Source organism: Canis lupus, chromosome 29 (genome assembly GCF_048164855.1).
Source record: "Canis lupus baileyi chromosome 29, mCanLup2.hap1, whole genome shotgun sequence".
Classification (NCBI taxonomy): domain Eukaryota; kingdom Metazoa; phylum Chordata; class Mammalia; order Carnivora; family Canidae; genus Canis; species Canis lupus.
This window is the reverse complement of record NC_132866.1, coordinates 7537545-7598492: the sequence shown is the minus strand read 5'-3', so window position 1 is coordinate 7598492 and position 60948 is coordinate 7537545. Positions and strand designations below refer to the sequence as shown.

The window sequence follows — 60948 nt, the reverse complement described above, 5'->3', positions numbered from 1 at the left end:
AGGAAGGAAGGAAGGAAGGAAGGAAGGAAGGAAGGAAAGGAGGGAGGGAGGGAGGGAGGGAGGGAGGGAGGGAGGGAGGGAGGGAGGGAGTCTTAGTATTTTTTAAATCGCACTTCTGGGATGACCTGGGTGGCTCAGCATTTAAGCATCTGCCTTTGGCTCAGGGAGTGATCCCAGGGTCCTGGAATTGCATCCCACATTAGGATCCCTGCAGGGAGCCTGCTTCTCCCTCTGCCTGTGTCTCTGCCTCTCTCTGTCTCTCATGAATAAATAAATAAAATCTTTTTTAAAAAACACCTAAATAAATCACACTTCTGAAAAATGTCAATATCACTTTTTTTTTCCAAAGCAAAGCAACAAAAACAGAAATCAGGCATTTGGCAAGGTTGCCCCTGGACGCCGATGACAGACTGCCAATCTTCAGACACAGCTCGGCCACTGCACATTAGAGCAGTCTCGCTTTCCAGATCCAGAGCCCACATTCCCAGATGGGTCTTTGGCAAACTGTGATGCCAACGTGTTCATCTCTGGGATGGTTCCCTTTCAGCGAGTGTGGAGTAGAGACCGGCTGCTAGCTCACTAACCCCATTTCTTCCTCCTGAGCATACAGAAAGACGACATCCCAGCCTCTGCTTTGCAGTTAGATTGAGGCTCTATGACAGGGTCTTGACCAAGGAGATGCCAGCAAAAGCAATCCGTGCTGTTTACAGGGTTGGCCATAAGATCACGGACTTGGTTGTCTGCATTCCCCCTCCCCTTCCATGGCAACCACGGAGACCATGCGTGTGTTGAAAAAGATAATGTCACGGGATGGAAGGAGCCTAGATCTCTGGGTCACAGCTTGGAGGAGCATTGCCTAACCCACATCAGATGGTGACACGAGTGAGAAACAAACTGAATGGTGTTTAGCCGCCGAACATTGTCGCAGCAGCTAGCATTATTAATCCTGGCTCCCACAGAATGTCAGCTCTTGGTAGGAATGCATTCAGATGCAAGTAACTGAGGAGCCTGTCAAAGTGACATAAATACACATAAGACTGTTTTTCTGCAAAGCAGGAAGTAAGTCTTGGAACAGGCAATTAAAGAGTGGACCAGCTCCTCAAGGACACAGGCTCATCTATCTTTCTGCTCAGGCATTCTTGCTGTGGTAGCTTTTGTCCTCATGCTTGTCAGCGCAGTCACAAGAGGGCATTCCATGTGCATTCCAGGCAGCAAGAAGAGCAGAGGACAAAGGGCTAAAGAGTCATGCGAGTCAAAGGTGTCCCAACTTTTACTCTACTTCTACTCTGGCCAACTTCTACTTACACTTTATTGACCAAAATGGCATCGTATACCTGCCTGGGACCACTGATTGGCCAGTGGGAATGATGTTATTATGCCAGCCGTACTACAGCTGTGATTCGTCTCCTGGGGCTGGGGTCCGGGCTCCCACTCTGAGCTCAGGGCATCTACAAAACTGCCTGAACAAACTGCAGATCTATCGGTGAGGAGAACACAGGAGCGATAAGGGAAATTTTCAACTTTTCTCTGGGCTCCCAGGAAAGCTCTCCTTCAACATTTTGCCAAAGTCCAAAATGACTCGGCAAAATCTCAAAACACGGGCTCTATTTCTGCCCCGAGCACACACTGCATGTCTGCTTCTTTAAAAAAAATAATAAATAACCAAAAAGGAGCATTCCAGACATAAAGATAAGAAAAACATAACAAAAAAAATCTCCTTGGTTCCCAAACATTCAAGTCATACAGTCTTGCACATATTAAAAACATAAGATAAGGTCTGTAACTTTCTGGAATGTACTTCTTCATGATAATTTGTCATTCTTTATGTAAAAGACACATCACCCTGCACCAAATGTTCCTTCCCCGGAGCACTCTCTTCTTCGTGAGGATTGTGTATCCCGGGCAGCTGTCCTACCTTGGGCTTGAATGAAATCCTTTCCCTTTCTCTTTATAATGTTTGAAAAGGTTTGTTCATTTTGCACTGATAGGAGTGAAATAGAAGGTGCCCCAATGACTGGCACCCTCATATTTTTCTTTCCTTCTAGGGCATTCATTTCTCCAGAAACAGTTGCGGTTATGAGGGGCCAGAGAGACTCCTGACTGGATCCTTTGGCCTTCAAATCCATGGGTTTGGGCCTCAGCTCAGCTGACCATAGAACTCCATTTGGTCGTCTTGCCCAAGGGACTGGCTCACTTGGAGTCAAATGATGGCAAACTTGTGGTCAATAGGACGGCAGCATAATACACACTGGAGGACAGTTTTCCCAGGACCTGGCCCTCTAGGACAGCTCCTGTCTTTTCTAGGATGTCATTGATTTCCATAGACTGGTCATCAGAAATTAGCAGAGCTATTTAAAAATTAGATGCTCAATGCTCATGAAGGTGCAGTGAAATACGCTTGATCACAGGATGCCTGCAGGAGGGTGAGTTGTTGCCATACAATTGGAAAGCAATCTGGCAGCAAGTATCATGAGGCTTAAATATATTCAAACCCTTTGATCTAATAATTCCACTTCTGGGAATGTCTCCTAAGGAAATAATTTGAATACTGAAAAAGCTTTTTGCCCCAAGATATTCCTGGCAAGATTACTTATAATAGTGAAAACCTAGAAACAGCCAAAATAACCAGCCATTGGAGAACAACCATTGGAATAAAAAATATATATTTTCTATAGAATATATTCTATGAAGTGAAGGTGGGACAGATAAATGGATGGATGGATGAGTAGATAGATCAGTGATCAATAGGGTGGATAGATGGATGGATGGGTAGATACATAGGTGGATAGATAAATAGATAGATAGATTCCACTCAATGAACTATATACATTCATTAAAGATTATGACCACAAAAGGTTTACATTGCAAAAGTGTGCTTGGATAAAAGACATGAGTTAAAATAATGGGCATGATATAATTATTAGTATATGGAAAAGGCTGAAATAAAATACGCCTAAATGTAGTCCAAAGTGAGCACTGAAAGCATGGATGGTTTTTGTTCCTTCTCTCTATTTTATGCATTTAAATTTTTTCTTTTATAAGGATGCACTGTTTTACAATAAAAATTATTTTAGAAAAATATGAGGGTTGCTAAGTGAGCATGGAAATTGGATGAGGCTAAGGGACAGTTTGTTCAGCTGGGGCAGCATTTGGAGAAGTTCCCCCGCCCCGCTCTGGGCCGTTCTCTGGTGACCACAATGCTTGTTCAGCCAGTTTCAGGGTGTCTCCCCATCCCACTCCCCTGGGAGCTGTCTTCTCTCTCTCTCTCCCTCTCCAGGCCTAGCGGAGGCCCCTCCCACACTGGCTCCCCAGCTTCAACTGTGGTGCATTATAACCCTCTACAGGTACCTCCAGTTCTGGTCACCTTGATTCAACTTGGCCACACCTCAAGCTCCAAACCAACCTTGGAGGTGGTCCTCCTGCAGACAGAGTCTCGCCCTCTTCTGTTGACATCTGCCCATCCTGTTCTCAAAAGGTGGTGGCCTTTGACCACAATTGCCCCTAAATGCTGGACAACTTTTTGGGGTCCCCTATGCACCAAGGAGGGAAAAATCTCAGATTTCCTTTTATTTTACTTGAATATCCATTCAAATTAGATTCTAGGATTCATTCATATTTGTGTCCCCACTGTCATTCAGTTTTACTGCTCCATAATATCCCAATGTCTAAATACACCATAATTCATTTATCTACTTGTCTATTTCTGTTGCCAGGATGTGGGCTGTGTCCAACGTTTTAATACTAGCAATGGTGCTGCCATGAACATCCTGGTAAGACCTAGGAGAAGAATTGCTGGTATGTGAGGTATGTAAAGGCTCATTCATGAGACAATGCCAAAAATGCTTTCCAAAACAGCAATATAATTTTGGGAGAAAAAAAGAAAGTCCAAAAGGATTACACAAACTCTCTGCATTCTCAATTTTTCCGTAAATCCAAAACTGTTCTAAAACTTCACATTTTTTTTAAATTATACAGCATAATGCCCTTTTTAAAGCTAAACATGACCAAAATTAAAAATATTTTTGAGGTTATATTTAGATGTGATCAAATGAAACCAGGGGGATGATAAACAGAAGATTTATGGAAATCTGTTCCCTTGGGTTGGGGGAGGAAAGTTCTGGATGGAGGAACACAACATGGCAATTGTTGTCAGGGTTCCAGCTTTCTTGTTGGATGTTGATTAACGGGTGTTTATTAGATTAACATACAGGAAGGAAGGGAAGGAGGAAGGGACAGGGAGGGAGGCAGGGAAGAGGAAGAGGGTCTTCCGTGGGGAGCTCAGAGAGTGTCATAAACAAAGATGATACATAGTCCAGCTCTACACACCCAGGGCCCCGTTAAACAACAGGAAGGAAGGGATCTGAAAAGCATCCACACTGGCTTAAGAGGAGCAGCTTTGTCCAGTGAGTAGCTTGGGGAATGCTCAGGGAGCTTTCAGACCCAATGCCAACCCCACTGGACAGCCACACAGTGTCACCCAAGGTGAGGGTCTGCTGTCTGAGCCTCAGGTGGCAAAGCAGTTCCGCACTCAGGTTGCCTGATTTAGGATTCAGCTCTGGCATCCCCAGCCACGTCTACAGGGACCTATGTGCTCTCTCCCAAGCTCAAGTGTTCTCATCTGTAAAATGGGGAGAAGTCAGTAAGATAGTATGTGTGAAGTGCTTACGCACAGAGTAAGCACTCAGTAAATGTCTGTTATTATCACCCCCGAACCCCCGCCCCGTGTGTGTGTGTGTGTGTGTGTGTGTTCCTCACCCTCATACCTTCCTCGCACCCTGCTTCTTCTGGCCAGAACGTGACCTGCTCCAGCCAGCTGACCTGAACCTGGAGCCCAGTGGGGTCATACACCTGGGACATACTCAGCCCCTCCTTCATTCCTCAAGCCTGAGGCTCCTCAGGATGAATTGCTCTGATCTCCCGAGCATTTCTCAAGCCCTGTCCCCTCCCTAGCTGGGCCCACCTGGACCATTGCCTGCACCTGCTGCCTCCAGCTTGCCCTCCGAGGTATGACCGCATAGCACCCTGCTCAGATTCTCCAGAAGCTCCCCCTGTCCCTCTGGGATGCAGCCCTAGAGCCCTCCTTGGCACCCAGCTCCATCTGGCCTCTCCCTGCCACATGCACCCAAAGGCCAGCCCCACCCTCTCCCCAACACACCCCCTTCCTCGATTGCTGTCCCTTGGCAGATGCTTTCCCAGCAGTGTACACCCTCCTTCCCCTGGAGAGCTCTCAGTTCCCCTCCAAGGCCCCTTCCCAGGCCTTCCACCCTGGGGGGCTGCTCAGGGGGCTGCTCCCCAACCAGGATCTCTCTCGCGTCCCCTCCACCAGACTGTGAGTGCCTTGAGGGAGGGAGCCTGTGACCCCACCGCATCCCAGGGCCACACTCAGAAAGTTCCCACTGAGCACATGAATGACTTTCCTCTTTCAAGGGCAAAGATGTTTGACTCCTCACTGCAATTATATTTTCCCTTTCTTGATTCAAAACCTTGCCTGGCCAGGGAGGAGGCAAGACAAGTGGAAAACATCTGTCTGGTGGGTTGACACGGGTAGGAATGGAGGACGGAAAAAAATCTGGTGTCTCCTGTTTACCATGGACACTGAGCTTGGAAATAAAAGTGCAGCCACAGCAGGAAGGACGAGTGGAGACAGCTGCCCCGCTGGGGCCGTCTGAGGCTGGCCGGCAGATGGGGGCCGGGGGGCCAGGGGTCAGGGGGCCAGGGGTCCTCTCCGGCCACGATGGGGAAGCGCTGGTCCAGGCCGGGCAGTGTGCTCAGACTCCCTCAGGAGGATGCTCGGCACTTTTCCATCCTTTCGAGAAAGATCTCGGGCTGCATCCCTCAGTCAGGGAAGCTGGGGGCGATGTTACAATTGGTGGACAACTGTATGCTTAAAGAAGAATAGGAAAGTTCGCATAAGGACAGTTTCTGTCCTGAAATCACCTTAGAGAGAGAAAGGCAATCAAGAAGGAGACGTGGCTGTAACAGGGGCGTGGAGAGAGGGGAGCCCCGCGCCCGGCCACTGGGAACACGAACCGGCGCAGCCACTGTGGAAACAGGATGCACCGTCCTGGAACACTAAACCCAGAAACACCACGTGGTCCGTTCCACTACTGGGTATTGACCCAACACGACGCCCAAGTGCCAGCCAGCAGGTGCCCTGAGCACCAACCGACGTGCTCCCCCAGGACGCCCCTCTGCCCACGTGGCCCCCCAGAGAGCAGGGCTGGGAGACCTCGCACAGGTCAACTCTGCCATTTTACAGGTGGGAACCCAGCGAGGGGAGGAGACGTGCCCAGGGCCACCCAACCCCTCGGCCACACCAAGACCCCGAGGGGCGCCTCCCATCAGCGAGCCGGGAGCCCCGGGCCCCCCTCACTTCGGGTCAGCAGCGGCCTCCCCGCACATGCGGCCGACCAGACCGGCCGGCTCACCTCGGTGAGGGGACACCCCCAGTTGTGGCCATGCGTCCTGCTCCACGGACCGTGCCCAGGCTCTGCGCTAAAGCCCTTGGCTGGTGTCATTGCGCCGACGCTTCATAGTGATTCTGAGAAAGAAGAGTTACTCCTGGTTCGCGGGTGTAGACAGTGAAGCTCAGAGGGGTCAGTGGCCTGACCGTGGCTACTCGAGCCAGGCTGGGACCCGAGCCCAGACGCTGCAAGCACGGACCCTGCCTCCCATCCCGCCCAGGACAGGGGTGCGGCCGGGCAGCTGCGGGGGCAGGGAGGGCAGCTCTGGGTGCTGGGCACTGTCACCAGGCCCCAGCCCAGGGCCCCACTCCAGCCCAAGTCCGGCCTCCCCAGTCCTCCCAGGACCTGGGCTTCGTGCCCTCCCCTCATCTCAGGCCCAGGGAGCACGCGAAGTGCAGGAGCTGGGGCTCTCGTCAAATTGCCTGACCTCTCTGGGCCTCAGTCCTTCATCTGTAAAACGGACACTGCAATGGTCGGGATTGCACTAGGTTAGGGCCGCGGCTCCCACGGCCTCAGGTAGACAGCACGCTGGCCCCAGAGATGTCCACGTCCTGGTCTCCAGAACCTGTGACCATGTTGCCTTGGGCCGGTGGGACTGCATTCATGATCCAGACAGAGGGAGAGGGGACGGCTTGTCCGTAGGCCCCGAGTGATCACCAGGGCCCTTACACAAGGGAGGCAGGAGGGGCTCCTGGGGAGAAGCCGTGGGAACGGGGCAGAGGTCTGGTGGTGCCGGCCCCGAGCCAAGGAACATGGGCGCCTCTACCAAAGCTGGAAGCAAGGAAATGGGTTCTCCCCTGGTCCCCCGAAGGCTCCGTGGTGACCTGTCGCAGCAGCAATGGGAAACTACTGCCAGGCACTAGCGTCTCCTCATTCCCCATCGTGAGGGCCTACGTGGGCCTGCTCTTTCAGGGGCAGGGGGCCAGACACAGCCCAGGCCTGGAGCTGCCACAGGCCAGAAAGTGCCAGAAGCACCCCCAGTGCAGCCCAGTGCAGGGAAGCCAGCACTCTGCCCAGGTGCATGGAAGGTTCGGGGCTTGGAGCAGGGCAGCCTGCTCTGTTGAAGGGCAGGGACGGCTGTCGGCCCCACTGCTCCATTCCTGCCCCACGTCCTGGCCTAGAACTTGCACCCACCTCTACTGCCCCGGGGCGCCTCCTGTGCTCCCTCCTCAGCCCACCAAAGTCCCCCCAACATGGCTTTGCTCCCACACCCCACTAGCCAGGTGTTCATGCTCCTCTGGTCCCCCAAGGGCCTGTTCCTCGGTGGAGTGAGCCTTCCTCCTTATCCAGCCATCATCCACTTGACTCAACAGATAGGGGCTGGGACCAGCACCCCTCTCCCAGAGCTGTCCCTCCAGCCGGCCAGCCAACCCCCACCCAACCAGGGTCTCCAGGAGGCAGAGTTAGCCTGTCCCCATCTGGATCCCTGAGCCTTACGCACCTCCAGGCATTTAGCAAGTGCCTTGAAAGTGGTGTTGGGTGGCCGACCAGGCAGGGGTTAGGCTTGCATGTCCCCCCCCCCAACTAAGCTTCCCAGACAGATGTCCTCCCCAGGACTCCTCAGATGTGCACCTGAAAGTTGCTGCCGGGGAAGCCCCCAAAGCTGCAGAGAGGAGGTTTCCAAGCCACACCGGACATCCTCGGGCTGAGTGGGGTGGCTTCCTATATTTGTCGACACAGGATGCATGCCCCTTTCCTGGTGGCCTCGTGGGGAACTGCATCGGAAAAAACACGTGTGTTTCTCATTCCTCCCCACACTCACGAAACTTCTGACACCAGATGTGGGTTTCCCACCCATAGAGCACTTCTCTGCGACGCCAGCTGGGTGTCCTATGACTCGATTCAATTCTGACACTAACTGGAGTTGGCACAGATGCCACAAGGGAAGGGCTCAGTCCCACAAGACTGCTCCCACTCAGATGCTGATTGTGAGTCTCAGGTGCCATCTGTACTTCTGTCCTACCAGTTCTACATCAGGGTTCCCTCCACGCCCTCCCCAGGCTCCGTAATTTTCTAGAACAGCTTGCAGAACTCAGGGAAACACACTTGCCAGTTTGCTATATAGTGAAGGATATGATAAAGGACACAGATGAACATCCAGGTGGAAGAGGTGCATAGGACACGGTATGGAGAACGGGACACGGGGCATCCGCACCCTGCCCAGGCATGTCACCCTCCTAGTGTCTCTAGGGGTTCAGCAACTGGGAGCTCTCTGAAGCCCATACTAGGCTTAGGCAGTTTGTTTGAGGTAGAGCCCTGGTTGGAGAAACTTCTTGTCTTAGACTGGTCAGGTTGCTGTAACAAAACACCATAGACCAGGTGGCTTGTAAATGACAGAAATTTACTTCTCACAGTTCTGGAGCCTGGAAGTCTGAGATCAGGGCACCAACATGGTCAAGTGAAGGCTCTCCTCTGGGTCACAGACTCATTGCTGTGTCCCCACACAGGGTTGAGGGAGCTCTGTGGGGTCTCTGTTATAAGGGCAATAATATCACTCTTGAGGGTTCTTCCCTCAGGATATAATCACCTCCCAACAGCTCCACCTCCTAATACCATCACCTGGGGGGTTAGGCTTTCAACTCATGAGTGTGGTGGGACACACACCCAGACCATTACACCTCCCAGGCCGAGCAGGGTCTTGCTGCTATCTTCCGGGTTGTTGGACATGCTTCCGGCTTTTCACAGCACAGTTGTGGTGAGTTGAATAGTGACCCCAAAAAGATAGTCCATTTCCCAGAACCTGTCAATGTGATCTTATTTGGAAAACGGGTCTTCAAAGATACAATTCAAGCATCTCAAGATGAGATCATTATTCATTAGGGCAGGCCCGAAATCCAATGACAAGTGTCCTTTTAAGACACAGAAGAGGAGACACACAGAGGAGAAGGCCATGTGAGGACAGAGGCAGTGATGGGAGCGATGTGGCCACAAGCCAAAGGACGCCAGCAGCAACCAGGAGCTGGAAGAGGCAAAGAAGGATCCTCCCCTAGAGCCTCCAGATTAAGCCCAACCTTGCTGACACCTACATTTTGGACTTCTGGCTTCCAGAATTATGAGAAAATAAATTTCTATTTTTTTTAAGTCACCAAGTTTTTGGTAGTTTGTCACAGCAGCCTGAGGACACTAATATTCCAGTTTATGTAGAAAAAACTACTCTATCTGCAGTATTCTATGGTTCATTGAGGCTCCTTTGCTGGATGCTTCTGGCCTGGGGCCTTTGATGCCTATGTGCCCCCACCCCAGCTCCACCATGGGCTGAGAGGTCAACCACGATAAACCTCTGTTGGGAAGCTCTGGTGCAGAGGTGCTGGGGTCAGTAGTAACCACAGTCCCCTGGTTTTGGTGGGCCACAACATTAACGTGTTGTCTCACATTGTTAATGGTTGATTGCTCCCATTTGTTTAAGGTGATGGTTTGGAGAAAATGGCGCTGTGCCCCACTCCCGTCAGAAAGGACAGCTGGATCAGAGGGCTATGAGGTGCCAGCAATGTGTGAAAGGTTAACATGGGTACAGAGATGGTGGGTTCTGGGCCTCCGGGAAGAACTCCCCAGCCAGGACCTACTCCAGCCACCGTGAGGTATGAGTCTACACTGGCTGCGCCCAGTGAAGGTGCCATGGATCTTGCAGAGAGCAAAGTCCCCTGGACTGTGGGGATCTAACGTGGGCCCACCTGCCTCAGAACGTGTGGCCAGGTGTGCCTGTCCATCTAGCCTTCTTCCATCAGTGCTGATGCTTAAAGAAACATTGCCTGCATAAAGCTAACAATGCTGCTCCTAGATGGTAGAGCTTAGGATGACTTTTCTTCTTTCTCTCTTGTAGTTTCTGTGTGATTTAAGCTCTTTAAAATTAAAATGTATCCCTTACAAAAGGAACAAACTGGTTATTACTACTATCATTATTATTTTATTATTATTATTATTTTCATCACCTGGCACAGTTTTGAAAAATAGTTTTCCTCAGCCCAGGTCTGCATGATTTTGATTCCCTTGGCCTGGGGTGGGACTAGAGGCAGGACCCCATTGACTCTGGTGGGCAGTCCAGCTGGTGTTTCCCAAAAACCTCCCTGATGAGAGTCACCAGAGCACTTGTTCCACAAACATAGCCCCAGCTCTGACCTGTGATGCTCAGGTGAGGCTCCCATCATGGGAGGCTGGCCCGGCTGCAGAATGAATCTCCCCCAGGACCATAAGGACTGATGTCCAGCTATGCATCCTGGAGTGTGACATAGCCATGAGTCACCCACCAGAATCGAATCAAACCTAAGCTGGGAACAAGGAAGGGGGTCAGTCAGGTGGCAGCTGTGGCCAACAGAAGCCCTGTCACTCCATCTGGAAGCTTGCAGACTTCCTGCTCATTCAGATGTGGGGAAGTTTGTCCCAACTATGCATCCCAGGGGCTTTTGTGATTCTAGGGACATTTTCTTTTTTTTCTTTTTTCTTTTCTCTTTCTCTTTATCTCTTTCTTCTTCCTTCCTTCCTTCCTTCCTTCCTTCCTTCCTTCCTTCCTTCCTTCCTTCCTTCTGTTCCATGCTCCCACCTAAAGCCAATCTTTTCACTTGTGCTCTGAGTTCCATCCTCTCTCAACTACCCAAGGCATTGTTCTAGCAATTGTCACTTCTCCTTTGTATCATCAATTTATCTCTCTGTGCCAGATTATTCCCATCATTGTACAAGTGTGCCTAAATATACCTCATCTTAAATTAAGAAAAGGGAATCTTCACTCACGTGCACTCACATGCCCCTCCAGCAACTACTTCAGTCTCTGCTTCTCTTTCAACATTCTGAAGAGTCATCTCTACTTACTGTTCCCACCTCTTTTCCTTCTATCCTCTCATGAACCCATGCCAATCAGACTTTTTGTCCACGACCCCCTTGACTTTTCCCAAGATCATCAATAGCTCTATGTTGCCAAATGTAATGACCAATTCTGTCATTATTTGTATTTGACACAGTTAATCACTTCCTCCTTTTAGATGTCCTTTCTTTACTTGGCTTCTTAAACGCATTGCACCCTCCTGGTTCTCTTACAACTTTCCTTGGCCATTCTTAGTCTCCTCTGCTGGCGGTTGGTGTTCATGCTGATCTATAAATATTGGAGGACCCCAGCAATTGTCCTGGAACTGTGTTCCTCCTATCTAACTCATTGCCTTGACCTCATCTTCCCTCTCGGCGCTGTCAAGCAAACACTGATGACTCTCAAATATTTATCTTCACCTAGAATCTTTTCCCTGAACCCCAGACTTGTATGATTTTCATGTCATAGGTAAAATATTCAGAACCACACCACTGATTTCCACCCCAGAACTGTTTTTCTGCATTTTTCCTGAACTTGGTAAATGGAAACTCAACTCTTCCCATTTCTGAGACCAAAAACCTTGAGCTCATTTTTTTACTCCTCTTTCCAGTGGGACACTGTTAAATGTGTAACAGCAGGTTCTCAGCTCTGAGGGGTGGGCCATAGGGGAAGGCCCAACTTCTTGTATAAAAACTACCATCATTATCCATTTGTAGCTACAGATGTCGCAGCACTGGACACTGAGTTGAGAAGAGATGCATAGTGGCACACCACTATGTAGTATTTCCCCACAGAGTTACAAAAATGTTAATAACCTCAAGAGCATGGGTAATTGCAAAACTGGGGATCCCTGGGTGGCTCAGTGGTTAAGCGTCTGCCTTCACCTCAGGATGTGATCCTGGAGTCCCAGGATCGAGTCCCACATCAGGCTCCCTGCATGGAGCCTGCTTCTCTCTCTGCCTATGTCTCTGCCTCTCTCTCTCTGTGTCAATAAATAAATAAATAAATAAATAAATAAATAAATAAATAATCTTTAAAAATTGTAAAACTGTAATAAAATAATTAGGAAGCGATGAATTTCTAGTATTTATTTACTTTTGTCTTGTTGTTCTAGGGACATTTTCTTGAAGAATAAATGGGAACGTTTAGGAGACAATACAATAGAAGGAGCTCAACCAGGGCAAAGATTCTTGGACCCAGCTGATGATTAACCACTCTCCAAGTAAATCCATGTTCAGGAGAAGTTACAATGTGGCTTCACTGTGCACTGTTGAAGTCCAAGTCCATAGACAAGTCAACATGCCCAGCTCAAGAGCCCCAGAAATCCAAATGCTAAGGTCCCATCATGCTTGGAAAATAAAACATGTGAGCCACAACTCAGCTTACAGAGGCAAGAGACTGTGGGGTAGTGGGACCTCTGGTTCCTCCTGTAGCTTAGCTGTTGGGTACCCCCTGCTGTGGGTCATGCCCACCCAGCTACCTGCCAAGAATTGGGGTGCAGGTTTGGCAGGAGGAACTGTGGTGAAGAGACCACTGTCAGTTGGGTCCTGAGCTTAATTATTTGAGCCTAGTTTGCCCCAAAACTGAAACACTGGCCAAGGGAACCACTAAGGAGCTATCCCAAATGACTGGCCTCAATTCCAGCACCAGCCTCATAAGCTAAAATATAAACAAAAAAAATCTACAGGGGCAAACCCTCCCTTCTAAGGTAGAAGATTAAAGGTTGCCGTGAACTTAATGTGCCCCCTCAAATCTGTATATTGAAGCCCTAACCCCCATGGGATGATATTTGAAGGTGAAGTCTGGAGGAGATAATTAGGGTTTATGAGGTCATGAGAGTGGGACCCTGCTGATGGGACTGGTATCCTCATAAGAAGGGACACCAGAGCTCTCTCTCCTCCATGTGAAGACAGAGTTAGAAGCCAGGAAGAGAGCATCTGCCAGGAGGCAGCCGTGCTGCACTCTGAGTTTGGACATCCAGCCTCCAGAACTGTGAGAAACAAGTATCTATCGTTCAAGCCCCTGGCTGTGGCCCTTTGTCATGGTGGCCTGTGTAGAAAACATTATTGGGGTGTTTAACATTCTCCTTTTCCAAAAGCACTGCTGTCTGTGAGGTCACCTTATGATCAGGCCTCTGAGGAACCATATCAAGTAGAAAACCATCAATGGGCGAACACCCCTCCCCACTCCTGAGAGAACTTTGCAGAACTTCCTTCTGTGTTGGAGGGGGCATCCCTTGTTCATGCGTGAACACCAGCAGGTGCCTCTCCCATAACGCCAGTCTTGACAGGAGAATGTGAAGGGGAGGGGAGCATGATGGTTTCTAGTAGGTGAGTTAATGGAACATTCCATCCATGACATACCTGATTTCTCAGCAAGACCCAGCCAGTTTTTAAGATTTTATCAATTCCGATGGGCTTCTTAAAACATGAGCCTGTGGAAAGACAGAGGGGAATACTACTATTCACCCAGAGACTTTTCATCATTAACTTCCTCTTCTAACTGCCCAGGGCTTACCCCCAGACAATAAGCTCTCCTTGGGCCCATAAACAGTTCTTCAAGGGCCTCTGAACATCTTTATTGGTTTTCTCTGGTTATCAGTGGTGGGTGACCCCAGAGCCCCTGGGTTCTAGTCAGGGTATAGGCCTGGGGTGCAAATGTAAAGGGCACCAAAAACTCTGATCAAGAAAAATAATATTTTAATGTAATATTCTAAATAATCCAAATGAGTGCGAAACAAAAAAAAATATGATGACTAAAGTATCAAAATTTTAAATAAAAACAGGATCCTGTGGGTACAACAAAGGGTCTACTTCCCAGGCAAGGTGAGCAGGCAGCGCCAGGCTCAGAGCCAGGCTCAGGGCTCAGCGAGCTTGCCCTGTGTATTTGCCACGGCAATTATTCCCAGGGCTCGGGGCCCAAGGTCACTGCAGGCCACAGCACATCCCCTCCTCAAAGGGTCCTGGCATCTCAGCACAAGGAGAATTCTAGGGACCACCTGGTCCCAGCACTTAAACCACCTGTGGTGATGAACTAATGAAGGTTTTGTGTCTCAATTTCCAACCCGTCACAGATGGATACTTATGTAAAATACAATAAAAATAAAGTTCTAGGGCACCCAGGTGGCTCAGTCGGTGAAATGTCTGCCATCGGCTCAGGTCATGATCTCGGGGTCCTGGGATTGAGCCCTATGTTGGGCTTTCTGCTCGGGGAACAGTCTGCTTCTCCCTCTCCCTCTGCCGCTCCCCCTACTTGTGCTTTCTGACTCTCTCTCTCTCTCAAATAAATAAATACAATATTTTTTAAATAAATAAATTCCTAGAACAATGATACGGAAAAAAAGATACAAGATGCAAGCCAACTATTATATTTCATTATAATATTATATATTTTATTATATTCAACAGATCATTACTCGTTCAAATGGCTGTCATGTGTCTCAGTGTCTGCTCTAAATTTCCATACTTACTAGATCATTAACAGCCCTCACCCAGCGGGGTCCTCGGGCCACATACTGAGTAACACGGATCTGGCCCAGGCCCCCTTCTGGAGAGCAGGGGCTCCGAGCACTGGGGACCTGGTGGAGTCTGCATCTGTCCCTTCCTCACCACCCTATCCCATGGGACCAAACATGTTCCCATCTCTGTTTACAACAGATTGTTGGTTCTCAGCCTGAATTAGTGCCCAGAGGTAGTCCTGGGGACAGAAGCAGTGGGGCTGGTCCTCTGGGATGATCAAGAACTCAGAGGACTGAGGACAAAGGAAAATAAGCCACCCTCCTCCCCTGCACTGTCACCTTCTCCCTCCCCATCCAGACTCCAGACCCAAACCTGTGTCCTGCCCTCTGTGATCTCAGGGGTTTGGTAGCTCCTCCTCTGTGACCCCACCCCTGGGGCTGCTGGGCAGCTTCCCTGGGCTCAGCCTCTCAAGGGAGACCCCAAACCTCTCCTTTCCTGAACAGATGCCTGGGCAGCTTCCCTCGGCTCAGCCTCTCAAGGAAAACCCAAGCCTCTCCTTCCCTGAGCAGATGCCTAATGTTCGGCAACAAGCCTTCCTGGAGCTCCTCCTTAGGGATCAGACGCCAACAAGGGGCCAGTGATTAATAGGCTCAAAAATCCTCCAAATAATAACTGCTATCATTCGTTGGACACTGACGTGAACAGGCCATGGGCCAAGTGCTTCTAATGATGATCCAATTCAATCCTTACTACTATAAGATGGGTATTGCTATCACTTCCAATCTACAAATGAGGAACTTGAGGTTCACAGGGTTCAGGAACTTGCCTAAAGGCTCAGAGCCATGAGCAGCAGAGCTGGAATCTTATTCCATTAGGTGCAATCTCCTCCCAGAGTAAAACCGCACAGGGTCAATGAGAAGAAACCCACATGGGAAAGACAATGTGTGCCTCAGCAGGGTAGACTCATCTCCTGGCGGGAGCCCCTGTGGTCAGCCCTGCCCTTTCTTGTCACTGAGGTTCAAGCCACCCCATGCTTACTCCCCTGGGTACCAGCCTAAATCTAGAGACTCTCCCATCAGTGGGCAGGAAGGAAAGGTGGGCAAAAGGACACGAGACAGATGAGGCAAGAACCCAGACTCTGAGATGCAGGCCAGGAGCTCAGGCTTCCCTGGAAGTTAACAGGGAGCTCTGGATGACAGTTCCCAGGCAAGGAAGGGGCTGCCTACGGAGCCAGGAGGGACTGGGCAGGAGACGGAACAGCAGGCTGCTGCAGCCGTCCAAGCCCAGGGCAATGCAGTCTGAGCCAGGCCCACTTTGGGGGAGTGACAGGTCCTAACACTAAGAGACAGACAAGCAGTGGTGCCCTCTCCAGAGGTCCCTCCACCCCTTCAGCCCTTCCTGGCTTGTTTCCCCAACATAATGGGTGTGCAATCACCCTCAAAAGCCACACAGCCCCATTCCACCTGCCTGCTAAGGGGGTAACTTTCCACCAGGCATCCTCCAGCAGGGCGGCAGGGTCACAGAGGAAGCATCGAGAAAGGCAGCCTTATCAATAACATGCCAGAGCCCCTGGAGTCAGCCCCAGAGGGCGAGCATTTAGGGGAGCAAGAGCAGCGAGGACCCACCTCCGAGAACCAAGCTCCTGAGGCTGGGGCAGCCATCCCTTCGGGGCAAACACTCTTATTTTGAGAAAATCCCATGAGTCAACATCTAACATGTGGGCTGGGACCAGTAGGAATTCAACCCCTCCTCTGGGACTCAGACTGCCAGTCCCAGGCCCTCACCTCCTCCTTACGGGCCAGCCTCTCCTGGTTTCACAGTGAGTCTGTCAGGGTGGGGCCTAGGTCCTAAGGATGTGCCAGGTGGAGCTCTTGTTGGGAAATAACAGGTGGAGAGGGGTGTCTGAAAGCCTCACACGTCCTCAGCCGCAGGAGGGAGGGCAGGAGAGCCAAGGACAGGACACAGTAGAGGCGCAGGGCTTGCACATCTGTGCACAGAGCTTCCAGATGTGATACTTCATGTACTTCTCCTTAAAGATGGGCTTATTAGCCCATTTCAGAGATTTAAGAAACTGAGGCCCACAGAGATTAAGCAATGGTGACACCAGGGCACAAGTCAGAATCAGGGAGAGACGGTGCCTGGCACATGGTGGACAAAACAGTGCTAATGTAAGGAAAATACCAGACAGAAGGAAAGAAAGGCACTCCTGGTTTCCCCGGGAGCAGTGCTGGGTATGAGGAATTTCAGAGGAGCGATTCTGAGGGCTGCAAATGAAGATTAATTCACAAGTTCATTCCTGAGACGGGACTTTGCACTTACCACAATCTTCTTGTCTCCTTGGATGCAGAGACTGTTGGGACTTAGACTCAAATGGTCATCTGCTCTCCCCTCCACGTCAGCCTCCACCAGGGCCGCCTGCGGAACAGAGCACCTGCTACTTCTTTCTACAATTCACGGTGTGCCCACTGCCCTCAATGCAGGGGTGGGAGATCCAGCTGGAGCCCACTGTCTAGTGGGGGCACAGCTACCAAACAGATAGGTGCAAACGACAACAGCTATGAGAGCACCCAAACAGGAAGGTCTGACTTCATCTGGAGAGTCGGGAAGGCTCCCCAGAGACCATGGCTCAGGCTGAGGACTGAGCAGGTGTTACTCAGAAAAAGGTAGGGCCTGTGTGTGTGAGTGGGGGCTGTGTGAGCACAGGTGGGGGGTGAGCATGTGTGTGTGAGTATGAATGTGTGTGTGAGTGAGCAGGTGTGTGTGCAAGAGTGAGTAGAAGAAGTCCATGTGGATGAATGTGTATGTGTGCATGTTTGTGTGTGTGCATGTGAACAAGCATGAGTGAGTGTCAGTAGGTGTGCATTCATGTGATCATACAGATGTGCATGTGAGTGTGTATGTGAATAGTATGACTATGTGTAAATGTGTGTGAGCATGTGTCTCTGAATAAGTGTGTGTGTGTCTATGTGAGTGTGAGCATGGACAACATGTTCTCATATGTGAATGTGTTTGTGTGTATGTGAATGAGCTTGTGGATATAGGTGTGTGAGCATGTTTTTGTGTGATTGTGTTCCATGTGTATACACATGGGGTATGGACAGTGTGTTCCTATGGATGAGTGTATCTGTGTGTGTGTCTGTGTATGCATGTGTCCAAGTGTGTTTGTATGTGCATGTGTGTGGGGGCATGGTCCTGTGCGTGTCTCTATGTTTTGTGCATGTGTGTCCATGTACGTGGGTGGGTGTGGACACGTTCCTGTGTGTGAGCGTGTTTCTGTATGCACATGTGTCCATCTGTGTGGGTGAGCAGGGACTGTTTGCAGAAGGAAAAGAATGGCCAGTCTGGGGAGGGCACGGAGAGCAAAGCCCGCAGTATGAGATGAGGCCAGGCCTTGATGGCCAAGTTCACCATCACAGTGTTGGTGCCAAGCCCAAGGGAGCTGAGCAGGTGGGTGATGTGTGACATCTGCACATGAAAATGAGCTCCTCTGATGGCTTTCAGGGGCATAGGCTGCAAGAGGTGAAGTCAGGTTCTTGGTGAAATCAGCCTGGAGATTTGGCAGTCATCCCTGGGGCCCACACCAGGGGCTCCTACAGAAGTGTGTAGACGTCACCACAGCCCCATCTTCCACCTCAAAGTCTACTTGTTTTTACTAGGTTAAGCATTGCCACTTCCTCAGCTTTCCACTTGCCCCAGGATTGTTCCTCCTAAATAGGTTCTGGCATCTGCAGACTTTTTTTTTGCAGTGTCACCCCCAGTCCTGCAGCCTGCCCAGACCAGTGACTCTCACCTCCCAGATTCTAGACATCATCTTTCCATTAAACCAGCCTGAGCTCAAATGAAGACCACTCTTCACCGCTGCCTTGGTCCTGTGTTCCAGTCCAAGAGCCCAGCCGTCCCCACATGGAGCTTCTGAATCTCTCACAGAGCAGCTGAGCAGAACACAGTACTGTCTGGAAGACAGAAGGCATAGAAGACACCGAGAGTCAGAACAGGGCAAGGGCCTAATGCACAAGCTTTGGGGTGGAGTTCAAATCTACGTGGAGGGTCAAGACGCAAATTACTTCATCTCTGTTTCCTTCCTGTGAGTAGGGTGAAGGAGCCTTGCCTCAGAGCTGTGGAGAGGAGAGACATATATAAAGCAGTTAGCACGGGGTCTGGGTTTCACACACCCTGTGGCAGGCAGCCTCCTCCAGACGGCCCCCAGTGATTCTCACCTCCTGCACAGCCCTTCGCCTCCCCAGGACACAGAGATGCCGAGGAGATGGAACCAGTGGGGAGCTAGTGGCTAGTGCACCTTCCACGTCCAGGTCATAAGATACACGGAGCTTCTCACTGCTCTCTCCTGGGTCACCAGCTCTGAGGGAAGCTGGCCGCCATGTTGTGAGGACGCTCAAGCAGCCCTGGGGAGAGGTCCACGTGGAAGGACATGAGGCCTTCCAGTCACAGCTGGCGCTAGCCCTTCCACCACGTGTATAGAGCCACCTTGGAAGTCAATCCCCCAGCCCCAAACCAAATGACAGCAGCCCCGCCTGGTATCTGACTGCACCCTGATGAGAGACCTCAAGCCAGAAGCACCCAGCTCAGCCACTCCCAAATCCCCGGCCCTCGGACACTGAGTTAGTAAGTGCATATTGCTATTTTCAACCACTAGATTCAGGAGTAATTTGTTACACAGTAATAGATAATCAATGCAGCCCTACATAGCAACTATTGTTTGAGGCCATTTACTTGAAAAGAGACAGTCAAGAGCCTCTGATCACTGCGCAGCCAATTTAGGTGGTCCAGAACTCCCAGATGAGAATAAGAGAGGTGGCTCCACGGCAGCATCGAGGGAGAGGGTACAGCTGAGACATGGCTCCCTGATGTCCCTGTGCAGGAAGGAGCAGAAAGGCAGTGAATGAACTAGGAGTCTCCCAGGAGATACCCAGAGGCATGCTTCAAGCGCACTCCCAGTCAATTATAACCTATGAACAGCAGGTGCAGTGAGATTTCTAAAATAATAATTTCCCAGACTTACCACTTGGGGGGCAGCAGACCCCAGGGCTGACATGGACTGCCCTGATTTCTTCACCCACAGGACTTAGGTGTATCAGCACATCACTCAACTCTGAAGATTAAATTAAGTGAGGCATTTAAAGTATGCTCTGCAAATTATAAAGTACCTACAAATAAATATAGAAGGCCTTTTTAAAAAATATTTTATTTATTTATTCATGAGAGACACAGAGAGAGGCAGAGACATAGGCAGAGGGAGAAGCAGGATCCCTGTGGAGAGCCCGATGAGGGACTCAATTCCAGGACCCCAGCATCATGCCCTGAGCCAAAGGCAGATGCTTAACTACTGAGCCACCCAGGCGCCCTCTACCCAGTCTCAAGGCACCAGTTATCTCAGTGACAATGAAGGCTGAAACAGGACACAACATGCCAGAAGCAGGGCAAAACCAGAGACTCCATGCCCTTGCCAGAATCCAAGAACCTGGATCCTATTCCCAGCATCAGAGTTTGCCATCTGTGTGACCCTGGGCAAGTCATTGTCCTTGTTGGTAAAACCAGGACGTAGAGCTGGAAAATCTCCAAAGGCCCTTCTAATCCAAAAGTCGTATGAATCTGTGCCCTGTTCTACCTGGATAAGCATCCGGGAAGATGCCCACAAAATCACCATGAGCTAGCCAAGATTGCTTTATGTGTTTACCTTGCAATTGCTCTGCTCCTTCTACCCCATCTCCATCTGTTAGAGTATTGCCTATTACACACCTAGAGGGTGGAACAACATGATTAACAACATTAAGTAAATAGACATTGAGTTTTGTGCCCCACAGAGAATGTACCTTTTTCTCAAGTTGGTGATGGATATAAAAATTTATCACATGCTTACTTGTCCAAAAAAATAAACCGTTTAAGTTACAAAAGGCAGAAATTATACAAGCCATTTTCCAAGCCACAAAATCCCACCAAAGCTACACTGGAATGATGAAAGTCTGAATACCAAAAATACATAGACAGTTAGATGATAGACAGATAGTAGATAGAAGATAGATAGATGGATGATAGGTAGATAGATGATAGATAATAGATAGATGACAGACAATAATATATTTGAAGACTAAAATAGTCTTCCTATTGAGTTTAGAAAATAAGTAATAAATACAACAGAAAATTAGAATATGACTTGTTGAAACTCATCCCATCTCATCAAAGCACTACTTGGAGCTAAATTCTTTAATATAAATTTGCCTTCGCTATTAAAATAAAACAATAGTTTCCACTTCTGGGATGAAGCGTGAATAACTCCATGGACCATCCCCTAGTGAAACAAGCAAAGCTGGCAAAACTGCTAAAACCAAACAAACATTTAGAGTCTCTGGGAACTGTCCTAAGAGCAAATGACAAATGAAGAAACATCTATTCAAGAAAATCTACTAAAATGCAATAGGAACAGCAAGAGTCTGTGGCATTTCAGCCACTAGCACGTTTCTCTCCCTCCTGTCTCTGGCTTAGCTGGACAGAAGCTTCCCCTGGGTGGGTGTGGCCAAGAAGCAGAGTGTGTTCCTCTCTATCTCCGGAGGGACAGGCCACTAGCACTCCTCATGCCCTCCAATTCCAAGTTTAAAAAGCTAAATTCAGGGTGCCTGTGTGCACAGGGAGCCTGCTTCTCCCTCTGCCTATGCTTCTCTCTGTGTCTCTTCATGAACAAATAAATAAAATCTTTAAAATAAATAAATTTATTCTTTTTGAATAAATTTCTGGTGAGTGTGGTGGAGAGGTGGGGCTACCTCCCAGCCACCCCCAGGAGGGGCAGGCCCCAGCTCCCCTCCTGCCAGCTGGCTCCTAAGGCAGTTTCCATGGGAGAGGCAAGCTGAGAAGATGGGAAGCGCCCAGAGCTGTCCCCAGAGCTGGGCTAGAGCTCAGGGAGTGTGCCCAGGGGAGAAGGCAGTGTGTGAGAAAAAGCTCCCAAGCACCCCTGAAAGAAGGAAACGACTGTACGAAAAACAGAATGTGGGGAAGTTTAAGCCCAAGGGCACTCATGAAAACAACAGCTCCTCTTAATTAAGAGCAATCCCCTAAACCAAAAGCTAGCCAGTTCACCAGAGAGAACCAAGGGAAGGAGACAGTCGAGATGAATCCTCCTGGGCTCCAAACAAACTCAAAAGGCGCCTGAACGTAATTGGGTCAGACTGGGGAACAATTTATGCACCAGGGCATTTTTGAAAACAATTGAGCAATCAGCGATTAGTGGAAACGGGCTGGGTCCATTACCAAATGTAGCAGACAACTTAACAAAATGATCAGGACCAGACAAAGAGGGCCCTGCTGAGACCACTGCCCTCCCGGGGTGGTGGGGCTCTGCCCACGCTGTACTCTTTTGGAGGATAATGTTCCCAAATTGAACACTGTGGTGGATGCGCAACTTGGTGAATACACTAAAAACCAGTGAGTTGTACACTTCGGACAAATGTACTACATGATAGGTGAATTGCACATCTCAACAAAATTATCAATAGAGAAAAAGATAGAGAGTACACTTAGTGCGATGAGTGCCGAGAAATGTACAGAATTGTCAAATCATCATATTATACACCTGAAACCAGTATAACAGTGTATCTTCATTATACGTGAATTTAAAACACTTTTTAATAAAATAAAATTTAAAAAGATACAGAAAGTAAATGACCTACATAGTCATTTCCATATTACTTCAAGAATCCCATCTTAAGAAACATAATACAATAAAAATGAAACTAAGTGACCCGGATGGTAGAAAAGATGATGGAATTAATTAATATACTTTTTTTTTTTTGGACATCTTGCTACTCTTGTGTCTCTTTACAACAGTCTGGATTTCTGCAAAATGCTCCCACGTACTGCCTGAAAAACCCTCATTTCAGAAGACCTCCTTTTATTTGATTCTTTGGCCTTTGAATGAAAAGAGAATGTTCACCGGATGCTCCCCAGGAGAGTGCGTTCCCTCAATTCCCTGCTATGGATTCTTTCTCTGAGTAATTTCCCAGCAGGTGCCCCAAAGGTGGGCTGCCCATCCTGGGGTCTGTGGTTCCTCTGTCAATAAGGCCTTCACCTAGGTGCACTGTGCACGCAGCTCCCCACACAGCCAGGGAGGAGACAGCACTCCGATCCAAAGGTTTCTGCTCAGATCCTCAACCCTGGAAAGGAACCTCATTTTCCCAAAGATCATTTGGGCTCAGCCACCAGCCACCGGTCTATGATCAGAGGGGAAGCTATCTGCCTGGTTAAGCCCTTCCATTCAGGAACTTTGGGTTTGTGAGGCTCTGCTGCTAACTCGCCGGGTGACCTAGGTAGACCACTTAGTCTCTTGGAGCCAAGGTCACCTCACCTGTGCCGTTGTAAGGAGTGCTATTGTAAGGAGTACGTAAAATATTGTATGTGGAGTGCTTGGCGTATAGCCCGTCTTCCTCAACTGTCAGGCCAAGGGCTCCCACCGAGCTGCCTGGCTCCAGATGGCCTCACTGCCACACTTAGGGGTGGCCTGGTCTCAGGAGCTCAGCGCTTCCAGGTAAAGTCTGCTTAGTCTGACTCAAACTTAAATCAAAGCAGAGGTGAGTAACCCACAAGGTAACAACCACGTCCAATGAGATGCATGGGGACCATTGGGCCTTTGGTCTCTGGTCTGCTGTCCCCAGAGCTGGGCTGGTGAAAGGTGACAGAAACTGGGCTCTAGGTGGCCTTGACAAAACCTAGTGTCCACTGGTGTTTACAAACGCAGCATCTGGAAATCTTCTCTGAAAGCCAAACTCTCGGCCACTTCTCTTCCTCAGCATTCCACATAGAACATATTTGGAAATGAAAATTATTAATCCTCTTCCCCACATTAGGGAATACGGCTGGGGGAAAACAGCCCCATGTCCAGCCCCATTGTCACTCGCCGCGTGACACGCCTCACTCAGCAAGGCGCAGGCATGAGAGTGTTGAGCTGCCACCAGCCAGTTCTTTCCAGACAGAGCAGGAGACCCAGAGGCCTTCCCAAGAGCCCACCCAGAGGTGCCATCTGGCCAAGACCCAGGCATCTGGGAAGAACATGAGGAAGGGGAAGGGAACTGGGGGTCGAGGTGGAACACGAGAACACGCAAGAGGCCACATGTCCTGCTACTGGTGGCAGGTGGACACTGTGCTCTCAAACCAGACCCCTGAACAAGAGCCAAGGCATCTCCTCTCCAGGGGCATCAGTTCCTATTAAGGAACTGATGGGTGGGTCAGTCCTACTGTCAATCCTATTTTCTCTCTAGGCCCATGTTTGAAAGGACAGGTTTTCAGGCCCACACCAGAGCCTGGCACCTCCACAGGCAGGGTCGGAGAAGGGGCCTTTGGCACTGTCCTCAGGCCTGGGGCAACAGACACTCGATTGGGTCTGGAACAGTGTGGTCAGGCCAGGGGAGCGCTCAGTAGGATGCTCACTCTTTGGCCTTCTGACGCTTCTGATCTCTGCTCTGGGCTGATCACTAGAGGCTCCCCCCTCCACGGACCCTGTCGTGGGCTGAGTTACATCCCTCAGAAAGACATGTTGAAATCCCAACTCTCTGTGAATGTGGCCTTACTTGGAAATAGAGTTTTTGCCACATGCCAATGAAGTAGAAACTCCATCACCAGGAGCTAGGGAGCGGCAAGGAAGCTTCTACTCGTGCTCAGAGGGAGCACGGCCCTGCTGACACCTTCATTTCTGACTCCTCACCTCCATGACTGTAAGAGAAGGGATTTCTGTTGCCTTAAGCCACCCCAGTTTGGGCAGCTTTGTCATGGCCAATGCCCCAAGCTCTGAAGCCTAGCTCCGCTCCACCACCTCTATCCATCCCACTGGGGATAGACTTGACAATCCCCGCTGGAGAAGGAGGCCTGTTGGGGTGGGAGGAGGTCCAAGGGTGTGCTGAACATGAGGGAGAAAGACAAGGGACGTGCTATCTCCTGGCAGGACCTCCGCCCTGGGAGGGGTCCAGGGAAGGTAAAATCCTGTGAGCAGAGGAAGTCTCAGATCCTTTCGAGCCACGGCCTCTGAAATGGCTGGGCCTAGAAGAGAATCAAATCTCCTCTCTGCTTTTTTGAAAACACTGGAGTTCCTGCCAACAGAAAAAAAAAAAAGAAGAAGAAGAAAGCCCCCAACACACCTATTTCCACCTCCGCATGTTGATAACCGCAGTGTCCTGCAGATGACCACCCCCGGTCTCCCCTCCGAGCTCACACTGGGCTCAGCAGGACCCTCTCGTTAGGCTGTAGCCATGAACCTCCAAGTCCAGAGACTTGCAGTTATTTCTACTTTTCCAGCAGCAGGAAGGAAAAAAACAACTTGGATCTGAAAAGCAGAGGGAGAATTAAGAATGTACCTCGGCCCCAGGCATCCGTTTTTTTTTTTTTAACCACTAACTGGGCAATGAATAATTTATAGCCACGAATGTTTGTGGGGGTATAAAACTGTTGACAAGTCAAGAAAAACCTCTTAGCAGCCTGATGGAGCAATCCATCTTCGAGAAACAGGTTTCAAATGCATAGTTTGTGAAGATGCTGGTGGAGGTTGTTTCCCTTCTTTCTTGTTTTTTTTTTCTTTTTTTATCTATATGGAAATTGGTGGGTGCTGAAATATGTTTCACTTCAGCACGAACTTGGGCTGAATGATATCCCAGGCAAGAATTAAATCATCGCTTCATAGAGCAAGAAATAAACACCCAAGAAAACCAGGACCCTCAGCATGCAGGAGGGGAGCAGGAGACTTCCAGAAAGTTGAGCAAACCATTGCAATTCCAGGCAGGACGCCATGCAGAGCTCGGGCTCAGACTCACTGGACCAGGGGATGACTAGATCCGGGGAACATTCCTCCAGGAAGCCCCCAGCAAAACAGGGGGGATTGTACAACTGAGGCCTCCCATCCCTGAAGTGTGGGCATCCTCTCGAGGTTCTCCCAGGTCTGGGCACCCAGAGGTGCCGGGTGGATGTCGTGAAAACAATGGCTACCATGGAGACAATGAGGCTGAGAATCTCGGTAGCTACAGGGTCAAGCTTGCATCAAACACCAGCCATGTGCCACCACCCAAGATCCTCTTGCTCAGTCGGCGGCACATCGGCTCTCTGGCTGGTGCTGCCTGGCCAGTCTGATCACTCCATGGCTTCCCTCTTTGCTAGGAGGGCTCCTTGGGAACTGGGAGTTCTTGTATCTCTGTTAAAAGCCACGTGGCTACAAGGCAGCAGAGCCTGGCCTTGAAGCCGTGTCTTACCCACATGCTTATTCACCTCCTCTGGTCTGATGGAGGCTGACTTGGTGTTGCAGAGAGTGGCAGGCATTAAGTTGCACCCCCTCCTATTCTCTGACCAAGGTTAGGGTGGCAGGCTGAGACCCAAGTGTAGACCACAGCCACATGGCTCCCCTGGGCACAGGATACGGGAGGTTGACGCCATTAATCAGGACGGTGTCAGTTACTCACTGCTTCGTAACAAATGACCCCCATACTCAATAGCTCCAAACATTAACTACCTCACAGTTTCTGCGCAGCAGGACTTTGCGGGCAGCTACCTGAGTGGTCAGGCTCGAGGTTGCTCACAAGTCTGGAACCAAGGCGTCTGCCAGGGCTGCAGCCATTTCAAGGTTCAACTCACCCACATGGTGGCTGGCGAGAGTCTGCTCCTCACAAGTTGCTGGACTCTTATCTGGGCTCCTCACTGGCTGTTGGTTGGAGATGTCCCTCAGTTCTTGGCTACGTGGGCCTCCCCATAGGGCAGCTCGCCACGTGGCGGCTGGCCTGCCTCAGAGCCGGTAGAGAGCAAGAGAGGTGAGCATAAGGGAAGCCAGAGTCTTTTAAAAGGAAATGTAAGCTCAAAGTGACACCCCATCAGGTGCACCTTGTTCTTTCAGAAGAAGAAAGTCACTGTGTCTGGTCCACAGTCAAGGGGAGGGCATCACATGAGGACATGACGGCTGGGATCACGGGCAGCCGTCTTAGAAGCTCAGAAGAACCACAGTAATCAACTGTATTAGTATATCTTCTGTTGCCTAACAAATTATCTTGAAGCTTAGTGGCTCAAAATAGCAATCATCGCTTCCTGTTTCTCACAGTTTCTACGGTCAGGAACACAGGAGCAGCATGGCTACGCAGTTGTGTCTTGGGTTTTCTCAGGGGACTGCAGGTGGATGGCAGTGAGGACCCTGTCCCCTGAAGGCCTGACAGGGACTGGAGGACCCGCTTCCACGTGGGCAGCCCATGCGGCCAGCAAGTTGGCACTGGCTGCTAATGGGGCCATCAGTCCCCGTTCCCCCCCCCCCACACACACACACACAGGCCTCCACACTCAGATGTGCCTGAGTGTCCTCACAGTATAGCGGCCGGCTCGCCAGTGGTGTACAAACCCAGGAGACCAAGCAGAAGCTGCAGAAGGCATTTATGGCCCAGCCTCAGAAGCCACAGAGCATTGCTTCAGCAGTATTCTCCTGGCCATGCAGGTCAGCCCTGCTCAGCATGGAAGGCAAAAATAACCAGATGCAAGATTCTCTGGGCGCCATCGTAGGCCAACCACCATACCAACTAGGTAAGTGGCCATAGGATGAGAGCGCAGCGCTGGAGCCCCACTGAGGGGGGCACTGAACCCACAGCCCACGCATGTCGCACTCTGTAGCATCCCTGAACCTGACTGGCCCCTTTGGGCCCTATGCCTTTGGGGTCTTCTCTCTCCTTATCATGCTTTTCTCCCACCAGGAGCTCCTATTCAACCTCCAAAGCCCGATTCAGATGTTACCTCCTCCATGAAGCTTGGTTTATCCCTCGGCCTGCTCCTCTCACCCACCACACCCATGACAGGACTGTCTCCATCCGTGGGCCCCTACACAGCTTTCTGCAGGCCTCTACTGTCCTCTGCTTCCTCGGCTCTTTCCTACAGTTACCAGTGGGGCCTTTTACACACAGGCCATGGGGTAAGCGCCTGCCCAGAGCCCTCCCTTGAGCCCTGTCCTGTGGAGACCCTCACATTGGACACCTGGAAAAATCCCTCAGCCCTTGCAGGAGATAGCTCTGGGCTGCCATCCCAGCTCAGGGGAGTAGACGGCTCCACCCGGCTCTTCATCCACAGATTCAATGCACTGATTCCCACCAGCCTCTCTCCCTGCTGCTGGGTCCGTTGTAAGCTTGGCTGCCAACACTCCCCTAAAGCTCAGCACAGGCTCTGACCCAGTGGCAGGTCCTCACGGGGACAGGTGAGAGGTCTAAGACGGGTCTGACAGCATGACGGACAAGCATGTTTCAACCGAAGGCCTGCTGGGAAGTGCTGGGAAGAGCTGCCTGCAGACCCAAGGGACCCCAAAGGCGACCCACTAGAGTCAGCAAGCAGTAGGCCCTGGTCTTGTTTCTGTCAGTGGCTCCTTCATGGCATTGACATCTTTCCACACACCCTCCAGTTCCCCCATGGGACACCCTAGCAGCACACCTGGCTTGAGGCCCTCAGCCTCCAGAGGTGTCATGACTGGTCCATCTGGGGGGAGCGTCATTTTCGTTTTAAACCTTTGCCAGTCCTTTTGATATAAACCAGTTTTGAAAAACCTCACTCTGAAGGTTAAGCAACTGTCCAACCCCAATCTTCTGATACAATCTCCATTATTTTCTAAACTTAGCAGTGAAGGTCATTCATTCTAAGATGGGGACCGTTCTGTTGTTCTGGCTATTAAGTCTCTGATGTAAATTAATTCACATGTTAAAAATCTGCTTTTTGAGTCACCCAGGTGCCCCAGTGGTTGAGAGTCTGCCTTTGGCTCGGGTCGTGATCCTGGGGTCCTTAGGTCAGGTCCTGCATCGGGCTTCTGCATGGAGTCTACTTCTCCCTCTGCCTATGTCTCTGCCTCTCTCTCTCTGTGCCTCTCATGAATAAATTAATAAAATTTTTTTTTTTAAATCTGCTCACAGGCCCTGTGATCGAGTTTGGGGTTTTGTAAACATCTCCTCAAAGCCTGACACCAAGGCTTTCTTGATTGTTGAAAAGAAGATGGGGAAAGCCAGCTCCAAAAGGATTTCCAAAATGAACCATTAGAATGGCCTCTTCCAAAATGGATTTACATCGATCCTATTCACTCATTTCCTCTCATTTTTCCTCATGCATAATGGCTTTTGAGTCTAAAGAACAAGCTAGAGAATTAGACCTGAACATCCGATCTCCTATTAGATCCAGCAGCCTGAGCCCGGAGGCCTGGCTGTGTGAGGCACTGCCCTGGAGGCCTTGCTGGACCTGGTCATATTTGAAGAGCTATTACAGTTCTCTGCTCCAGACCAGCATCTGCATGAGAGCAAGGGCCGAGTCTAGGTTTCCTTACCATCATGCATCTCTGCTCTGCACAGTACCTAGCACACAGGAGGCACTGAGGAGTAAGACCCTTGGCGACCCCTGCCTGGGCCCCCCAGACACCTGTTGTCTGCCCACCATGTGCCAGCGCAGTGCCTCACGCCTGCCAATGCGTGAAGCCCTCAGAGGCAAGAGCTAGACACAGCACTCCTGACAGTAAGCCCTGGGAGCTGGCCTGTGCCCCAGCTGTGTAGCACCCTCTGCCCCCTAAGAACACGGTCCCACCCTTCCCCTTGGGGTGGCTCAGAGCCCAGAACACTCCCATCATCATCCACTCCAAATCTCATCGGCTGACAGATGCCAGCCAGCAGGACAATGGCCAGCAAACACCTTGTAGCCAAAGGTGTCATGACTAGCTACTATGGTTTCTCAAGCTTGCCCCTGGGAGGAATATTCCATCCCTGCCAAGAACCATGGGTCAGAGGTTTCACCCATCAGTTGAGGGGCCATCAATTCTGCAGTGGGTTTGTCTTCATAGTCACGGCTTGGGGCTATCCCTGAAATGTCCAGAAAGGAAAAGGCAACCTTAGTCCAATGGGTAAGTCAGGGCAGATCCTCACTGAAAATGTGTTCTTCATCTTAATCTAACCTTCATCCAGTCAGTTGAGCTCACTGCACACTCCAAGAGAGATGAAGTCCTCTACCCTGACCGTACAGACCGTGACCCCAAAGTGTGCCAGCCACATCCACCCATCCCTCCCAGGAAAGGCCCAGCCTGCCCATCTGCCCAGGTCTCTCTCTAGGAGTCTCCAGGCCCTGCCAGGCCAGGCCCTTTGCTTCTTAAGCCACAATCCCTAAGATAAGCTTCTACCTTCCTGAAGAGCATGTGCATTGTCGGGGATGCCAGTCACAAGAGGATGCCCACCACAGAGGCACTGATGGGGAGTGGGAGTCAACGGGCTGACCCTCCAGCAGCCATCCTGGTGAGCTCCACCCCACTCCCACTGCCTTCCAACTCGAATGTTCTCACTGGAGTTCATCAGATGAAAACCCTGAGCCCAGGGTGGAAAAGCCTCTTAGGAGGTTAATAGTGAATGGATGGAGCAATAAACGTACTGATTTAATCCTTCAAGGGTGGCTAAACAGGCTGCTGTTTACCAAAGTCTTAGCAGATAATTACTAACGGATAATTACAAAAAGCTGCCGGATTGCAGCTGCCCCAGAAATGGCCACAGCCCCAGTCTACTTTGCCAAGCTAAGTAAATGGGCTGATTCCGCAGAGAAATTCCGCATAAGTCACTTTCTGGGAAGGACACCAGGCAACAATTTCCACGCCACTCTCTTCTTGCTGCCTCCCTGGCCGATGTCTGCCTCTGCCACCAATGGAGAGTACCCTGGGTTAGAACCCATCTCCCCGGAGCAACACCATCGTGACTGTAACCCCATTTCTTAAATGCCCTGGTTCCCTTCTTTATCTCCAGTTAGCAGACAGGAGGGGCAGGGACATCTGCACGAGAGGCACTGTTCTGGCACAAGCTTTGATGAAGGGGCTCAGACCTGAGCTCTCTGGGAAAGGACGGAGGGCACACTGAGGTGGATGAAAAGGAGGCCCACTGCTCACCAGACCAAGAAGTTTGAGAAGCCCAACCTCAAAAGCGTTGTCAAGGGGCACCTGGGTGGCTCACTTGCTAAGCGTCTGCCTTCAGCTCAGGTCATGATCTTAGGGTCCTGGAATCGAGCCTCACATTGGGCTCCCTGGGAGCTCGACTGGGAGCCTGCTTCTCCCTCCTCCCTCTGCCTGCTGCTCCCCCTGCTTGTGCTCTCTCTCTCTCTCTATCAAATAAATAAAATCTTTTTTAAAAAATTCAAAAGCATTGTCGAGTCTCACACATTTTACTGAAATTTTCATGGAGAGGTAAAGGAGGAGATGACTCAACATGTCAATGCAAAATTTCTTTAAAATCCTATATTACCATCTCTGTTGATTCCCCAAGTTTTGTTCCCACTGCATCAGTCCGCATCCCTGAGACACTCTTCTTTCCTTGCAGCAGCCTCACTGGCCCTGCTCTGCTCCCATAGGACACCCCCAGATCCCCTCAGACACGGATGCCTCCCAGCAGGAGAGCAGTCAGCAAACACAGGCATCCAACACCATGGTGCCCAGCTGTGGTTTCTCAGGCTTGCCCCTGGGAGGAGCTCTTCATCCTTGCCAAAGATCTCAGGACCAGAAGCTTCACCTGTACACCCCACAGGTCCCAGAGCCCATATCAGATTCTATAATACGCTCATGTTCACAGTCATGGCTTGGGCTGTCCCTGCCCTGGCACCAGGTATTGCCCTTCAGATGAAGATGTTTTCTATGGTCATAGGCACTGGTCATGGTCATCTTCAAGGTCATGGCTTGGGGGCTGTCCCTGCCCTGGGACTAGGTGCTATACCGCCATGAAGATTTTTTTTATACGGTCATGATTATGGCTAGAGGCCGTCCTTTTCTTGGGACTGGGTCCTACCTGCAGGTAACATTCTCTCCAAGGCCAGCCAGTCCAGCCATCAACTCCAGCTGATTCTTGCATGTCCTGTGATACCCATCCTTCAGCTGCAGGAACAGGGGGCCCTCTGGCCCCAGCCCACCCATCCTGGCCGGCAGCCCCAGAAGTTTGCCCATCCACGGCAGAAAGGACACACATTTCCACTTGAACTATTGTGACACCAAACACTGCTGAGGAGGCGGCCTGAACTTCTCCAGCCAGGAAGCAGACCTGCGTGACAGGCTGCGAATTAGTGCCGCTCTGACGGGAACTCCTGGTCAGGGATGTTTGGCTGGCCACCGGGACACGGGGAATTTGCTGATTCTGAGGACATACACTCTGCAATACAGCTCCCCGAAGACGGGGAGCAGCCCACAAACTCACAATCCAGATGCACCAAATAGGGAGAAAATCCTCCCACTCACCTGGGCACCCCCAATATTTGAAGAGCTATCTCAGCAGGCTTGGCAGGGTTCACTTTGAGGTGTAGATTCGCATTTTCATGACCACGTTTTTAAAAATTGCATTACTAATTCAGTTTCTATGGGGAAAAAAGAAATCCAGCTTGATTTTCTCACTTGTGGTTTCTGAAAAAACCAGATAAGACTTCCTGAATCTGAGGGCAGTGAGTAAATCATTACTCAGGCCCTTCTTAGGAATGTTCTAGTAATGTAACAGGCTCCCTGCTCAGGAAGGGAGGTGGCAGGGATCTAGTACCCCACCCCCGTCCCTGGCCTATGATCACATTTCCCAAAAGTGACCCCCTTAGACCTCTTTCTTCAGAAGTAGAATGCTGGGATGACAGTTGTTAGATGACAATGAACAACCTGCAGAGAAAGTCACATGGAGCAAGACCACGGGATGGGAGGGCCCAGGTTCACTCTCTTCTCTTGTCCCCCTGCCTGAAACCATCCAACCTTATCATCTCCTGGACACCCCTGTTGCCCTCCGCATGGTACTCTGGACCCACCTCTGACTCCGCTGTGCCTTGGGGACAGGTGTCAGGTGAGCTCACCCTCACTCGGCCCCAAGAGCACCAGCCTTACACCTGCTCTGTGCCCATCTCCGAGCACATGGGAGCCTGCCTGGGCCAACACACACAGCTGGGAGTACAGGGCTTAATCCCCAGCTCAAAGCTCAGGCAGTGGGGGATGAACCAGTGGGTAGACTGGGCCTGCCTGCCTCTTTCCCACGGGTGGTCCCCCTTATGGCTGGAGGCCCCAGCCCATTCAGGCATCATGGCCTGTAGCAGTGTCCTCCAGGCTCTTTGTGTTTGCTTTTCCTCCTGCCCCTCCTTCCTGCTTCCTGGGGTCAGCTCCCAGTGAGCTTCCCGGCAGCCAGGCCCCCACCTCAGGTCCTGCATGCCGAGAACACAAGCTAAGGCATCATCCTTCTCCCCCAGCCAGGAGCCCACCGAGGCTTGGTATGGAGTAGACCCCCAATAGATATCCACAGGATGAGTTAAGGATGCACCTGTTTTGTGCACAGTGACGTGAAGAACCTTCCGGAAGGGTCACACAGTGAAACTACGGTGTGAACTGGGTTTCCTGACCCCCGGGACCTCCTTGCCGGCCCTTCCCTGTACCTCAGCCAAGCACAGGCGCCGGAGCCCACGGAGCCCACCGTGCCCACAGCCTGGGCCCCCCTCCACGTGCTGTCCGCAGAGCCCCCTGGGAGGCTGGGCCTGTCTCTGGGCCCACAGAGCTCCTATTACCGCCGTCACCACCCAGACAGACATATTCCCATGTCACCAAGTGTCAGAGCTATTATTGCTTCTTGCCCAGAGTCCAACTCCGTGCTCAGACACGGCTCTCTCTGACGCCGGCGGGAGGGAAGGGCATGTTCACACAGGTCCCCACGAGATGCTGGCCACTGATGGGGGCAACCAACTCACAGCCACCCTCCCAAACCCCTTCTAGAAGGCTCTATTAGAAAAAAACAGTAGGCCCTTGTGGGGACCCAGGAAATCAGAGCTCCGCGTCACTGGGCAGGAAGCAGAAAGGCCGCAGAAGAGAAGGGATCGCAGCCAGGGGCCAGGGGCCAGAGTCCCCTGCTAGCTGTGCCCCGCGATCCCTTTCTCTCTCCAGGCTCAGTCTGTCTGATAAAAAGCTGAGGGGCTTACGGAGGTCCCCCAGAGGCAGCCCAGCTCTAGCCATGGTTCCCTGAACCACCACCCCAGGACAGCAGGTCTGGGAGACCAGAGGGGAGTCCCACGGAGACGTTTGTCAGTCCAGTGCCCTCAGGAAGCCTGGCACACGGGAGCCCCCTCGTGGGAACCAGCTTGGCACCTACGAATGGCCCCGAAGAGTCCTGCCGGGCAGAGCCTTGTCCATCACGTGAAGCCCAGAGTTTCCCTAGCTGGTGACCACAAGACACTGTTTTCCAAGGACACCCACTAGTTCAAAAGCACGTATTTCGAGCCGATGATCGAAGCACTCGATTGGCTGTTATCAAGGTTCCTCTAAGGATCCTGTCTCCTTGGGGTGTCAGGGCAGCAGTTTCCACTCTGATAACAAAGGTCCCGGCACAGAAAGACAGGTGCCGCTGGATGCTGCACCCAGAACAATACTCGAAGGAACAAAGTAAGGAAACACCTGACACCTCGAAAGGCTATTTGTTGCCATTTGTCATTGATCTGAGGGTGGCCGGAGGTGGAGGTAACAGGCACATCCAGCTGGCCGGTGCTCAGACAGCAAGTCTTTTCTCCCTCCTGGCCTCGCTTTTTCCAAAGATGAAATCAGGGCCCCGGAGAAGACCTCCGGAAGCCAGCCCGGCTCCGTGATTTGTTTTCCAAGCTGTGACCCCAGGAGGATAGAGGGATAGAGATAGATGTCTAATCCAACATGTCCAGAATAAATCTTGCCTTTCCGGCCTCAAACCTGCTCCTCCTCAGGTGTCCCCAGCTAAGTGAAGGTCACCACCATCCCCCAGCTGCACAGACAGAAATACAGACAGCATCTCCTCCTCCCCATCGCCCTGCACATTACCACGCCCAGTGTGCAGGGCCTGTTGGTTCTACCTATTAAACAGCACACGAGTGTGCTATTTCTTTCTAATAGTCCTCCCCCGCCTATCATTCCACATGCAGCATTTCATCTTTGAGGCCCCCTGCCTGCACCCCCACTACCTGCCTAATGGGAGAAATTAAGACACCGAAGCTGTTCCTTGAAGGAAGGCGGAAAGTGTGTGCCCTGAATGCGCAGCTGGCTCTTTCAGACCCTCTGCCCAAACAAGTCCCAGCCTACCTTCTCTGCTGAAGCACAAAGAGACACCAGGGCTGGGGTCTTCCCCACAGAGGACAATACTCCAACCGCCCACGCAGGGACAGGCTCCCAGACAGGTTGTCACTAAGCAATGCTCCAGCGCAGCTTCCCCACAGCTCAGAGGGCCCAGGGCATCGTAAACACCCCCACTCATCACATGTCACCTCCTCCAGGGGCATACTCTGCCAGCAGCCTCACCTGGGGGATCCCTGCCTGGGAGGCTGCCCCACTGGAGGCTAGGCACATGCGGGGGGGGGGGGCTGGGCACATGCAACATGGGGCCTGAGCCCCCTGGCCTCTCTAAGGTTGCCACTCAGTCACCCCTAGAAGCACAGAGGAGTCTGTGATTTCCAAGAAATATGGTGCAGACTTGTATTCCTGCCCCTTGGATCTTAGACTGATGAGAGACCCAGCCTCCCTGTGAGCTACAAGCAGGAATGCCAAAACCCTGCCTCCCCATAATCATGCAGACCTCCCACCTCTGACCCACTGTGGCCTACATCATCCTCCCAGCTGGGGGGTTCATTTGTGTCCCACAAGATCCTTCTTTTTGTTCCTGGAGCCTGACTATGACCATGGATGATGGTGGGCAAGTGCAACACCCTGCTTGTCCTTGAACGACTAGTTGGCTAACACCCCCGCAAAGAGGTCATTCCTGGGGACACGGATCAAAGACATCTATGCTGTTCCCACTAGGGCAGGCCTAGGGTCCTGGGGGCTATCAGAGCAGGTTGACACAGCAACTGTGCTGATGGGAGCATTCCCGGGAGCCTAGAGGAACAAGTGGGTTTCATCTGGGGAAAGGGGATCATCCAGGGATTGCTAGCTAAGACCCACAACTAATAGGTAGTCTAACTGTTAGGAACGGTCTAGCTGCAAGTAACAGGAAATCTGACTATTAGTGGCTTAAAGAAACAAGGATTTACTTTCTCACACTAGCAAGAAATCTGAAGGAAAGTGGCCCCCAACATCGGTTCAGTGGTTCAACCATCATGGCTTCTTAGCCTCCTGCTCTTGTAGGTCCAGGGACCAATGGCACATCCAAAGCAAGAGGAGAGTGGCCAATATGCCAATGCTAGCAGCAAGGGAAGCTGGGCAGGCAGGCATGGATATTTTCCATCCTCTATGTTGGAGGCAGGCCATCATAAGGGGGCTAAGACTGGGAGTCAGGTCAGCTGCAAAATGTAATGATTGGTTCCTGGTCCTGGAAAAGCTTTGAGGCCAGAGTCGGTGCATGGTGGGCCCACCTGGGCACACACAGTACATCAGGTGGAATGAGGAGGCTGCATCTGCTGTGGCATATCTGCTGTGGCCCCACAAGCAGTGAGAACAGCCCAAGGCTGCCCTGGAATCGCCCATCCTGAATGTGGTTGGGTTGAGGCAGCAACATGATGGCAAGAGGACCGTCCAAGTGGTAGCTGAAGGAGCCAGGACTGTCTCCTCCAGAGCAGACTCCATTGTAGGGGAAGCAGAAGGACTAACTCCCTCTTCTGGGGTCTCTCCAGTGCTGGAGACCTAGAGTAGCAGGGGATCTATGAGGAAAGAGACTCTGGTCAGAGGTGAAGACCTCTCAGCCCAGCCCAGCTGTGCTCACTGCTCCCTGCAAGAGCCACATTAGAATATGGGGGACCCTGAGGTCTCCTCACCACATGGACTAGTGGGTTCATCTACACTGCCTGTCTCTCTCCCAAGGTTTGCAAGACTCTCTACCACCCACTAACCCTGCATCTCCATTCCCTTCCCCTTCCCTCCTTCCTACCTCCTCCCTGTCCTCCTGCCTCTGACTATTCACAGTTGAGAGCTCTTTTCAGACACTCGAGGGATAATTGCTCAGAAGGGAGTAGAGAAATATCAGAGATGAGGCAGCAAATGAAATACACATATTTACTTGTTCTCACTCTTGCAAGGGAAAAAACAGTCACAAAATTTTAGAAGCCAGAAAGCAAGTGGATGAATAGTAAGTAAGTAACTTAGCAGATCCAAAAGATCTGAGTCCTAAGCCCATCAGAGAAAAAGGCAAGAAAAACCCATTTTATACCCCAGAACCCTCAAAAGGCTCCTAATCAGGCGGTAACAACTGCCTTGGGAAGTAGAAGGGAAGGTAGAGCTAAAAACTGGATGTGGCTCTCCTGGGGATGCGAATATACTCCACTCCAGGTCTCCCCCACTATCTGAAAGTGGGTGTTCCTATGACACCTCTCATAAGCTGAAAGCAAAGCAAAGAAGCAATTGCCATTTCATAAGAAAGAACGTTCTCTTCAGATTTCTTTTGGTTAGCAAAACAGGTACTCGTGTGGTCTTTCATAAAAATAAAGTGATGTAACACAAACTTTATAATGGTATAATGGGGAGGGCCCCTTGGGTGGCTCAACAGTTGGGCATCTGCCCTCAGCTCAGGGCATGATCCCGGGGTCCTGGGATCGAGTTCTGCATCGAGCTGTCCACAGGGAGCCTGCTTCTCCCTCTGCCTCTGTATCTATCTCTCTCTGTGTGCCTCTCATGAATAAATATAAATAATTTTAAAAAATAAAAAATAATGGTATAATGGGGGAAACCTGTCCCCAGCTTCAAACACATGCTGTCCTTCATGAAAAAGGAAGAATGACTGAAAACAGAGCTCGGAGCCCAGAAGTTGTAATGTGAATCTTTGGGGGCCAAAGAATAGATTGTGGACAGCAAAATAATGGTCACCAAAGATGCCCATGTCCTAATCTCTGAAATCTGTGTCTTACCTTACATGGTAAATGGGATTCTCCAATTATGATCTTAGTTAAAGATGTGGAGATAAGAGATATCCTGTATTATACACACGGGTCCAATGTAATCACAGGTATCCTTATAAGAAGTAAGACGGATTTGGGATCCCTGGGTGGCGCAGTGGTTTAGTGCCTGCCTTTGGCTCAGGGCACGATCCTGGAGACCCGGGATAGAATCCCACGTCGGGCTCCCAGTGCATGGAGCCTGCTTCTCCCTCTGCCTATGTCTCTTCCTCTCTCTCTCTCTCTCTCTCTCTCTCTCTCTGTGTGTGACTATCGTAAATAAATAAAAATTAAAAAAAAAAAAAAGAAGTAAGACGGATGTGAAGATGGGAGCAGAGGTCAGTGTACAATAGACCATGAGCCAAGGAATTGAACCACCTCTATATGGAAAGACAAGGAAATGGAATCTTCTCCAGAGCCTCCAGAAGCAACACAGCCCCACTGATACCCCAATTTTATCCCACTGAGACAAAGTTTGAACTTCTAAGCTCTACCACTATAAGACAACAAATTTGTCTTGTTTGTGTTAAAGCATTAAGCTAGTTTATGATAATTTGTTATACCAGCAATAAGAAACTAATACAGCCCCTAAATGTCTTGTATTTTTATCCTATTGTAAACAGAAACTTTTAGAGTTCAATTTCCATTTGTTTATTTCTAGTATATAAAAATAAAAGATTTCCATGTGTTGATCTTATATCCTGTAATCTTACTAAATACAACTGTTAGTTCTAGTAGTTATTTTTGTACACTCCACAAGATGTTCCACAGGCACAAAGATGCTGTGTAAGAATGAAAACAGTTTAGCTTTCCTTCCAATCAGGATGCCATTTATTTTTTTTCTTGCCTTATTGCACTGGCTACAACCACCTACTTACCTGGCTGCAGTGCCAAATGGAAATGGTGAGAGTGGACATCCTTAATTTGTTCTAGAAATTAGAAGGCAACATTTTCTCTTTCACCATTAAATATGATGTCAGCTGTGGATTTACTATAGGTGACTTTATCAGGTGAGGAAATTCCCTTCCCTTCTTTTCCTAGATTTCTGAGTTTTAATCAAGAACAAAGGATCTCGGATTATGTTTTTTCTTAATCCGTTGAGATGACCATGTTATATTTAACCTATCAATAGGATGAATTGCAGGGGTGCCTGGATGACTCAGTCAGGTGAGCATCCAGCTCTTGATTTCAGCTCAGGTCATGACCTCAGGGTCATGAGATCAAGCTCCACATGGGGCTCTGTCCTCAGTGGGGAGTCTGCTTGGGATTCTCTCCCACCCTTTCCTGCGACCCCTCCCCCATCTCTAAAACAATGGATATATCTTTTTTAAAAAGCAAAAAGAATGAATTATAATTGTAGATTTTCGATTTTTAAAAACCTTGCACTTCTGGGATAAACCACTTTAAGTCATGGTATACTATGTTTTTAATACATTGTTGGAATTAATTCAACAAAAAAATTGTTAACAGATTTTGTTAAGTATGAGGAATATTGGTCTGTGGTTTTCTTTTCTTGAAATGTCTTTGGTTTGGTATGAGGGTAATACTAGCATCAGAGGAAGAGTTGAAAATTATGCCCTCCTCTTCAATTTCCTGAGAGAGTTTGTGTAGAATCGGTATAAATTTTTCCTTAAATATTTGGTAGAATTTACTGGTTGTGGGTTGCTCTTTTTAGACCAGAGATGGAAGTCCCCAATGTATTTGCTTTTATCCATCTCTCCTTAGTGGACATTCACCTCCAGCTCCACAGCCGTCATTTTCACTAAGATCTGCCTTGAGGTCTCATAGTGGTGATGGAAGGTGATGATGGGCAGACTCCTGGGACATGACAGACTGAGATTTTATAAGAGCAAGTTCATAGCAGTCAGAACATGATTCTTTATTCTGAAAAGCTTAAAGCTGGAAGAATCATTATAGAACTTGTTCTTTTTTAATCCTTTCGTCCAAGTGGAGAAAGCAGGTGACCCTTACTGCCAGGGCAGTACCAGGGAGCTATTATAACATTCTTGTGGGATGATGGAATTTGGAGACATAGAATTTAGATTGAAATAAGTATATATCACTTCATAATAGAAGGAAGATACTTAACGTGCCCCGTAATGTTTCCATGTCTCTTGATCTCAGAGTGAACTCATGCCCCTATTAATGGCTCCTCTCACGCAGCCAAGGTACAACAGTTTGAAGGGGTAAAAATGTTCACTAACATCTACCCCCAACCTTCACTCCCTGACTTCACCTAGAGAGGAAGAGGACACAAACACTTCCAAAAGTACAGTTACAGCTAGGAAAGAAACAAGGGGTAGTGGAAGGAGAGGTGGGCAGGGGGATGGGGTGACTGGGTGACGGGCACTGAGGGGGGCACTTGATGGGATGAGCACTGGGTGTTATGCTATATGTTGGCAAATTAAACTCCAATTAAAAAAAAAGTACAGTTACAACACTTGCTGCATCCTCAAAAGATGTTTCTCATTTATTTTTGCTTTAGGGCTAGCTCAAAACTTGGCAAAAGAAAAATAAGCTCCCTGGCACATAGTAGGTGCTCAATAAAAAAAATATATTAAATAAATTAGGGAGTCAATAACTGAGTAAATAAACAAAAGGATCACCTTAAAGATGTCCCCATGGGGGCGGGGGTGGGGTCAATCCATGAACATCCTCTAATACTGACCCTTCCCCCTCCCAATAAAAAACTGTGTGCAAGTGGAAATATGTGCAGTTCTTAAATTTTCAGTGGGATCCATGACCCAGAAAAGATTAAGAGCCATTTCCTTCAGGTCTTCAGACAAGCTGATGAATGAAGAACGTAATATTAATTTGCTTCCCATGGCCAAGTTTCTGGCTTATAATGATGGGTCAGACTCTTAGGACAGCCTGGATGTCTACACAAGAGATCTCCCGATTTCTGAGCCCCACAGCACAGCTACATTTATCGCATCTTTAAGTGCACAATTAACTTCCGCAGGCAGCAGACCCTAATGAAGCAAACCGATTATGGATCCATTAGAGCCTTGCAGAGCACCATTAATCCTCCCCGCAGCCAGGCCAATGAGAGGACACTGGGTTCCTCCGAGGAAGGGACTGGGCCTGGAAACAGCCATTTGTTCCCTTCAGAGTGGTCTGGCCCCCAGTGGTCTCCCCTTCCCGGAGGCATGGGGGTGGGAGCGGGGGACTGCCTGTGTCCCCATGGGATGTCACAGCACGAGGAAGGGGAGCGAGGAAGGGAAAGAAGCACACAGCTCGGGTTCGTTCTGGTTCTATCACCAAAGGGAACAGTTTGTTTCTGGAAGGTCATAGAATTTCCTCAATGTCCATTAAACTTCAAAATTATTGAGCCTGTGAGAAATACACCGTGCTCTGAAAGGAATTCAAAATGTGGACACATCAATTCAACCTGAAGAACCAAACTGTGTTCTCTTGCAATTAAAATAAAAGCTATGCACCATGGAGACAAATAAATGGTTTGGTGGGATGTGCACAGATGCCCTGGAAGTCCATTAGAGGGAAAAGGTGCCCCACTTGACCTCCTTACCTTCACCAAGCCTACCAGAATCTGTGAGATATCAGGGCACATGCACTGGCATAATTCCCTGAGAGAAGGCTGCCCATCAGGAACCTGTCCACACTCCCTGGACTGGCTTCTCTAGAGACAGAGACTATTCAGAACAACAATACAATCGGTGGCCCTGGTAATTAATCTGTTCATACTCCTATCTGATGGGGTGGAGGGTGGGAATTGAAGTAAACTTCCTGGAAGGCACGATGGAAATACACATCAAAAGGGATGTGCATGCCCTTCGTACTGCTCTGCAACCAATCATCCCAAGACTTAACAGCCTCAAACAGCAAACATCACCTCACAGCTCCTGTGGGTCAGGAGTCCAGCCACAGCTTGGGTAGATGCCTGTGACCCGGGGTCTCCAACAAGGCGGCATTGAAGGCATCAGCCAAGGCCCAATCTCATCTGAAAGCTCAGCTGCAGGAGAATCCTCTTTCCAAGCTCACTTGCATGGTTGTGGGAAGGATCTGTTTCCTCACCAGACATGGGGCCAAGGGTCTCAGTTCCTCACTGGCTGTCCGGCCTTCAGTTCCTTGCCACGTGGGACTCACCACAGGGCAGCTCCTTGCTTTGCTCAAAGCAAATAAGCAAGGAGCATGGGCAAGACGGATCACAGTCTTTCTGTACGTGAATCTGGGAAAGCGACATCCCCTCCCTTTCACTGTATTCTATTCATTAGAAGCAAGTCACTAATCTGAGGCCACACTCAAGGCAAGGAAGTTATCATAGGAATGTCAGGAGTGGGATTGATTGAGGGCCAACTTATAGGTTACCTACATACCTTTGAGCCCTATAACTCCACTTATTGGAAGTTATCCTAAAATAAATAATCAGACAAGTACAAAGTTGTACAGCCAACACTGCTGCTTAAAAGGGTATACAACTGAGGGATGCATGGGTGGCTTAGTGGTTGAGCGTCTGCCTTTGGCTCAGGTCATGATCCCGGAGTCTTAGAATCAAGTCCCGCATCGGGCTCCTGGCAGGGAGCCTGCTCTCTCTCTGCCTATGTCTCTGCTTCTCTCTGTGTCTCTCATGAATAAACCAAGAACATTTTTTTAAATTTGTAAATAAAATAAAACAGTATACAATTGAGGGGTGCCTGAGTAGCTCAGTCGGTTAAGCATCCAAATCTTGATTTCAGCTCAGGTCATGATCTCAGGGTCATGAGATCAAGCCCCAAGTCATTTGGGCTCCTTGCTCAGCTCAGAGTCTGCTAGAGATGCACGCTCTCTCTCTCTCTCTCCTCCTTGCCCCCCCTCCCCCCATTCTCTAAATAAATAAATAAATAAATAAAACCTTTAAAAAATATAACAAAATGTGTACCACGGAACCCATCTGGTCCAGCTGATTCAATTTCTACACGTTCTTATGACAGGATACCATGCCATCACTAAAACATGATGGAGAAGAATACTTAGGTATATGAGAAAATGTTTGAGATGAAATATTAACTTTAAAAAAAGCAGAACACAAAACCATATGCAATATGATTCCAATATTCAAATATGTAGAGAAAAAAATGAGAAGAAACCACTCTTTAACATTTTGGAGTGCCTCTGGGTTACAGGACCATGCCTGATTTTCACTTCCTCCTTTATGCTTCCTTGTGTTTTCATAATTTTCTACAATACATATGTATTGTAGTTGACACAACAGAGGTTTGAACTGTGTGGGTCCAATTATAGGCAGTGCTGTACCGTAAATGTTTTTTCCTTATGATTTTCTCAGTAGCATTTTCTTTTCCCTTGCTTACTTTAAGAATTCATTGTGTAGGGATCCCTGGGTGGCGCAGCGGTTTAGCGCCTGCCTTTGGCCCAGGGCACGATCCTGGAGACCCAGGATCGAATCCCACGTCGGGCTCCCGGTGCATGGAGCCTGCTTCTCCATCTGCCTGTGTCTCTGCCTCTCTCTCTCTCTCACTGTGTGCCTATCATAAATAAATAAAATTAAAAAAAAAAAAGAATTCATTGTGTAATATATATAGCATATTATGAAACACACAGTAACCAACTCTTTATATTATCGGTGAGGTTTCCAGTCAACGATGGGCTATTAGCATTTACGTTTTTGAGGAGTCGAAAGCTCTATGTGGATTTCCAGCTATGCAACGGGTCAGCCTCCTAACCCCTGCATTGTTCAAGGACCCACTGTAGTTTTATCATCAGAAAAGAGAATGCTTTTGTAAGGTTTACATTCACTGAAAGGTGACGGCCACGCATCCCTTATTTGCTGTCCCCTGCAAGCCTGTATGACAGAAGAAGAGATGATGGACAGAGCAGGACACAGAAAACCATGGCCCGGCAGCTGGGGGGAGAGGAGGATCGGGCCTCCCGCCACTGCTAACACATCTGCCTCTGTGCCTGTGGGGAAAACCCTCTGGGAAGACACGGCCCCCCAGTGCACAGCGTGGCGAGCAGACATGTCATAGGGTAATTTAGCAAAAGGTGCCCCTACCTCTGAACAGACACAGCCCCGGAGCAGGATGTACAGCATGGCCAAGAAAGTGGGCTGGGTTTTAGCCCTGCAAACCTGCTCAGCCCAGACCCTTGCTCTCGTCCTGTCGGTCCCCACCTGGCTCTGAGAGACCCCAAGCTAGGAAGGCCTCAGACCCTGCATGTGAGAGGCCGCTGGGCATTGCAAGCTCACACATCACCTTCTCACAGCTCCCCTTGCCCCACTGCCACCCTGCGGGCAGCCCTTAAAAGTGCCACCACTTCCCAGACAAGGGCGTACCACCTAAGTGACCGTCCCTTCTCCAAGGCCAGAGAGCAAGAAGGAGGGGAGCCAGCCCCAGAAGACCAGTCTCCCACCAGTCCTGCTCCAGTGCTCACTTCACTCTGCACTCGACTCATTTTCCAGACAGTCCTGACTTCTTCCTCCCCGTCCATGTGCTCGCCTGGGGCCTCACAGGTGCAGTCACATCTCTGGCCACAGGGTTCCCCTGACTGTCCCTGGCCCCAGCTTCCTCTCCGACCTCTTTTTTTTTTTTTTAAGATGTTTCATTTGTTCATGAGAGACATACAGAGAGAGGCAGAGACCCAGGCGAAGGGAGAAGCAGGCTCCCTGCAAGGACCCCAATGCGGGGACTCGATCCCAGGACCCTGGGATCACCCCCTGAGCCCAAGGCAGACGCTCAACCACTGAGCCACCCCAGTGCCCCTTCCTCTCCTACTTCTGACCTCCTCCCTTCCAGGAGCAGGACAAGAACGCAAATGGGCAGGCCTATCAGCCGGTCAGAGAGGGGGCTGGCGTGCCCCCAGGATTAGCTCTGCACCAGGGGCAGCGAGAGGCTTCCACCCTCAGCAGACAGTATCATCCCTGACTTGCCAGTGAGGCACCTAAGGTTTGGGAAAGACGGTGACTCCTCAGCAGTCACACAGCCATTTAGGGAGGGACAGGGCAGGGACCCAGACCTCATTCATATTAGCCCACGATGCCTCTTCACGTTTGTTCCACAGGGAGGAGAAGCAGAAAAGCACGGCTGTGTGTCAGAAACCCCCACATTGGACTTGTTAGTGGCACGCCATGGATCAAACAGAAGCCTGGGAGGTGGAAAGACCCCGCTGGCGGAGTTGCCAGGGCCTGGGACGGTCCAGGGGACGCCAGCTCTGAGCCACTCCGGCCGCAGCCCAGGGGAGCTGCCACACAGGCCCCTCCGCGGCCTCCGGGCCGGGCAGGTCACCTCCACAGAGGGTGTGGCTCTTGGGACCCAGAGCAGCCCGGGTACGACCAGGCCACCCGCCTGGCTAGGCCAGCCTTGCCCCGGTCACGGTCACGGGGCTCCAGGCAGCAGAGCAGAGGCCCTGACCCCTCCCGGCAGGCTCCCGCGGGCTGGCAGGTGCTAGACGGGGCTCCGTGCAGACGCAGCGCCCCGTTTCGGGGCGACAAACAACGCCTGCCGGTCCAGCACAGCGAGAAGAGGGGCAGCTTCCACCACGTACCCGTCTTAGGGACTGTCTCCCAAGGGGGGGCAGCAAGTCGGGCCTCGGGAAATGCCCCCGCGCGCAGCCTGGCTGTCCAGGGCAAGACAGAGGGTGGGAGGGGAGAGGGAGGAGGCAGGCGGTTAGGGTCCACCCCATGCGCGTGTGTGTGCGTCCACGTCATCCCATTTACCTTCCCACCACGCTGGCGAGGAGGCAGGAACATTCTTCCCAGCTTCTAGAACGGGAAGCTGCAGCTTCCCCCGGGTCACGTGGCCAGTGAGGACTGGGCTTCCATACAGGTCTGGGAGGGGCATGCTGTGCCCCCTGGAAACTCGGGGCCCCCAGGCCAGCCCAAATTCCCTCAGGGAGGATCCTCAAATAAGCTGAGTCGACCTTGCCCTTGAAATGGGTGACCCCGTCCTCACCGCCCTGCCCGTCCAAGCACCTCCATGCCCCATTTCTCAGCTCCTGTCTCCTGTCCAGGGCCCCCCCCCCATGCACCCAGGCCCACCGCCAGGGTAGCTGAGCATGAAGAGACCCACAGCAGCAACCCCTCCAGGGACTCGGCTTATAGGGTGACAGGTGCAGGAGAAAGGCAATCGCTCTGAGCCCATTTTACAGATGAGGAAAGAAGGCCAGAGTCTGAGTTAGGCTGTGCTGCTCCGGGGAGGGGCGAGGCGCCGCGGCATCCTGTGCCTTCAGCCGACGACGGACCCCGGACGGCCACTCCCTCCCACCCCTGCGTGCTCTCACACCTTCAAGATTTATTTTTTCTCTTTTTCTTTTCTTCTTGCCAATTTTTATTTAAATTCTAGTTAGCTAACCTATAGTGTAATAGTGGCTTCAGGCATAGAATTTGGGGGTTCATCACTTACATATAACACCCAGTGCTCAACATAACAAGTGTCTTCCTTAATACTCATCGTGCATCTAGCCCAGCCTCCCCCCTCCCTCCAGCAACCTCAGTTTGTTCTCTATCATTAAAAGTCTCTTATGAGGGACGCCTGGGTGGCTCAGTGGTTGAGCTGCCTTCGGCTCAGGGTGTGATCCTGGGGTCCTGGGATCAAGTCCCACATCCCGGGCTCCCTGCAGGGAGCCTGCTTCTCCCTCTGCCTCTCTCTGTGTATCTCTCATGAATAAAAAAGTAAAATCTTTTTTAAAAAAGTCTCTTATGGTTTGCTCTTCTCTCTCTTTTTTCTCCTTACCCTATGTTCATCCGTTTTTTTTTCCTAAATTCCACATATGAGTGAAATCATATAGCATTTGTCTTACTTTGCTTGGCATAATATACTCTAGCTCCATCCATGTCGTTGCAAACGGCAAGATTTCATTCTTTCTCGTGGCTGAGTTATATCCCCTTGTGTACAGACACCACATCTTTATCCACTCATCAGCCAATGGACACTTGGGCTCTTTCCACAGTTTGGCGATTGTTGATAATGCTCACACCTTCAAGATTTTGAAAGGCAAGCTCAGGTCCATTTTTTAAGAGACTGTTGGCTTCCAATTACCCTAGTTTTGTACCTCTGAGGACTCGGTAAGAAGACCTAAAGAGACATGGACCTTATTTGATGAAATCTGACTTGCCAACAGAAGGCAAGAAGCTTCCCCATGATCGACGTCTGCATGGCCCCTCGCTGCGAGCTGGGCAGGGCGCTGTGGTGACCCTTGGGGCTCAGTGATCTCTGGGTGAATCCCAGGCTCCTGCTCTCCAAGGAAAGCAGTCAGTCCCTCGGGGGAGCTCACCACAGGCCCGTGCAGGGCTGGTGTACAGCAGGGTTGCAGTAAATCCCACAGCAACCCTATGAGGTGGGTCCTATTATTATTCCTGTTTCACAAGTGGGGAAACCAAGACACAGGGGTGGGGTAGTTGCCCCAGGAGCTCAGTTGGCTGGGACTGGGCCCCCACAGTCAGAGACTATGGGCTTAGCTCCTGGACCCTAGAAGCTGCAAAAGTCACTGTGTTGTGAGCCCCAAGTGTCCAGTGTCACACGGCTATCTGGGACAGGGCCCACTCCCGTCCTCGAAACTTCAGGAGCTTGGGGCAGCCTGCCTCTCTCTCTCTTTCTCCCTCTCTCTCCCCGCATCCATTGCCCCGTCTGTAAACCTGTAAACTGCACGGGTCAAACTAGATATTGCTGCAGCCTTGAGCCTCAACACGCCACAATTCCCCTTTCAGTCTAAAAGGTTGTTGGCTCCGTATCCGACTCAGATAAATCAATCTCAGACAACGCTTGTCCCACTGGCTCCATCCTCCTGCCTCCGCCTCCCATTCACCTGTCATCATCCAAAGGAGCCACTTCCTGAATTACCAACGAGAAGGCCTTCAAATCAGGAGAAGGGGAATGGCAAAAAATAAACAAAAAACAATCCTAACAAAACATACTGTGGTTCCAAATAAAGTTTCATCCCTTCCCACTGGCCGATTTTATCCTTTTTTATTTAAGGGCAACACAGCCAGGCATGTGGGCAAGGAGCTTGCTTCTGCCAGAGATGAAGAGTAATGGGGTCCAGACCCAGGGTGCCCCCGGAACAACGGGACACAAGTCCAGAGTCCCCCTACTCTGCTTCCTACCTGCCCCCCGTGATGCCTGAACTCCCACCATCAGAGTGAGTCTTTCTGGAAATTACGATTGATACAGCAACAGCAGGGGCAGCTCCTGCACAGCACTCAGTGTTCCACATCGCCATCATACCAATCGATGAGCAAACCAAGGCCCAGCAAGGATAAATAACTTGACAAGACCATCTGGCTAGTCAAGAGCAGACCAGACTTTAAACCTAGACTGACTCTGATGCACCTGCTCCTAACCCTACACCACCTACCTTTCGGGAGAGATACGTAGTTGGGATTCTCTGGGCTCAGAGATTGAGCCCCTAGAAGGGTCCTGGCAAAAAACGAACCAACGTGTCTTTTAAACAATTAAGGAAAAAAAAAACAATTAAGGAGATTTTATTATGGACTGAGTATTAGTCGATACTAAGGAAAACTTTAAGATGCTGATGAAACAGTTATAAAAGGGGATGTCCAGGTTTTTAGAAATGCCCACTGGATTATGTAGCGACACTAAAACACAGTGTCAGGGACTTGCTGTGAAATCCTTCAGGAGGCAGAGAAAGCAAATAGGGCAAAAGTCTGACTAATTTTTGAATCTGAGTGATGACTATATGAGCTCATAGTATTATTTTCTCTATTTTTGAGTATGTTTGAAAATATTCACATTTTTGAACACACAGACTATCATTAATCATTAGGGAAATGCAACCCAAAACCGCAATGAGATACCACCTCACACATCGGGATGGCTACTCCTCAAAAACATTTTTTTAAATAGAAAATAACAAGTGTTGGCAAGAATGTGGAAAAATTCAAACCCTTACACGCTGCTGGCAGGAACATAAAATGGTACAGCTGCTGTGAAAAACAGTAGGGAGGTTCCCAAAAAAGTTAAAGTGGAACTACTAGATGATACGGCAATCCCACTTCTGTGAAATATCCAGAAGATTTGAAAGCGAGTTCTCAAAGAGATATTTGTACACCCGTGTTCAAAGCAGCATTATTCACCATCACTAAAATGTGGAGGCCACCCAAGGGTCCATGTACGGACGAGTGGCCAAACACAATGTGGTGTATACATATGGGGAAACACTGGCCTCAAAAGGAAGGACATTCTGACACCTGCTACGATGTGAATGAACCTTGAGGACGTTATGCTCAGTGATGTAAGCCAGTTGCAGAGAGACAAACATCATATGACTGTTTATACGAGGTACCTAAAGTGGTCAGACTTGTAGAGACACAAAACTGAAGGGTGGTTGCCAGGGTAGGAAGGGACCGGAGGGTTGTTTAATGGATAGAGTTTCAGTTGGAGAAGATGAAAAGTTCTGGAGCTGGATTTGGTGGTGGTTGCACAACCATGGGAATGTACTAAATGCCACTGAACTGGACACTTACAAACAGCTTAAACAGTAATCTTTATGCTATGTGGGTTTTGCCAAATTTTTTAAAGGTTCTTAACACACACACCCACACACCGAAATAAGATGAGCCAGGAGGCAGATCTAGATGTGCCCATATGAAAGTTCTCCAGAAGCTGTTCGCATGGGAAGAAGCAAATGCAGAGCTGCTGGGTTCAGTAGATGCACCAAGAAAATCCCGCAAGGGCACGCAGGGGACTGTGAGCGATGGTTTTCTCTGGGGAGGGAGGTTGGGAAGTATGGGAAGTAGAAAACCCATACTTCCTACTTTATATGTTTTTATGTTGTTAGAACTTTGAAAACAAAAAGCTATGTCTCTGCACTACTTTGGTAGTAAAATAAGTTTGATTTTTTTTTTTTTAATGCAACTTCAGTCGCTGGGACAGGAAGCCATCACCAGCCCTGACTGGTCAGCAACGAGTGTGGGGTAGATTGGCCCCTTGGCCCTGGAGGAAGGCAGTGCACTGCTCTGTATTTGGGGTGTTGAACACAGAGAGGGATGGGGATTATGATGCAAGGGGTCTGAGCAGGAAGCCACTTGAGGCCTCGTTAGAGCCTGGCACTACTTGTGCACACGAGGGGCTCTGGGTCATTGCACTGGGGCACAGATAGAGGGAGAAGAGGAGCCCTTGAGGCAGCCCCACCTGGGGTAGGAGGGATGTGACATGGCCCTGAGCCTAGCCCAAAGCCGTGGTCAGGCCAAGCCCTGCACTCCCCAGCCCTGGAACTCAGGAGATGCAGGGCATTTCATATCTCTAAAATATAACTGGTCACACCTGTTCTCAAAGCATCTGGATAATTCTTTTAAAGATGATGGATAATACCAGCAACTATTTACTGTGCTCATACTGCACCAAGCAATGCATTAAGAGCTTTATTTGTATCAGTTCCCTCAATTTACACAACAGCTCTACGAGGAGGGAACACCACCATAATCCCTATAATACCGCTGGGGAAACTGAGGGACAGAGAGGTTGAGTAACTTGCCTAAGGTCGCACAGCTGGTGAGTAGCAGAGTCAACTATAGGTCTGGAACCTGCCTTCACCACCATGCTACGGCAGTGTCTCTCGGTGAGGACTGTGTGGCTCAGGACTCCCCTGGACAGACGTGGTGACAGAAACCCAAATGGACAGCCTCCAACATAAAAAAGAAATATATGGACTCGTGAAAAGGAAAAACCCAGGGTTCAGCTTCAGGCCCAGCTGGCTCAGGTGTTCACGAGATGGGTGGAACATGCCCCCCTCTACCTTTCACTCTGCTTTCCCCTAGGGAGGCTCTGGTCTCAAGCGGATCATTCCCAGCAGGTGGCAAAGATGGTCCCTGAACTAGGCTTCGATTCTAGCAGCCTGACAACCCCCACCAAGGCAGGGAGTGTTTCCAGCAAAACTGCCAAGATTGAGTCTCACTGGTCAGGCTTGGCCACATTCCCGTTGCTGAACCAGGGCCTATGATTTGAAGGAGGCCTAGGACTGAGAGTTTGGGGATCCCCAAAGGAAAATTGAGAGGCTGCTCCTGAAGAATGAAAAATAGCTCCCGGCCAGGCAGAAACATCAGCGGTCCCGTCCAGCATGGAAGTACTTAGAATCCTGACCCAGGCAGGGTCAGACAGAGACATGATCACTGTAGGAGACCACCCTGTGGACGGCACCTGCCACAAACCCAGGCCGAGACGCCCGGTCCCACAGAGGGTGGGCAGGACATCACTGTTCGGTCCAGCATCACTACAGACTCTCACTGGTCTCAGAAGGAACCAGAAAGAAGCATGGTTCTGGGACCCTGGCTCTGGTACTCCTTGGCCATGTGACTTTGGGAATGCGGTCCAACTGTGCTCAGCCTTGCTTTCCTCATTCGGGAAATGGGCACAACAAACCTGGCTTGCGAGATGGCAGTAGGGATAGAAAGAGAGGAGGGGCTGGATGCCTGACACCTATCTTGGCACAGGTCAGGGGCTCGGTCAATAATTTTTAAGGGATCACCTGCCAGCTGGTCCCCACGCTGCCAGAAAGCCCCTCGGGCATCTGAACTGTAGGCAGGAGGGCTTTCAAGAAAGCAATTTCTCTTTGCTTTAGCTGTTGGCAGGCGTTAACAAAAGCAAATTAAATAAAAGCCAATACTGGGACTTCTCTTAGATCCTTCCAAGCCATTTGACTCAGCAATAGTGAAAAGTCGAGGAGAGCCAGTCCCACCAGGACAATCGATGACAAGATCCGCTGGAGGGGCCCGGGGGCCGGGAGTCTGGGAGGAGTCTGCTCCTGCTCCGGGGCTGCTGAGGCTGCCCTGAGATGTCAGGGTGACAGTCGGGAGAAGAGCAGGACAGGGAAGCTGCTCGCCCCCCGCAGAACCAGCATGAGGGCTCCTGCAGCTCTGGACTCAGTGCTCAGCTCTGCTCAGCTGGGAGCGCCCGGGAGCATCGGCCCGACTCAGCGCCTTATCACTGGGAAAGGCCACACCAGTGGTTTCCAGAGAGGGCACCACGGGACCCCCCAGCCCTTGGGGAGCTGACAAGTGTGGAGTACATCCCAGGTGATCTGAACTCTGGAGAAAATGCGGCAGCAAACTATTAAGAAAGCCTTCCTTTGTGCAAAATCTAAAATAATGCAAATCTCCCTTTTCAAGTATTCAAATGTGTCAAGAATTGTATAATTGCAAACCCTGCCAGCTGAACGCGTTGTAAACTGGGCTTTCTGTGCCACCATAGCTGGTGAATAATCACACCCTGCCCTTTGTCCGTGCTGCGGAAAATAGGTCTTGAATTATTCACGTTGCGGATGTCACGGTAGCTTAAAGAATGGGTCCTATGTGTGAAACACAACCACCCTGACGTGCAAACAGGCAGCCGCGCTCACACGTGCTCTCAGCACATAACCAGCACCCCATGAAACACTGGAGGGAGGGCGGGAGGAGGGAGATTCTGGTTTCCACCAGGGACCAGCTAATTACAGCCCACAGGCCCAATCCAGCCCCCCTCCTGTCCGTGAATAAAGCTCAACCGGAACATTGATTTAGGTAATGACAACAGCTGCTTTGACATGACCACTGAAGGGGCCACAGGAGGGTGTGGCCTGCAAAACCTCAAATATTCACTATCTGGTCCTGTTCAGAAAACTTTGCGGATCCCTGGTTTAAATAAAGTCAAACAAGTTTCTTGCCTGCAGGACCTCTTAGGAGTCTCTCTTCCCTGCAGGACCTCTGAGGAGCATTTACAGTATTGTTTTCGGACAATGTGAATCCCCACACCAGGGATTCCATTAGATGGCAGAGCTTTCTTCCCTGGACCGAGGGGGCCTTTCCATACGGGCCCCGCTGTGGTCTGAGCACATCATCCTGGGCCCGGGCCCGAGGTGAGGAGTTAGCCAATGAGGGACTGCAGTCTGGGTAAGGAAGGTTCCTGCGGCTCCTAACTGCGTGTTCAGCCCTCCTGCTTCCCCTATCCATGATCTCAAGGACACCTCAGTCTCTGTGCCTCCGAACTTCAGCCCCACTCACTGTAGCCAACAGGAAAATGCAGCCCAAGGCAGCGAGTGAAGGAGAATGACCACAGCAGAGCCCCACAGGATGAAGCTTAGAGCTGAGGGTCAGCCTTCCTGCCCAGGGGGTGTTTGCGCCCAGAGTGCCCTGCACACATGAGTCACTGCTCCCTTAAATAAACAAACAAGGCAGCAGCCGGAGACACCAGCTCTGTACCTGCCTGCCCAGAGCCTCCGTCCTGCCTGGCCCGGCCCTGGGGCACTGAGCTGCCAAAGACCAGGCAAGTTCCTCCAGCCTCGCCGCAGGGCATGGGGGTCACTCCCTGCTCTGACCACGACAGGTGCCCATGTCCTAGCTCAAGGCACTGGCGTCACAGCACCTTCACGAGGGCGTGTGACAGTTAGCCCCGCTGTCCTCAAGAAGCTGACGTCAAGCAACTTGCCCAGGGCCACCCTGCCAGGAAGTGGTAAGGGCAGGGCTTTGAATCCAGGCTCCTGACCTCCCTCCCTTCACCTCTTCCTGGAGGGAAAAGAAGATGCTCGGCGTGTGGGCCATGAGCTGTCCTCCGATGCTGCTGCTGAATCATTTCCTCCAGATGACCCCACGCACGCCGCCTGGAGCACCAGGAAGGGCCCAGCTGATGACACTCGCAGGTAGGGCTGAGGCTCTCTGGGGAGGCAGTAATATCAGCCTGGCCTGGTCTCCGTGGCCTGGCACAGAGCCTGGCACACAGTAGGTGTTCAGCAAACAGTCACCGAATGAACAAAGGGTGAAAGGCTGTTGGTGAGTGAGTGATTTCACTCCATGGTAACCAGATCTCCTCTTTAATCCATGTTAAAAAAAAAAAGAAAAGAAAGAAAGAAAAAGACAAAAAGGAGCTCTCCCAATATTTGCATCCTCATAATCCGTCTTGAAATGGAAATACGTGCCCCTAAATCCCCCACCATGTCTGGCTCTGAAGAATGTATGTGATCGTAGACTTCATCTTCAAGATGGAACACGTCAAATTCTGACAGCTAGAACGAGAGAAGCTCCTAAGATGTTCAAAAAGCAGACAGCCCATACCTGAGGGCTCCCCCAGCCCCCAGGGAAGAAGCCGGGAAGGGGCGCGGAGTCTTTCGTCTGCACCAGTGGAGCTTGCACGAGGGCACCAGCTGCTCGGGCTTCCCCAGGAGCTGGTCACCCTTTCCAGTAACCCCAGAAGTATTGCAATAAATCTCATGATTACTGATGGTTCTGCTACTCCAAGTGTGGGCTTCGTGGCCAGGGATTAAACATCTTATTCTAGATGATCTAACTACCTTTGTCGAGAGATGGGGACAGCGACGGAATGAAGAGCACACACCATGCATGTAAGGTTGGTTTCCCTGGAGGACAGGCTCGTGGGTGATTTGGGTTTCAGGAAGCAGTTCATGTCCTGCCAGGACGTGCAGCTGCCCCCCCTCTGCCCACCTGCCCTGGGTGGGGCTGCTTGGGGAGCTGCTGGCTCTTGGGCAAGGACAGAAAGGTGGTTGGGAAACAGGGATGAGCAAGTCTACTCTGGCCTTCAGGGCCAAGGAGAGGCCTGGTGGGGGTGGGGGTGGGCATTAGACCAGGGGCAGGAGGTAATGAATGGAAGGCGTCCCTCCCCCAGTCTAGCTGGGGCAGGGGCGGAGCATCTGTGACCTGGCTGCTACTCGCCCCCTTGGGACCCCTCGGTGCACACCACTGGCTGCTCTGCTCAATCCTGGCTGCCTCCCTCCTAATGTACAGGCAGGAGCTGGGTCTGAAGTCTGTCTCTCTCTCCTAGGTCTCTGTCTCTCTCATCCCACAACGGGGCACAGAGAAGATGCTCAGAGAAGGCTGTGGGCCAGGATAATTACTGGTTTGGGATTGGAAGGATCTGTCCTCCGGAGGTCTCTGGTGCAAAACCAGAAGGTAGATATGTGTGGCTTATGGGTGGGCTCTACCCTGAGAGCAAGGTGGCCTGGCTTCGAGCTTTATTTCCACCACGTCCTGACTGTGTGACCTCGAGGAAGTCACTGACCCTCTCTGATGTAGTAAGTGGGAATAATAATAATAAAACCAACCACGGGCGCCTGGATGGCTCTGTCGGTTACGCCTCCAACTCTTGATTTCGGCTCAGGACATGACCTCACGGTGGTGAGATCAAGCCCCATGTCAGGCTCTGCGCTGAGCAGAGTCTGCTTGAGGTTCTCTCTCTCCCTCTCCATCTGCCCGTCTCTGCTCTCTCTCTCTCTCTCAAAAACAAAATTTCTTATAATTAAAAAATAATAATAAAACTAACCTCACACTGCTGTTGAGTAATGACACATAAAATGCTCAGAAAGTGCCATTTTTGTGTACCTGGTTTGTTATCACAAAGGCCACTGTCCCATCTCGCCTTCCGTCATCTCTGCTGACAGCTCTTCTAATTAAAGGAATAAAGGTACCTATGGCTGAAAGCCAACAATCCCCGGGCAAGGGAGTTTGCTGTGTGGCATCTCAGGCTGCCGGAGAAAATGAAATGGAGCTGGCAGGGACAGTCATGGCATGAAGGGGCCACCACAGAGGACACTTCGCTTCCCCCTGTCCCCCAGGAGAGCTCTTTGCCCTGGACTTTATTCTAAGCCACGTAGAGTCCATTCAGACCACCCATTTCCCCTCCACTCTGTCCACAAACCTGGAGGGTTCACACGATGGCCAGACCTCACACAGGGCCTTGTGGTGACTTCGACCTCTCCCCTGCCCCAGGGGCTCACAACCTGTCAGGGGCTGGACGTTGGGACGGGTCCAGGGCTGGAATGATGGCCAGCATCTCAAAGGGCTTTAACTGAAGCCCATTCTTACCCAACAAGTGCTTCCTGGTGGAGAGACTGCCACCAGCCCTAACGAAACCCCTCCAAACCCAAATCGCCAGGAAGCAGATGAACAGCTGGTATTGCGGTTCTTTTAAAATACGTATAAATAATGTTTCCTGAGCAAAGACAAGTGTGCATTCCCCATAATTCTGCATCACCTGTCACCCCTCCCCCGGGCTGGCTGGGACTCTGGGTTTGGACTCTCCAGGTTTCACTCCTCTCCCGACTCCAGGGTCAAGGCATCCGGGCTGGTCCCACGTGGTTCATGCTACTTAACAAGCTTTCCAGGCACACGCCGAGAGCGTTTCTAAAGCCCTTGGGAGAACGGGTGCTGGGATCACCCTCCTTTTGCAGACGAGGAAACCAAGCACGGAGAAGTGAAGAGACTTGTCCAAGGCGAAGCCAGACCTTGACCTGACTTCTCTCCAACGGGGCCAGGCTACTGACCGGTGGCAAAGTGGGGGTCAACCAAGCCGTGGCCAGAAGAATTGAATCCATGTCCATCTGCAGAGCCCCTGGGGTTCTCCTCTGTGATCAAGTCATCATCCTTGGAAAGTGGAGGGTCCATGCCTCCCCTTCGAGAGCTGACCTGGGCCCAGTGGCCAGGACAGCGAGAGGTTCCAGAGATTGAGAGGGAACAAGGGGACTCCTCCCCTCCTCAGGTGCCAGAGTTAGTGAGCACGAACAAACACAAGATGCTTAGTGAAATTTGTATTTCAAATAAACAACAAATAAATGTTTAGGTACGGCGCATGCAGTATTTCCCAGTTCATCTGAAATGCAGATCTAAGTTGGCATCCGCTCTTCTCTCTGGCAGCCCTACCCCGCACCCCCCAACACTCTCAATAGCACTGGAGGTGGGGAGTCCAGGGTGGGGTTTGGTGCCCAAACTCACACCCTTTCCCGCTCTTGATCCTGGTGACTGCATACAATCACCTGGAATGACCTCCACGATCATGAATGGTACCATCCGGTTGGAGAAGGTGCCCTGGCTTTGGAGCGGACTGGCCTGAGGGGGTAGCAGCCTCCGGCCTCGGCCCGCGAACCAGCCAGGACCCCTCATGTGCAAGGCTCAGCTTCTCTCCCCGAGGTCTGGGGCTGCTGAACCTGCCCTTCCTGCTCCCAGAACCGCTGGGAGGATGGATCCCCACGTTACACGTAGGCGTGCTCCAGGACAGGGGAGGTGTTACCGATGCCCACCGTATTATGACATATTCATGCCATTTTGATGATAATAAATGAACAGATTGAATTCATTGCATGACTCGGAGGCCCGCCTGCACCGAGCTTTCCCCACGAGCCTAGTTTTCCACGTGTACACGGAGTTAATGCAAACTCCGTGTTCCAGAGATAGTTAAAGAAGCCATAGCCAATTTGATTTAGGTACCTAATTCCATTTGAAATGACTTGGGCAATAAATAAACCGCTCACTTTGATTCTTTTAAATCAGCATATTTCAGCAGCAAAGTGACACCTTGGAATCGGCTGTCCTCTCCATCTCGCTCTGTTGACCTAGGTGTGTCCACCGTGAAGGGACCCCGAGGCCAGGCCCAGGGCCGGGCTGCCGGACTCTGCAAGCCCACAGACTATCTCCTGACGACACTTTAAGCCCTGGTATGGTGGGGCAGTGAACCTCCCCTGCACCAGGCCTGCGGGTGGCTTTGCCTTACTCAGCTCCTTGGCGGTGGCAGGTGCCCAAGGAGGCCCTCATGGTGTCAAGCGTGTGAGTCTATGTGGAGGGTCCCGTAGGGGGACAGGGAGGCTCTGGGCAGAGATACCAGATGCCAGAGGCAGGACTCTAGGACTGGAATGTGGATCAACGATCCTGCTCTTTGGCCTGGACGGTTGTCCAGGGTTCCTTCCTGGGTAGCAGGATACTATTGGCTTCATGAGTTAGCATGCTTAAGCATCAGGCTTGGGAGTCAGAGGGCCCAGATCAGCCCCTCAGTTATCAGGAAAGGTTGGTGAGCTCCTGAGCTCCTCTGGACCTCCTCTTACTCACCCAGGTGAGGGGGGGGATGATAGAGGTATGCACACCTAAGCTGTCACGAGGATGATAGAGCATCTGTCTGCCATCACCATGCAAAGCATGTAGTACAGAGCCCAGCAACTGTCGGCTCAATGCGACATGTAGAGAACGCTTCTTTTTTTTTTTTTTTTTTTTTTTTTTTTTTAGAGAACGCTTCTTACCACTAGTCAGGACACCTGGGGGAGGTCGGAGAAGCAACACACATACACACACACTCTCACAGCCACAGACACATAAGCACACTCAGACACTCAGAATAGGACACACGTACACACATGCGTACACACACATAAACACTCAGGACATACGCCCACATGCAGACACAATACACTGACACCCATAGAGTCAGATACACACATGCACAGACACACAGACATGTGTACACACACATACTCTCACACACAATCACACACACAACACACCTCTGATAGGTAAAGCAGGGCTTGGATAGCGCTGGCTGGATGTGGCCAGTGAGCAACTGCATCCAGCTCTGTGGCTACCGGTCCCCCATGGAGCCCAGCCCCTTCTCTGCACACCCCCCCCATCCCCAGTCACAACCACAAAGTAAGCCATAAGGTCAGGTGATGATTTCACCTTTCATAATGCTTGATAATGAAAAGAAAGCTGAGTAATTTAACGGCTGGGTTTTAAGGCTCTTCAAAAGCCTCGGGTCATAAAGGCTGGATGGAGAGGCTAAATGTCTGGTCCTAGCCCCGGTCTCCTTCCCAGCACCTAGCCCCACCTGGCCCTCCCTGCTCTGAACTGAACCTACCTGGAAAGGTTCCCCAAAGATCTAGGGCTGGCCCTTAAACACAACCAACAACCAGAAGCCCCTCTCGCCCTGGATCTTGGTTGGGTTTTGATCACAAGAACCACAGAAACCATGGGAACCATAGCACCATGGAGACCACGGGAACCATGGAAACCACAAGGACCACAGGAACCATAGGATCACAGAGTCCATGGGAACCATGGGGGCCATTGAGACCAGAAGGACTACGGGAACCATAGAACCATAGAGACCATGGGAACCATGGGAACCACAGCACCATCGAGACCTTGACAACCATGGGAACCATGGGGACCATGGAGACCAGAGGGACCACAGGAACCACAGGGACTATGGAAGCCATGGGAACCATAAGGATCACGAGAACCATAGGACCACAGAGGCCATGGGGACCACGGGACCATGGGAACCATGGGAACTGCAGAGGCCATGGGGACCAAAGGAACCATGAGAGCTGTGGGAACCACAGAACCAGCTACAAGAAGAGCCGCTGCCTCACTTGTATGTGCATTCAGGCCAACCTTCTAGGTACCAGAATGCAGTGCAAGTGACTGTGCTTTACTTCTGAAGCTAGGTCCTGGTTCTCTTAGGACACTCACCTCTGGAGCCCTGAATATCCATTAGTAAAATCTGACTACCCTGAGGCTGCCATGCCAGAAGAAAGCCCAAGCCATGGAAGAGGCCAGGTACACCTGTTGTGTTCCATCCAACAGATGCAGTTGAGGTCCCAAATGACTTTAGTATCACCTGACAGAGGTATAAGTGAAGATACCTTCTAGGTGATTCTAAACTTTAGCCTTGAGTCTTCACAGCTGAGGCCCCAGCAGAGACAAGCTGTCCCACCTGGACTCTTGGCCTGCAGAACCCAATCCATGGAGGAAATAAAACAACCATTGCTATGGTCCCTGGAAGAGATGGACGCTGGGACTTGGCAACCAGCCAGATACAGGAGTGAGGAAAAAGGGAGAGTGAAAGATACCCTCCTGCTTCTGGACCTGCTAGATCAGAGGTGCCTCTGGCCACTGGCTAGAGGCGTCCAATGGGTGTGGGAGCTCCACGGCGGCAAAAATCCATGTCCTTCCCCAAATCATCAAGTTAGATGAGGGTGCCTATGCCCCTTCATAGAGCTCTGCATGCCCCTTGACAGTTTGCAGCAATTCCTCTTTAAAATATGATCCTTACACTTCAAGTGGGAGGAGACAGCCATGCCACCTCTCCATGGGAAGCATATTATAGAATTTGCAGACACATTTCAAACCCACCCAACACCTCGAAAGTGTCTCTTGAATGTATGTTGTCCTTCACCCTCCGGCTACCACCTTGGTCTGGGGCCTCCCTAACTCCCGTCTAGGCTTTTGAAACAAATTCTTTTTTGGTCTCTCCACCTCCAGCCTTCCCTCCAGACCATCCAACTCTAACAAGGATGTTCATAACACAAACAGGTCCAGTCACTTCCTACCTGGACTCCTCAGGCCGAGCCAGAGCCACAGGGTCATGAGTCTGGCTTGCAGCATGCTTTCCTCCTGGCCTACATGGCCTCCCTGATGTCACTCTAGTCTCATTGCATCTTGAATCCCCCCGCCCCTCCTTCCTATTCTGCTTCCTTAGCACAGGCTGGTTTCCCCACCTGCAAATGCCCCATCTTCTTCTACAATATCCTAGCAAACTCCTATGCATCCTTCAAAACACAGCTCTAATCTCACAGCTTCTGGGATACCATCCTCAACCCATTTGTGATTATAAAATAGGAGCAGACCAGTGGCTCTCCATCTTGGCTGCACTTGGAATCATCTGGGGAACTTTAACATCTATTGATGGAAGGGTGCTACCCTCCAGATGTTCTGATTTAGCAGACTGGGTGCAACCTAGACATGGGAACATTTAAAACTCTCCAGGAGATTCTAATGTGGAGCTAAGGTTAAGAACTCCTGGTATAGACCAATGGCTGCACATGAAAATCACCTGGGGATTCTTTCTCCCAGGGCCCCACCTCAAACCTATCAAATGAGAAGCCGTAAGTGTGTAAGGCCCAGACAATGGTATGGACCCTTTATAAACCTCCTCCCCCAGATGATTCTAACTCATGACCATGATGGAGAAAGGATACTTCTCACTGTCACTCAAAAACATGACATATTGTACATGCTCAGACCCTCAGTCTAATTTTTGATTTGTAGAAGATGATCTTTATTCTAGAAGGGAACAAGGTCACAAGTCTGTTGGGTTTTTATAGAACACATCACAAGGCACCTTACAATTCTAAAACCAATAAAGGAATGCAAAATATGAATAATTTAAAAATCAATTTCCTACACATAATAGAACTTCAATAAATATTCATTGAATAAGTTAATAAGTCAATCAATCAATACAGGTGTAGTTTTAGAGATGCCCGAAATACTTCTACATCTCCCCCAGTCAACTGTGAGTTCCCTGAGGACAGGCCTGGGGATCCAGCCCCCGAGCAAGAGCATTTGATGAGTGAAGCAATGCATTGACACACAAAGCAAAAGGGCTCTGATTGCTCTTGGCTATCTCTATATATTTCCTAGGTGTGTGATGAATTTCTAGAACAGGGAAATGCTAATATATCCTCTTTGTTGAAAGGATGACAATGTCGCAATTTAATTATGGAAAAATCAGCTTGCCTAGGTTTATTGTGCTTTTTTGGAGGCCTGGGGAAAAGCCGAGACATGACATATCAACTCAACAGAAAGCCACAGGCTCACAGCCAGCCCCAGGTCATACGTGGATGGGCTGATCAAGGGCCCAGCACTGCTTCCTGTGCTACCCACCATGATGTGGGGCCTCAGCCT

The 60948-nt window shown here is 50.5% G+C and overlaps 2 long non-coding RNA genes across 2 annotated transcripts; one reads left to right on the top strand and one right to left on the bottom strand.

Annotated features, from left to right (window-relative positions):
* Positions 1 to 8044: 8044 nt before the first annotated feature.
* LOC140620731 (uncharacterized) lies at positions 8045 to 17920 on the bottom strand. The gene is made up of 3 exons (XR_012020449.1): positions 14729 to 17920; positions 13623 to 13693; positions 8045 to 8179 (listed from the first exon to the last, which is right to left on the bottom strand). It is a non-coding gene; the product is annotated as an uncharacterized lncRNA (long non-coding RNA).
* A 5614-nt stretch (positions 17921 to 23534) lies between these two features.
* On the top strand, positions 23535 to 30825 carry LOC140620730 (uncharacterized). Its single transcript, XR_012020448.1, has 3 exons — positions 23535 to 27260; positions 27428 to 27642; positions 28625 to 30825. It is a non-coding gene; the product is annotated as an uncharacterized lncRNA (long non-coding RNA).
* The last annotated feature ends 30123 nt before the right edge of the window (positions 30826 to 60948 follow it).